General features: G+C 47.5%; 4 protein-coding genes across 4 annotated transcripts; 2 read left to right on the top strand and 2 right to left on the bottom strand.

The window, feature by feature from the left end:
- Nucleotides 1-21,669: 21,669 nt before the first annotated feature.
- On the top strand, nt 21,670-22,837 carry PtA15_15A70 (uncharacterized protein; the record flags this gene model as incomplete). Its single annotated transcript, XM_053163725.1, has 5 exons — nt 21,670-21,805; nt 21,895-22,039; nt 22,151-22,322; nt 22,441-22,579; nt 22,683-22,837. 5 exons carry the CDS (start codon nt 21,670-21,672, stop codon nt 22,835-22,837), a joined length of 747 nt encoding a protein of 248 aa, XP_053027235.1.
- A 20,597-nt stretch (nt 22,838-43,434) lies between these two features.
- On the bottom strand, nt 43,435-43,864 carry PtA15_15A69 (uncharacterized protein; the record flags this gene model as incomplete). Its single annotated transcript, XM_053163723.1, has 3 exons — nt 43,435-43,458; nt 43,652-43,673; nt 43,740-43,864. The coding sequence occupies 3 exons, from the start codon at nt 43,862-43,864 to the stop codon at nt 43,435-43,437; spliced, it is 171 nt and encodes a 56-aa protein (XP_053027234.1).
- A 5,703-nt stretch (nt 43,865-49,567) lies between these two features.
- Nucleotides 49,568-49,813, top strand: PtA15_15A68 (uncharacterized protein; the record flags this gene model as incomplete). The annotated part of the gene is made up of 2 exons (XM_053163722.1): nt 49,568-49,746; nt 49,804-49,813. 2 exons carry the CDS (start codon nt 49,568-49,570, stop codon nt 49,811-49,813), a joined length of 189 nt encoding a protein of 62 aa, XP_053027233.1.
- Nucleotides 49,814-67,569: 17,756 nt separating this feature from the next.
- PtA15_15A67 (uncharacterized protein) lies at nt 67,570-68,399 on the bottom strand (the record flags this gene model as incomplete). Its single annotated transcript, XM_053163721.1, has 5 exons — nt 67,570-67,677; nt 67,739-67,801; nt 67,860-68,027; nt 68,102-68,251; nt 68,340-68,399. The coding sequence occupies 5 exons, from the start codon at nt 68,397-68,399 to the stop codon at nt 67,570-67,572; spliced, it is 549 nt and encodes a 182-aa protein (XP_053027232.1).
- Between the last annotated feature and the right edge of the window lie 3,690 nt (nt 68,400-72,089).

The following is a 72,089-nucleotide window of genomic DNA, read 5'->3' as shown; positions in this document are numbered from 1 at the left end:
GGATTGCAGAGCAAGTAGATCTTCTCCATCCCCAGACAGAGCCAAGCCAGGGCTCTCTGGAGGGTCACAATCATCAAAAGGCCAAAGATACAGATTATCCTGGAAGTTTTCAACTTCTCCTTCCAAGCGCAGAATGTGCACTCCTTGTGGCTTGTGCAAAGGATGCTATCCAACACAATGACCATTCAAATACTGTCAAAAAATTCAAGATTCAACTCAGAGAACAGTCCAATAAAGTCAGAATTCATCAAGTCTTGAATTGGAGAAGGCCCCAGAGAATTTGTTTAAGCGGTTATCCAATTGTGATTGTATACTCAAAGAAGGAAGGTGTGGATGATCAAAATTGTTACAATGTCAATGTCAGACTAGTAGAAGCTCATGGTCTGACTAGCCGTAAAAAGGATGCAGATTTGAAACCAATGGTAAAACTGGAATTCAGAATCATGGAAATTCTTTCAGGTTTGGATTATTTCCACAGACTGGCCAGCTCTAATGGGCTGGATGATGTGATTATAGGAGCTCAACAACAGAGTGCCCATGAAGAATTGATTGAATGGTTTTGGAATATTTTATTTAAAAAATCCAATGATAGTCTTCCACTTCTTGGTTGGTTGAGAACAAAATTGCCAACAGAACATGAAGCTGGCAATTTGTTTGGTAGTGTGCAGAAAGAATTATCAAAGGTTTTGATTTGCTGGGATACTCCAAGCAAGGAAAAACTCTACTCAGTATCACTTTCATTGTTGGGATATTGGTACAAATTGAAGGCTGTCAAATTTGGGAAATCAGGTATCAGATTGTATCACCCAGATAAATATTTGGAATTGCTTTCCCAGATTACAATGTTCAAATGGATTCACACAAGGCTGTGACCATGCAAAGTTTAGTATCTAAAGTTTTCATTCTTCATAAAAGCTGTTTCTCAAACCAAGACCACTTTTTCCATATTTATCCACACATCAAATTCAATTCTCAATCAAGAAACCACAATGAAGCTAAAATCTCTGCAAAAATTAATGCAAAGGTAACATCATCAAAAAAATCAAAATTGAGGGATTATATTCACTTGAAGGCTCATACATGAGTTTGAGAGAGCATCAGTCAAGAAGGAATATGTAGTGAGTTAGGATCAGCTAGAAGATCTGATGGCTTGTGCTTATCATCTCCATTACCATGTTCTCTTAGTTCATCTGGCCAAACTTTTTTTGATTTTCTTTAGGCCCCATTTTGGAGCCAATATAATATGGGCAATATATGGGTTTTTTGCCTGACATCTGATCAGGCCTGCCAAAAATTGATCAGATGTCACAACAATCCACATTATATTGGCTCCAAACGGGGCCTTAAGTTATAGGGTCAATCTAAATGCACGCCAAGTTTTGACTACATGCACACCATAAAATTGGAGTACACAAGTCAGTATGCCAGGATTTGAGGTGTGCTCAAAGATGTACGCCCAGAAGAAGGGAGTGCCAAGGGATGCATGCCATATTATTGGGCGTACAGGAATACATACACCAATCATTATCAATTTTGAGGTGTGAGGACATTGGCACGCCAAATTTATTGGTGTGCAAGAGTAGACATGCCAAGGAGTCCCCATTTCTTCCACTGGAGTGAACGGCTGCTCACACCAAACTTTACAGTTCTTGGCGTCCACTGGCTTGCACGCCAAATTTGCATATTGTTGGCGTGCACTGCATGCGGATTGCACGTCAATCCAACTACGGGCTCCGTCAATCCAACTAGGGGCTTGTAACCTATTTTTTCAAGCTCCGGCAGTAGCAAGGGCTGAGATGACCTTTCTGAGCATGGTGAGAGATTTGTTGATCTGAGCACCCTCCTTGAGTATCACACCGGTAGCACCAGTACTGTTAGCCCGCTCCGAGCCAGCAAGATCAACCAAACTGATTCTTGAGACTTTCTTGCCCTCCATACTGGTTGTTGCATCTTTTCGTCGCTGAGTCAGTAAGAGTGTAAAGACCAAATGAGAACGGGATGATGTTTTGTTCATGTTTGTTGCCGCAACCATTTGGGCTTTGTTGCCCTCATCCATTAACGTCTCAACATTGCTGTAACATTGGACTGCCAGCTTTCATAGATCTTTGACGTAGGGACCTAAGCTGGGATGCTCTCGGAATCTAAGGTTGCCCTTGTTCTTTGGGTTCAGAAGATCACAGACACGCTCGTTGTAGATCTAGAAATTCTGATTGCCAATGAGCGTCAGTGCAAGTTTTGCATGTTTTATGTGAGCTTGAAAATTGAGATGATGATCCATTAACTTACTTCCATAAACAAATTCAACTGTGTAGCATACTGCTGGATCTGTTATCGTCTTTTCTTGAATTTGATCAAATAGGGTTGAACAGGTCAATGGGATGATTCCACAATCTTGACCATAGCCCATCATGGATGTCAGCCGGGCTACCATTCTAGAATAGAGCCCCGCCTGCAGCTCCGGTAGCGCAGCCAAGAGCACCGTAAACCGGGTGCAGAGCAGACCGCAGCGCGGATCTCTGCGCAGCATAGATTTGTTTTAAATTGTTTTAAATATTACAAATAGCTTCCTAGAGAAGCTAGACACCAACGGGACCGCCGCGCGGTCCAGAATCTCTTCTGTACAATATATCCCAACTAGGTACAAGTAACAAAAACAAGGGAGCATGTATAAAAAGACCCACTCAGAAGACCCACGTAATACTCAGCAGACAGCCACTGGTTGCGCGAAAACTACGTGGGCTTGTTAGCGGCTAAATCACTCAGCCACGCGATACAGAGTACTGTAGTACCTGGTCGCATGGAAACAACAGCCGCCAGTAGGCGGCTAAACAATCAAGCCACGCGACTCAGAGAACTACAGTACCTGGTCGCGTGGTAGCAATCTTCTTCCGAGCTCCGTCGCAGCAACAGTAGCGGAAAGACTCGGACACGAATCGCCGAAGAGCTCCGCATAGGAACCGACTCCTAGTGATCCTCCACTCGAGAGCAGAGGATCTCTAGCGTGTCATTTCGAGTAGAACTCTTTAAACGAGTTCCGAGAAGAAAGAATCTTCCTTGTGACCGGTATCCAAGAGATACGGGTCTTACGAGTAGCAAGACCAGTAAAGAGGCTGTGCCTTCCAACAAAATGTATTGGAAGGCCATCCAGGAGAATAGCGAGCCGACGAGCCTCCCAGAAACAGCATAAAAGCCGGTGTTGGGAGGACTCTGGCTCCCCAGAATCGTCAATCACTTTAACCGCCCAGCAGCGCACTACTTCGCCGAACATATTTGTTGATCAGTTCGCTCTCAGCTTGTGTTAGATTGTTTTTAGATTCATTGCTCGTCGCTGGACTCCTGCTCCAACAGTAAGTCCAGCTCATTTTCTCTTTATCATCTCGGGAGTAATCCCCATCAATTATATACTTGGGAACTTGTCGAACAACCCCCGCTTGTCGGACCCCAGACAACACAGGACATACTACCCCTGCTTGTCAGGCCCTGTAAGAACCGCCCCGGAGGGCACCTTAACCATTCCGCTGCTCTCGCGGCCCCTCCGTTACATCCCATCAGGGATATAAATCTTTATAAACCATCATCTTACCGCATCTACAGACGCGCCCACTCGCCGCAGTCACTCGTGTAGCTAGAGGACTTCGTGTCTTGGCATCACCGAGCCTGACAATTGGGGGTCTGGCCGGGAACTTATCCCAAAAAACCAGAAAAAATCCTACTATTTCGTCTATCTGACGATTAACCAAACCAAACCTACCTCTAAAATTCTTTTAGCTTACATCACCGTTAGATTGTGTCTAGAAAACTCTGCAGTTTGAGCACGGCGCGCTATATCGCACCATTAGATTGACCTTTTAGTCTAGTAAAGCTCAAAAACCGCGCTCTTTCGCGCGCAACTTACCCCTGAACAATTCTGAAGCTACTAATCCTTCAGAATTATCTCCTATCATCTCTTTACTCGCTTTTGAACCTCCCTAACTTGCTTTTTGCGTTCTTATTTTTCCACATCAGTGGCTCATTTACAACAGAACGCCGAGCTGATTCAATATTACCTCCGCTATCTTAAACTCAGAAACGAAGAGTTTATTAAAAACTACCAGCCGGACGACTTTGAAAAGTTAACCTGCGAAGAAAGAATCCAACTCGGCACGATCCTAGTTGAAAAGAGCAAGAAAAAAGATTTAGAGGCTTGAATCACTCTGAACTTTCTACTCAACAAACACCGGTTGAATAGAATTCAAAGAAAAAAGGAAAGAAGTAAATCGCTTTTTTTTTTGCGTACTTAAAAATTTACTTTGAAAAATTCTAACAAATTATTGATTCTTCCGCTTAGTGGCCGAACAAAACAAGGAAAAAACAAGCTCCTTTACTGCAAAAGAAGCCGAGAAGTTTGAGAATCCCGTATTAAGCGATTCTGAAGCGGACGAACTCGGTTAGTCCAAGTTTCTCTTGCAAATAATCCGTATAAAAACACTAAAACATAAATAAATAAATAAAAAAACATAAACTAACATGTCCACCCGATCGAGCAGACCCGATCTCGAAGGACCTCTGTCCACCCCCAAGAGGCATCCTAGACAAGCCACCGGCGGCGGAAGCCGAGGAAGTGGCGGAAGAGGAGGAAGCCGCGGAGGAGGAGGAAGCCGCGGAGGAGGAGGAAGCCGCGGAGGTAGCCGTCGAGCCTCCCAAGGAGAAGACTCCGAAGCTGAGCTCCCTGAAGTTCAAGAAGAAGAACCCAGCTCCGGTTCCGAGTACCTCGACGACCACCTCGACCAATCCGGCGAGGACTATCCTCAAGACGAAAGAACAGCTAATCAAGCTGGACAAGACCAAGGACTTAGTCCGCGACCACGTCCTGAACTGGCAGGAGTGTGTAGCTCTCCAAGCGAAAGGAGGAGCGACAGAAGAGCTGCGAACAGCTCTCCGCAGAGCTCAAGAGAGCCAGAAAATGGCGCAGAAGTTGATGGCTCAAAAACAGCTAGAGTCTTACGTCGAGGGTTGGAATCCTTGGACGGTGATGAAGCAACTCTACCCAGCCAGAAACACCGGGAAAAAGCGCAAAGCACCCCCAACTCAAGCAGCCAGAGACAACGTCATCCGATGGAAGCGTCTGATGAAGGTGGCGGACACACTAGACAAAGCTTACGATCACCTACAATAGACAGAGACTTTATTTTTTCTTTGTTTGAGAATGTATACAGTAATCTAGACAAATTACATTACAACTCAAATAATTACCATAAAACTACTGTCTCCAAAATTATTGATTGTTATAAAGCCACGAGTAACATGATTGAGACCGGCGTAAAAAAATCGCTGGAATTGTCCCAAGAACCTTTTGTTAAGATCCCAGAACTGAGAGAAATAGTTCAGAAAACTGAGAGAGAACTCCGTGACATAGTTAAAACTGTTGCTGCAGTAAGAGACTCCAATCTCACAGCGCAGGACAAATTAACTGATCTTGACATCAGCCTGGCGGACTTCAAAAATGAAGTAATCACCATGATTAAATCTGAGATAATGGTAGCTCAGCGTGAGCGTGAGGAGCACCAATCTGCTCAGTTACGAATTCTAATTGACCTTGTCAGTAACCAGGATGACACAATCAAAGAAGTTGCCAAACAAATCACTCAGTCTGTTTCGGAACAAATTAGCACTTTGAAACTTGAGATTAAGTCCCTTAAACAGGCAGCCTCTGGGATTCAAACTCCGCCCCACATGACCAATAAGGCGGAATCCATTGTTCAAGAAGAATTACAATTTAATAACCCTTTCTTGAACACAAAAGAGAGAGTCTTTCAAAATAAAGAAAGATCAATGCCTCCCAAAAAAGAGGAACCTGTTGAACAAACCCCTCCTTACCAAAACCAAGCAAGACAGACCACATCATATTTGAGCAACTTTGATATTTTCGCAATGAACAAACTCTTGCCACCCATCAAAGAATGGCCCAAATTCACCGGCGAAGGAGAATATGATCACATATACTTTATGAATTACATAGATCATCTCCTTGAGTCCTACGAAGCGTCAGATGAAATAGTGACATCCAGATTACCCCGATTGTTTGAAGGCATGGCCTTAGATTGGTTTGTAGGAAAAAAGAAATCAGTTGGCAAAATCAGCTGGAAGGAATGGAAGAAACTGATCCACTTACAATACGGCACTGACGTCTGGGAAGATAAAATGCTTGCCGCATATGAAACCGATTTCTTTGACCCTATGAAACATGTGCCTTACAAATGGTGCTTGACACAAAAGAAGAGAATTGACTGCATATATGATCAACCTTCTCAAAAATTTGTCACCAAGAAAATATTGAAAAAGTGTTGGGGTGACTTAGAGCATGATGTAATGTGTCGCCTGCGGGATCCTGACGTAGACTTAGCAGAGTTAGTCTCAGTTATAGAATTGGTGATTGCTGCAAAAGGTTTAGATAAGAAGCCCAAATCTTATGAAGAAAGAAAGAGTGCTGTGTATAGAGATAATGCGCCCACCGGCACAAAACCTGCTGAAACTGCGCCAAAGAAGGCTAATATTCCTGAGTGTTATAATTGCGGGGAAAAGGGCCATAAGAGACCTGAGTGCCCCAAACCCCGCAGAAGGATTAATAACATTGAGGTGTTTACAGATGACGAAGGCGACTCTGACACTGGATCCCAGTTTGATATAGTACATTTTGAAAATGACCGGGAGAGTGTCACCGGGGATTGTGGCTCCGAACCAATAGCCCGCTGCAACGTGATTCAAGCAGACTTGGGTGACCCCCTTCACATTACAGTAATCCAAGGTGATTCAAACTTGCCACAAAAATGGAACCCTTCCGCTGGAGTCGGACATGTATCTGATGCCAAATTGATGACTAATAAGCCAGAAGAAGGTATGAGTTATACCCTAGGCAAAACAAGTTACACTACTGTTCTCTATGATGGTGAAGAAGTTAAAGCTCTCCTAGACATTGGAGCCTTCTGTTCATGTACCAGTACCAACTTGTTGAGCCGGTACTATCCAAGATGGCGGGAGAAATTACTCCCAACCCCGCGTGCCAAGTTTAGTAGTTGTAATGCTGCACTTAAGCCTATAGGAGTTGTAAAGATGCCACTAATTTTCCCGCACACCAAGGGTTCACTTAGACTACATATAGAATTTGTAGTGTTAGAAGATGCTGTGTGTGATTACCTAATCTTGGGGAATGATGCATTCTGTCTTTACGGGATAGATGTTTTCCAAAGTAAAGACAGGTTCTACACTATAGGTGGAGATTGGAAAAGGAAGTTTGAGATATGTAACATCAATTTTCAGAGCCCTGTAAAAGGAAACCAAGACGAGAAAGAGCTGAACCGTTTCCGTCAAGATTACATGTCTCAAGCTGCTGTCAGTGACACACTGAGCAAAGACCAACATCTAGATGTGTTAAAAATTTGCTTTGAACATGAAGAAGCTTTTTGCACAAAAGAGGAGCCCATAGGCAATATCTCCGGACATGACATTGAGATAGAACTTACTTGCAAACCTCCTTATCCCCCCGCGCTAAGGAGAGCGGCGTATCCCTCGAGCCCTAAGTCCCGCGAAGCACTAGAAATTCACATTAAGGAACTTCTAGAACTTAAAGTATTGAGGAAAGTAGGCCATAATGAGCAAGTGGAAATAACTACACCAGTAATAATAGCATGGCATAATGAGAAGTCCCGCATGGTAGGAGACTTTTGAGCGCTTAACAATTATACGAAAGCGGATAATTACCCTATCCCCCGTATAGACCACTCGTTACATAACTTGGCTAACGCGAAGTTTATCACGACAATGGACGTGCTTAAAGGTTTCCACCAAATTCCTATTAAGGAAGAGAGTAGGCAATTTATGAGAATTATCTGCCACTTAGGTGTTTACGAATATTTGCGCATGCCTTTTGGTATTAAAAATGCGCCGTCCCACTTTCAGCGTATGATGGATACCATATTCGGATCTTTTATCCGACAAAGCTGGATGATGGTGTATATAGATGACATCATCATATATTCTACGGACTGGGAGGAACATCTTGAGAAAATAAGATTAGTACTCAAAACGGCAATAAAATCCGGTTTGAAAATGTCCATTAAGAAATGCAACTTTGGATTCAAAGAACTTAAAGCCTTAGGCCATATTGTCTCAGGTTTATCACTAGCTATAGATCAAAATAGAGTGGCGGCAGTACTACTCAAACCTATGCCACAGACTATTACGGAAATGCAGTCATTTCTTGGATTCTGTAGCTATTACCGTCAACACATCCCTAGGTTTGCAAACATAACCAAAAGTTTGTATGAACTATGTAGCAAGGATGTATTTTTTGAGATGACCTACGGGAGAGTAGAAGACTATGAGCAGCTAAAGAGACTCATAACCACTGCCCCTGTCTTAGCTCAACCAGATTACGCTCTACCATTCATCCTGTACATAGATGCTTGTTTTGAGGGAATAGGCGCCGCGTTACACCAAGAATTCATTATAGATGGAGTACCGGTAGAAAAACCAATCTTGTTCATATCAAGACAAGTCCGTAAAACAGAGATGAGATACGGCGCTAGTCAGATGGAATGTCTCTGCCTTGTTTGGGCATTAGAAAAATTACACTACTATCTGGAAGGTTGTAAAATCATAGTAGTCACCGACTGTACTGCTGTGAAAACTCTCATGAATATGAAAACACCTAACCGTCACATGCTCAGATGGCAAATCGCAATTCAGCAATATAGAGGCCACATGACTATAATTCATAGAGCGGGAGCTAAGCATACTAATGCCGACGGACTAAGTAGATGGGCTCTACCCAATACTCCAGATAACCCAGCGTACGACCCAGAAGATGAGGATGTATTTCCAATCTTAGGCATTCATGTATGTGACATTGATGATGTATTCTTCGAAGAGGTCAGAGTTAGTTACAGTGAAGATATGGAGCTAGTTAAATTAATCAATATATTGGACAATGAAAACAGCGCGCCAGAATTGATTGCTAGTCTACCGGAGAAATGGCTTACTCCTTACAAAGCCGGACAATTCACACTCTTAGACGGCATAATTTATTTTCGCCATAGACATTCTAGCGTAATTGTGCTAAGCAAAGAGAGTCACATAAAAAATATGTTACAAGAATGCCATGACAATGTTGGTTCCGGTCACTTCTCCGAAGAGCGTACCGTTGAAAGAGTCAAACAAACCGCCTGGTGGATTGACTGGAAAACCCAGGTTAAAGAATATGTTAAGTCATGTGAAATTTGCCAGAAGTCTAACAAGCAAACCGGCAAGAGATTTGGATTATTACAAACCATTGCGGAACCAAAAACGCGGTGGGAAATAATCAACATGGATTTTGTAACTGGCCTACCCCCTGGAGGACCTTTCTCCTACAACTCTGTTCTAGTAGTAGTAGACAGGTTCTCAAAAAGAGCCAGGTTTATCCCGCATCATAAAGATGATACAGCTATGGAAGTAGCCATATTATTTTGGAATAGAATAATGGCTGACGTAGGTATCCCAAAAATTATTATAAGTGACAGGGACCCTAAATTTACATCAGAATTTTGGCGAAACTTGCATGATATGCTGGGTACTAAACTAGCTTTTTCCACTGCATACCATCCGCAGACAGATGGCCTAGCAGAACGCATGATACAAACATTAGAAGACCTACTCAGAAGGTTCTGTGCGTTTGGATTAGAGTTTAAAAACAGTGACGGGTACACGCATGATTGGGTCAACCTGTTGCCAGCATTAGAGATGGCATATAATAGCAGCAAACATTCTACTACAAAAGAAACGCCCTACATCTTAGAAAGAGGATGGATACCGCGGTTACCTAAGGATACTATTAATGATAAATTACCTGTAGCCCACCCAACCGCCGCGGACTTCAAAAAGATGTTAGACGCAACAAATGCTCACGCAGCCAGATGTGTCCAAGAAGCAGCAGAGTATAGTAAAACTCGCTGGGACAAAAGTCACAAAGAACCTGAATTCCAAATAGGAGATCCAGTGCTTCTGTCCACAGTGAACTTTAATAATCTGGGAGGTAGCAGAAAACTGAAACCCGCGTTTGTGGGACCTTTTGTCATTAAGAACCTACACGGTAAAAATGCAGTAGAAGTAATTTTGACAGAAGAATTCAGTAGGAAACACCCTGTGTTTCCCGTAAGCCTTATCAAGAAATATGTTGCAAGAGCAAATGAAGTGGTCCCCAAACCGTTACCTGTACCCATAGAAGAACCTTCAAAGAAAGAACAACTTAAGGTACATAAGATCCTCAAAGATAAAAAGGAGAGGATTTCAGGAAAAGATACAAGGTTATACCTTGTAAGATACAGAAACCAATCTGCAGATAAAGATGAATGGCTGCCAGAAGACAACATCCCGGACGGTGCAATTCACCTACGTAGCTACAGAGCTTCTAAACGTAAATAATTTTAGAAAGTCAGCTAAGTTAAGAGTAACTTATCTTGGTGGTGGGGAATGTCAGCCGGGCTACCATTCTAGAATAGAGCCCCGCCTGCAGCTCCGGTAGCGCAGCCAAGAGCGCCGTAAACCGGGTGCAGAGCAGACCGCAGCGCGGATCTCTGCGCAGCATAGATTTGTTTTAAATTGTTTTAAATATTACAAATAGCTTCCTAGAGAAGCTAGACACCAACGGGACCGCCGCGCGGTCCAGAATCTCTTCTGTACAATATATCCCAACTAGGTACAAGTAACAAAAACAAGGGAGCATGTATAAAAAGACCCACTCAGAAGACCCACGTAATACTCAGCAGACAGCCACTGGTTGCGCGAAAACTACGTGGGCTTGTTAGCGGCTAAATCACTCAGCCACGCGATACAGAGTACTGTAGTACCTGGTCGCATGGAAACAACAGCCGCCAGTAGGCGGCTAAACAATCAAGCCACGCGACTCAGAGAACTACAGTACCTGGTCGCGTGGTAGCAATCTTCTTCCGAGCTCCGTCGCAGCAACAGTAGCGGAAAGACTCGGACACGAATCGCCGAAGAGCTCCGCATAGGAACCGACTCCTAGTGATCCTCCACTCGAGAGCAGAGGATCTCTAGCGTGTCATTTCGAGTAGAACTCTTTAAACGAGTTCCGAGAAGAAAGAATCTTCCTTGTGACCGGTATCCAAGAGATACGGGTCTTACGAGTAGCAAGACCAGTAAAGAGGCTGTGCCTTCCAACAAAATGTATTGGAAGGCCATCCAGGAGAATAGCGAGCCGACGAGCCTCCCAGAAACAGCATAAAAGCCGGTGTTGGGAGGACTCTGGCTCCCCAGAATCGTCAATCACTTTAACCGCCCAGCAGCGCACTACTTCGCCGAACATATTCGTTGATCAGTTTGCTCTCAGCTTGTGTTAGATTGTTTTTAGATTCATTGCTCGTCGCTGGACTCCTGCTCCAACAGTAAGTCCAGCTCATTTTCTCTTTATCATCTCGGGAGTAATCCCCATCAATTATATACTTGGGAACTTGTCGAACAACCCCCGCTTGTCGGACCCCAGACAACACAGGACATACTACCCCTGCTTGTCAGGCCCTGTAAGAACCGCCCCGGAGGGCACCTTAACCATTCCGCTGCTCTCGCGGCCCCTCCGTTACATCCCATCAGGGATATAAATCTTTATAAACCATCATCTTACTGCATCTACAGACGCGCCCACTCGCCGCAGTCACTCGTGTAGCTAGAGGACTTCGTGTCTTGGCATCACCGAGCCTGACAATGGAGTACAACTTTCCGGAACCAGTTTGACCATCTATGGAAGATTTCCAACGGATAATCGAGTGCATCAGTGTTGGTTGGTGGATTGGTGCCGGTGATGTTGGCCGGTGGGGTGGTTTCATGTGCCATGGGGTAGTTGGTGGAATTGCAAGGAGAGGAGAGATCAGGGACTTGGCCGCTGGACTGATGGACACCCAACTTGGGTGTACTTGGGTGTGGATGCTCCAGTGGCAGAGCTACATATATGGTGTGTCAAGGGGTGTACTCCTGTTATTGAGTTCTCTTTTCTCTCGGAAAGATCAAGTTCTCTTTTCTCTCGGAAAGATCGAGTTCTCTTTTCTCTCGGAAAGATCAAGTTCTCTTTTCTCTTGGAACAATCGAGTTCTCTTTTCTCTTGGAACAATAGTTCTATTGTTTGGAGAGAGGGGAGACAATTCCTCTCGGACCAATACTACAGAGTGATCCAAGTGGGAAGAAGGAGAAGAGCGGTCCAAGGTAAAGGAGGAGAGATGAAGGACAAACCAGAAGGACTCTTTTTTCCAAACTCTCTTTGTTTTCCTTGGACCAATCCAGTTGTAGTGGTTGGATTGGTCAGCTATGATAGATTGTTCCGAGCAGAGGGAGGACTTCCAGGAGAAAGATGATTGATTGCTGGCTTGCTCCGGGCTTGGAGTAATGAGGTGATGGAGGGTGATGGGGGAGGAAAAACAGCTGTGAAAAACAGGGTCAGACCTGTTTTTGAAAATTGCATTTTTTTGAGGAAAACTGTTTTCTGGATGACCCAAAAAACAGGTGCTGTGGTACACATTTTTAGCAAAAACTGTTTTTTGCACAAAAAATCGATTTCTGCAGGAAAAATTGTTTTTCAACCTGCTATGGTACAGGCCCTTAATTCATGCCAAGGTGCTATCAGGGTGGGCGTGCGGTGCGTGCACGCCAGTCCCAGTGGAGTACAGTGGATACACTGCGGGTGCACTTTGACGTCTAGCCGACGTCGGCGCTTGCGTCGGTGAACACCCTGCCGACCCCGCACTAAGCCGACGTGGGATCGACGTTGGGGTGAAATTCGTCGGACGCGTCGGCATGATCCCGGCGTCTGAAGGGGTAGTCGGATGGCTCCCGGTGTCGAACTGAGCAGTCGGTTCGATGCCGACGACAAGTGTGATGTGTACCCGACCTTTCGGGCGGGTGGGTTGTACTGGCCCCGACGGCAGCGATGGCAGCCAATCCCATCCTCATCAAGCAAAAAGGACCACCACCCGCAGGAGTCGAGCTCACTACCTGAAGCATGGGATGGTCACATCACATATGCCGCACAGATACCACATGTCACCACCTGCAAGCAGGTGTGGTTTTCTCCGCAGCCACGCCGTTTTCCAGTGGAACTCGCGCGGCCCCCGGAAAACTCGTGAGGCCCCCGGAAACCATCATTCAGGGTGATGATACAACACATAACTCGCCCGCGGTCATCTGGCTGGTCAAATGACAACCAGCCAAGTTGTGCAGCTTGATGACCGGCGAGCCGCGGGTCATCAGGACACACCAATGACCGGACAACTGGCCGGTCATCAAGGTATACATGCCTCAATGACTGGTCAGAAGCCTGGTCGTCAAGTCAGACAGCTCGATGACCGGAGCCGGCCGGTCATCAAGAAGGTAGACACTTGATGACCAGCCATCTAACCGGTCATCATGAGGATACACCTCGATCACCGCCGACCGGCCAGCTGGCTGGTCATTGAAGTGTCCTTGATGACCGGCTGGCTCCGGTCATCGAGGTACATGTATATACCTTGATGACCAGCCATCTGACCAGTCATCGAGGTATACACCTCAATGACCGGCCAACTGGCTGGCCATCAAAATGTGTACCTTGATGACCGGTCAGCTGGTTGGTCGTTGAGGTATACAGGCACCTTGATGACCGGAGCCGGCCGGTTGTCCAGGCATACACCTTGATCAGCCGGTCATCAGAGCCAGCAGCCCATCAAGCCCTTGATCATCGATGACCAGAGCCGACCTGCCATTAAGGCATACACCTCGATGACCGGCCGGCTCGGGTCGGGTCATCAAGGTACATTCATACCTCAAAGACCAGCCGGCTGGCCGGTCATCGAGGTACACATTTTGATTGCCAGCCAGTTGGCCGGTCATTGAATTGAGTTGTATACCTCGATGACTGGTCGGACGGCTGGTCATCGAGGTATATACATGTACCTCGATGACCGGAGCCAGCCGATCATCAAGGACACTTCAATGACCAGCCAGCTGGCCGGTCGGCGCTGAACGAGGTGTATCCTTGATGACCGGTTAGATGGCCGGTCATCAAGTGTCTAGCTTCTTGATGACCGGCCGGCTCTGGTCATCGAGCTGTCTGCCTTGACGACCAGCCGTCTGACCAGTCATCGAGGCATGTGTATACCTTGATGACCGGCCAGCTGTCTGGTCATCGGTGTGTCCTGCACAACTTGGCTGGTCGTCATTTGACCAGCCAGATGACCGGCCCGGGCGAGTTATGTGACGTATCATCACCCCAAATGATGGTTTCCGGGGGCCGCGCGAGTTCAGTTGGAAAACCACTGGGTGTGGCTGCGGAGAAAACCACACCCGCTTGCGGGTGGTGTGTACCAATTACACTTTTCCGAGCCCCCAAAAATACCGGTTTGTTGGGATTATTTTCCCTGCACGGTTTCCCGGAGTTCAAAATCCGAGCTGTCCACAATGCGTACCATGGGACCGCAGATTAATCAACTCCTTGGTACCGGTAGTACCGGTAATCTGTACCGGCGGTACTGACCGGTCAGCCAGAGCAATACACACCGGGCATCGGGAGCAATGTATTCCCCTCGATGATAGGTCCGTTTGATCATCGAGAGCTCCCCTCAATGTCCTTTGGTTACTCCTCCAGATGGCCGAAATGAACCGGTCATCCAGGGAAGTGATTACTCCTCTCGATGACCGCAGGAGTAATCACTTCCCTCGATGACCGGGTCGTTACGGTCATTTGGAGGAGTGCATATTCCCTCAATGACCGGAACGAACTGGTCATCAAGAGGAGTATCTACTCCTCAAGATGACCGGAGGATCCACTCCTCTCGATGACTGGCTTGTTGCGGTCATCTTGAGGAGTACATCTTCCACTCGATGACCAGTTTGTTCCGGTCATCAAGGGAGTATGCACTCCTCCCGATGACCGGAACGAACCAGTCATCGAGAGGAGGGTGTACTCCTCAAGATGACCGGAACGAACCGGTGGTCGAGAGGAGGGTGTACTCATCAAGATGACCGGAACAAACCGGTCATCATATCTACCTCTAGATGACCGGTTCGTTCCGGCCATCGGGAGGAGTGCATACTCCCTTGATGACCGGAACAAACTGGTCATCGAGTGGAAGATGTACTCCTCAAGATGACCGCAACGAACCGGTCATCTTGAGGAGTAGATACTCCTCTTGATGACCAGTTCGTTCCGGTCATCAAGGGAATATGCACTCCTCCAAATGACCGTAACGACCCGGTCATCAAGGGAAGGGTTCATTCCGGTCATCGGGAGGAGTGCATACTTCCTTGATGACCGGAACGAACCGGTCATCTTGATCAGTACATCTTCCTCTTGATGACCGGCTCGTTCCGGTCATCTTGGGAAGTACATACTCCTCTCAAGGACCGGAACAAGCCGGTCATCGAGAATTGGGCGAGTGACTTTTCATGGCAGGTACGGACCGGGCATCAAGGAGGGAGTGTACTCCTATTAATGACCGGTCCCCGCCGGCCATTGCAAGTGAAGAGCCTACACCAGCCATTGGTGGAGTGTGTATGCACTCCAATTGATGATTGGCTTCTGCCAGCCATCGAGGGTGTAGTGAGCTACTCTCGATGGTCGGTACTCACTGTCATTTATGTAGGGGAAGCGATACAAGGATGTGATGAGTGTATCTTTTGACGGTGCGGGGGAGGGGTCGAAGGCGTAATCCGAGGTGAAAAAAATAGGTCCGACCTATTTTTCCAATCTGAGGAAAACAGGCAACTTTCCTCGGATTATGAGAATGTCAATTAGGCGCTATGGTACTCCGGATTCTGGGCCGCTCGGATTTCACAGAAAGTTGTGAATCCCGGGCGAGATCCTTGGAATCCGCGGGCTATGGTACAGGCCCTTAGAGTGTAAGCCTGTACAATGGTATACAATCGCACTCTAACCCCTTACCGAGCAAAACCTTCCTGAAATTTGTGGTAAAGTTAAACCAGCTGGTTTATTTTTTATTTTTATTTTTTCTTTCTGTGTATAATCTGCCGATACTCTTGCAGATCATTTTGGTATAGGTCAAGGGTCCCTTTTTTCAGGTGATTTCTTGACCTTGCCAACGGACAGGTCGGTCCGACTGAGCAGGAACCAGTCAGATTGAGCTGTCTGAGGGCCTTGTCAGACAGGTCGGCTTGTTTACTCAGACCGCCGACTGGCTGACAACCTTTCGGGCGTGTTAGTGTAGGGCGTCAGACTCAAGATTACAAACCCATAGTCATGTACTTAGACATCTAACCTAGTTAGTGAGACCGGGGATTTTCCCCCGGTTAGGGCTTGTTGCATGTACTTAGCCTGGTCGATCCCGCGCCCCGGCTCCAATCTCTTTCCTCACCGAGATTGGAACCGGGATTCGTCAGAGCCGACAGCTGACCCGCGACGGGACTGTATCGACCAGGTATGTGTTTTTTTTTCATTGTTTGTTTGGCAATCTCACCGAGATTGGAACCGGGATTCGTCAGAGCCGACAGCTGACCCGCGACGGGACTGTATCGACCAGATCCCATTTGCCTTATCAAATTTGGCATCTTATAGGTTAAAAGCCTGCTTACTGAGCTCTGCACCGTCTCCCCGCGTTTTCATTCCGGTCGTTTGATGAACTGGATCGAAAAGAAGAAAGAACAATTGAAGAAAATTGAAGAAGAACAACAATTGAAGAATCGAGAAAACCAAATCAATCAGAGAAGAACTGAACTCCTGAATCAACCACAACCCCAACCCCAACCATCTTCCTCGTCCTCTTTTACTATCCCTCCATCACCGTCGACAAGCGAAAACATGGACGATGATCTTACCCCGGCTCAGGCCCGTCAAATCTTTGCGGACCTTCGTGAGGAAATTGCGGCGCTTCGGAACACCCAGTTCCAGAATCAAAATGTCCAGCAGCCGGTGTTCCAACAACATCGCCCCCGTACCCGACAAGAGCTCATCATGGAGAATTTTGTGAAGAATCCTTTGCAAGTTCACTACCAGCTGAACCCTCGTAAACCAGTTCTCCTTTACGAGGGCACTAACTTCCCCGTCTGGGAAGCCGCGCTGGATCGGACCCTCCGTCATATCTTGGTCCGACAAGAACCTTTCACCGACAAACCGGTGAACTTCGACACCCTTACGATGGACGAAGCATCGACCGTTGCGAGTCTCATCTGCAACACAGTTGCAGACGGCCTTGGTGATATCCTGGACAGCTCTCATCTCACTTTGCCTAAGGAGATCTTTGTCCTCCTCCAAACGAAGTGCTCCAGATCTGATCGTCGCCGGAAGATCGAACTCCTCAATGAAGTTGTGACCCTCCTCAACAACAGAGCCCCGGCGACCGAGACAACCTTGTCAGTCTGGGCGAAACTTAAGTCTGAATTATCCCAGCTCAAGATCACCTGGGATGAAGCGTTCGGGATCTTCCTTCAGACTCGGTTTGTCCCTCCTGCCGATGTCGAGCCGATGACTTTCGAGTTCACCATCAGCCAACAGCTCAACAACAAGGAAGCGCCGCCGTTTGATGATGTCTCGACCATCATCCAGTTTGCGGCGAATCAACTTCGCAATAAGTCTGGTGTGCTAGCTCCCTCGCTCCCTGCCCCAACTGCCGATCCCATGGCGATGGAATTGGACCGGATCCAAGCGGTTCAGTCTCAGTCTCGCTATGTCACCCCCCATCGCCGTCTAGTCCAACCTCCTCGACCTCAACCAGCCCTTTCTGTCGATTGAGCTGCCCATTTCAAGGGTAAAGGCCAGTCTGAAGCTATGGTCGCCAAACATGGCAGCCACTGTATCTACTGTGGTGACGATGGCCATTGGTACTGCGACTGCGTCCATTTCTGGCGTGATGTTGCAAATGGGAAGATCAGTCCTCCAGACCCGGACTACAAGACTAAAGGTTCAAAATATCGTCCACCCCCTCGCCCTGAAGGCTCGGCCGATCGCATCCGCCAAGTCAACATTCCCAACGTGACCGACGGTGTCCTACTCGACTCTGGGGCATCGGCGCATGTAAGCGGCGACTCTCCTCTCTTCCAAGTCGACAAGAAGCTGACAACTCCTCGTACCTTCTACTTGGCTGTCTTGGATTGCAACATCACCGTTTCTGAAATCGGAAGTGTGACGATCCCGACTCCGAAGGGTCCGCTCACGATTAACGATGTGTACCACTGCCCTGGTGTGGACGGGATTATTTTGTCGACTGGCCGCCTGCTATCGGAGGGATGGAGACTGGTTTATAATGGCACTCAAGCTACACTTTACGACCCTTGTAATAGTAGCTACGAGACAGTATTTCACAACTACTGCTGGTCACTTAAAACTAGTGCCATCTTGCAATCAAAAAAAGTTTCCGAGTCTCCCTCTTTTGAGTCCTACATCTGGCATGTTCGCCTTGGACACGTCTCGGATCAAGTTGTCAAGAATTTTCTCCGGACGAATTATCCTGAAAAGCAGTTTACTTGGAAATCCTTCTTTTGTGAGCAATGCGCGAAGTCTAAAAGTATGGATAAGAAGTCCTTGGGTATGGAGACACAAATCCCTCGCGACAACCCCCTAGATTTCTGTGTCTCCGATGTGATTGGACCCCTCAACCTCGACATTAACGGATGCCGGTATCTTGTTACTCTGCGCGATCATGCAAGCACCTACACATTCTGTGCTCCGATGGCTAACAGGAGTGAAGTCCCCACTAAGATTATGGCATGGATCCGACATCTGAAGACTGTTTTGGGTAAAGCTCCATCGTACCTACGCTGCGACAACGCACTCGAATACACGAAGAGCCTGAAACCGCAACTTGAAGCAATTGGAACAACTCTGGCTCCTGTCACGCCTTATTCACCTTCTCAGAATGGCGAAGCGGAACGTGTTAACCGAACCCTCGGCGACATGGCTCGCACCATGCTTCACTCCAGTGAACTTCCCAGTATCTGGTGGAGTTTTGCGTACTCTACGGCGGCGCATCTCCATAATCGGCTTCCTAACTCGAGGACTGGTGATAAAACCCCCTTAGAAATACTCTACAAAGTCCGACCGATACCAGAGACGCTGTATCCTTTTGGGGCGCGCGCGATAATCCACATTCCGAAAGAGAAACGCAAGAAGCTTGACGAGCGTGCTCGAGAAGGTCAACTCCTCGGTTACCCGGCTTCTGGTGCAGGTTGGATTTTTTGGGTGCCTAGTGAGAAGCGTATGGTTCATTCGACAGCAGTTAAGTTTCCGGATTTCCAAAAGCTCCCGGTTGAAAAATCATCTGCACAGACGGCGCCTGATCTTATTGCGGTTCCGGATGAGCAAGAATCTCGTGTCGATTTAATACTGAAGCAAATCATGCTCCGGCTCGGTGAAGAAAAGACTTCAGAGATAGCGGAGGAAGAAAGACGACAAATGGGCCTTCTATCTACCGCTGAAGAACATAATCTGCCGAAGACGATCAAGCAAGCTCTGTCGGGGCCTGATGCTCATCTTTGGCGCGCAGCGGCCGAGTATGAAATGCTGAAGTTTGGTCAACTCGAGGTATGGATCCCTGCAACGGCACCGAAAGGCTGCAAAGCTTTGGGTGCGCGCTGGGTCTTCTCAATCAAGAGAAAACCGGATGGATCGGTCGATAAATATCGGGCGCGCTATGTGGCGAAAGGCTTTAATCAACAACTCGGCCTTGACTACAATGAGACTTACGCGCCGACGGCTTCCTTGAACACGCTTCGCCTCCTCATATCGCTCGCTATATCCCATAACTTGCCAACCGCGACCTTTGATGTAAGCTCCGCTTATCTATACAGCCCCATAGAGGAAGAGGTGTATATCCAACCCCCGGTTGAGATCACTCCCTCACTCAAAGGGAAGGTAATGCTCCTGAAGAAGGCGCTTTATGGTACGAAGCAGGCGGCGCGATGCTGGTGGAAATTTTTCCAGAAGACTGTCCAATCCCTTGGTTTCGAGGCGAGCGAGATGGAACCTTCGCTGTGCCTGTTCAGGCGCCAGGGTAACTTCATCATCATCTGGCTTCACGTGGATGATGGGTTCGCGCTATCCTCAAATAGATCTCTGTTGAATGAACTGCGACGCGGGATGGAAGGCCAACTGGAAATCAAATGGTCGGATAACGTGCAACGACTGGTGGGCATCGACTTTGTCTGGGATGGAGTGCATCTCAGGCTCAACCAATCAATTATGGCGAAGCAAATTGTGGAGTCATACCAGCGGAAAATTCATGGCCATCATTGCCCTCTGCCGGAACTCGATCTAGAGACGTCAATGAGCGACCCCATTGATCAGACCAGCTTCAGGTCAACTATTGGGTCACTCATGTACCTGGCATGTGGTACCAGGCCAGACCTGGCGTACGCGGTTAATCTCCTGGCGCGTTTCTGCTCGGCTCCTTCGGCAACTCACTGGATGGCACTCGATTGGTTGATTGGATACTTGGATCGGACGACGGCGAAGGCGCTGGTGTACACGGCGGGGACAGGCGGTTTGAAACTGTGGACGGATGCGAATTGGGGTGGCGAGCATGAAAGGTCGACGACGGGTTATCTGCTCACCCATGACGGAAACAGCATCGCATGGGGTTCGAAGAGGCAGACGGTGGTGGCGATGTCGACGTGTGCGGCGGAATACCTGGTGTTGTCGGAAGGAGCCCAACAATTGGCTCACCTGCTGAATATCTTTGAGGAGATCGGGTATCAACCGAAATTGTCGATGCACTGCGACAATGAAGCCGCAATTCTCATCGCGACGGACAACACATCCAAAAAGAAGACCAAATATCTCCGTCGGGCTTTTTATTTCGTCAATGACTTAATTCGGGAAAACAAAATCAATGTCACGTGGACAAGTACACATGATCAACTAGCGGATGTGCTGACAAAAAGACTTGGGCCGACAAAGATGATAGGCGCGCTCAATCAATTAGGCGTAGGCGGGTAGTGTTTGCAATCTTGGGGGGGGGTGTTAGTGTAGGGCGTCAGACTCAAGATTACAAACCCATAGTCATGTACTTAGACATCTAACCTAGTTAGTGAGACCGGGGATTTTCCCCCGGTTAGGGCTTGTTGCATGTACTTAGCCTGGTCGATCCCGCGCCCCGGCTCCAATCTCTTTCCTCACCGAGATTGGAACCGGGATTCGTCAGAGCCGACAGCTGACCCGCGACGGGACTGTATCGACCAGGTATGTGTTTTTTTTTCATTGTTTGTTTGGCAATCTCACCGAGATTGGAACCGGGATTCATCAGAGCCAACAGCTGACCCGCGACGGGACTGTATCGACCAGATCCCATTTGCCTTATCAAATTTGGCATCTTATAGGGCGAGCCGACGCTCGTGCCCCACCCGTCGGGACTGTCGGCTCGATCCATGCGCCGGGCCGACCCTGATGACCAGCGCATCGGCATGGTCGGACTGACCTTCCCGTCGGCAAAGGTACTTTGGCGTCAATTTACCCCGGTCGGACTGGTCAGGCTGACCCTTTGGCGTGTCCGACGTCGCGCCCGGTCGGCCTGACCATAATCCGACGCCGGGGCAAAAACGACGTCGGCACCGCTCAACAACTGGAGCCGTAGTGTATGTACGCCGCTTCGCAGGGGACGATCGGGCGTCCCAAGTTGCCACGGGGGAATCGGGCCTTGAGGTTCACACGTCATTCATCAGCAGATGGCACAGAGATACAACGAAAAAAGGAGGTATTCTGACCCCAAAGAAACTACAATCGCCTCCAACCAAGTAATCTCAACGACTACAAGAACAGAAACGATGGTGTTATCAACTCTGTTGGCTCGAATTTCAGACGGTGAGAGCTTCTTCAGGACCAGGAGTCAACTCGATATCTGACCACTGAACTTCGAAACTGAAGCGCATTCTAACATGTAATTCTTTCAGGCTTGCCTCTGGCTGCATCGGTAGATGACGAACAAACCGAAAATGATCTTTCTGAGTACAGGCAACAGGCAAAGTTAATCTTCAGGCGGTTAAATGAAACCAGTGAAACTAGGTGTAGCATTGAAAGTGGGAAGTATACGCTTCAGTTAGTTCTCCCTTCTTACTTTTCATTTTCTCCTTTGGGAGACGGAGATGGTCGACTGATTCTACCACCGTTTTTTTGTTTCCTATGTTTTGTTGTTTGCCTATGCTTCAGTTACGTCATATCAAATTCAGTGGTTTACCTGTGTATCGCAGCCAAATCGTATCCAAGGAAGTTGGCGTTTTCCTATCTGGACGAGCTGTCTAAAGAATTTGAAAGATCATATTCTTCTGAATTGTCAAAACCCAATCTCCGACCATACGCCTTCGTGAAATTTGATACATTCGTAAGAGGACCTCCTTTTTTTAAACGTTTCGCTCACACCACATTAGCAGTGTAGGATGAACTGATTGGATGTCGTACTGTTCTCGGTGGCTATATGTGTTTTGGTTTGCAATGCTTAGATCCAACGGACCAAAAAGTTGTATCAAGACACAAGGACACAATCCAACCTAGATAGGCTTAATGAAGATTTGGGAGAAGTGACGAGAGTCATGACGAAGAATATGGAAGATTTATTGTGGAGAGGCGATTCACTTGATCGTAAGCTGTTCGGTGTTGTGCTCGAATTCGGGCTAGAGTACTTGCCAACATTATTCTGATCGTCTGGGTTTTTTGATATCTCGCATCCTGCCAAAACACACAGGAATGTCCACAATGTCTTCTTCACTAAGGGACGAGTCATTGAAATATCGGAAAGCCGCTCGACAAATTAACATCGACGCATTCTATCGAAAATGGGCTCCTGTCGGTGTCATTGGAATCATGTTTTTTGTTGTTGTTTGGTGGCGCTTTTGGTAGGATGCTAAGAGCATCTCCAGCAGAGCGGGGATGGGGACCACTACCTATAGCCGGCCGGAACCACCTTTCACACACCTGTCTCAGCTGTCCATAGCAGCTCCACCGTAGACTGGTGAGTACGCCGGGGGTGGATAGCTGGATTGCCCTGCAGAACGACACGACTGCGATACAACTTGATATCTCCAGCATGAATTTGGTTGATTGACTCAACTTCATGGACGACGACGATGATTACATTGCCTACCAAACGTTTGACGGGATCATTTCGAGCAATCGCAATGAACCTCAAAGGGGAGAAGGATCGAGACAGCTATGATGAGACCCAGACCGATGAAAATACCTGAACTCGGCCTCTTAACTTTGTTGATTTCTCTTTGTTATTTATTTAGATTTCCTTTTTTTCTCACAATCTCTTTGTTATGCTTTCATTCAATCTCTCACTTGCAATGGGTATGACTGATATAACGGGTCTGTTTGATATTCATATAACAAACATATTGTGACCATACAGAAAGGTGAAATGAGAACAAAATCAAGTGAGAGACAAGACTAAAGCAAGATATGGGATTAGAAGAGTTGGAGGGAATCAAGCCATTACATTTGTCAATCTCTTTTTTGGTGGTGTAGAAAGCACAAGAAATAGGATCCCTATTGGACGGATCTTTTGACATAATTAAATCAGTAGCAGTTGTAGCAGTAGCAGTTGTAGCAGCAGCAGTTGTAGCAGTTGTAGTGGTAGCAGTTGTAGTGGTAGCAGTAGCAGCGGCTGATTTTTTTGGCCTCAATGTTCTCTTTTTTGCAGGTCTGTTTCTTCCTTTGGTGGGTTGAAGTTGTTGAATTTCTGGAGAGGGTGTTCTGGGTGGAGGACTAGGAGCAAGATCTTGAAGACTTGGATCAATCATGTTGTTGGGGCAGTGGTAAGGAGTGGCAAGTAGGCAATGTGTGGCGTGTGGCAGCCTGTGTCCTGGGTGGCAATGGGATGGGGAAAGTAGCTGGCCGCGGTCTGGGATGGGACTGAATTGGATCAATCAAAAGTTGTTTAGGGGCTCTGCTGGACCCCGGAAATGTTGAGTAACCTGCCAAAAGTGCCCAAAACTTGCACAGTCCAAGCTCTGCTGGAGATGCTCTCACAATAGTTTTCCTCTTAATTGAAAATAGTCTCTTGGAGGGTGTATTATGTTGTACCCAATGCCATTATTCTATTTAATTAAATCTTGAGGTTAGGATTGACCAGGAGCGTGCTTGCCCTTGTTCTGGTCAACTGTGTCCATCCCTTTTCATTAGTTTTAGATGTTCTAATTGAAAACAAGTCCCCCTGGTGGGAGGCTTGCTGTGGCTGGCCGCGAAGAGGCCCCTCCCGCAGGGAGGGACTTGCATATTATCCCCAATTTCATAGGGGAGCAGAAAGTACCAAATCCAAATGGCTGTAAGGTTTTTTAACTTTTTAATAGCTCCACCCCCAGCACCTCCAAAGGTCTGAGCCACAGCTTTCTGACCCTTTGACATCTCCTCTAAAATTTTGTCTCCTCAGAATTTTTGTATCACCATCAAGGTATTTTTTAATAAATTTTTGAAAAGTGACTTCTCAAGAAATGGATATGCCCAAGGATTCAAAAGGCTGTATTGCTTGTAGATCCTGTGGACCAAAAAATTTGCATGCTTTCTAGGTTGTATGTAAATTGACACATTGTATGCACATCAGCTAAGATCACCACTGTGCTTCCCTCTGGCCAAATGCAGATCCACACATGGATCTTCCAAACTTAAGACATGGTTTGGAATTTTGTTTTTCAGCCTTGACCAGATTCCTGGACATTTTTTCCACTAGGGATGCAGTCTTTGGATTGAGAGGCTGGAACAGGTGTCAAAATTTGGGCATTTATCAAGGCTACAAGACTGTCTATTCAGTTTTCTTTTATTGGTTTTATTAAAATTTATAGGGCTGTATTTTTATTTTTTGCACTGAATATCCCTTCTGCTCCTGCCAAAGTTGAGGGATAGCAAGCAAGCCTGTCCTACGGAGAGCGCTCTGCGCGGGTCCCCCGGACCTTTGTTTGAGTGGCTTTGTTAAGCTAGTAGATGTTAGTGACAAGGATTTTGTGCTGGAAACACTCTAAATCTTGTTGCAATTGCAGGCTCAAGTCCATTTTTGGCAGATTTAAAGGGAGAGTGGAGGACTTCCCATAACCTAAATGGCTTGATTTAGAGGGATCTGCAAAACATGATTCCCCCCTGGTGTTACTGGCTGCTGAAAATTGATTGAGATTGAGTTTTCACCAGCAAACAAGGTTTTCCCCGGGAATCTGTGGCACTCTCTAGAGAGTGCCAGGCCATATGTTCTTTCTGGAACCCTGTCAGATACCAGCCGTTCAAGCATGTTTCATTTTGGCTTCAAATAATTTGATTTTATGTTCAACTGAGGCTGAACTTTGATTCAATCAATGGTGGCCAAACTTTTACTTGAGTGGAGGGTAAATCCACTCCATGGTTGGTGCACATTGGGATACTACACTGAAAGGTTTGTACTTGCAATCAAGTAGAGACACCCTACACTTAAGGACTTTTCTGTGCAGTAATCAAGTGGAGACACCCTCCACTTGATGAATTTTGGATGTCCATTGAGTGGAGGGTGTCACTACCTAATGAACATATATACATTACCAGCCATTGAGTGGAGAGACATCCTCAACTAAATGACCAGCTTTAAGGGCCATGGAGTTGAGGAATTCTCCCTTTTCTGACGGGTGTGTACCGGCCATGAAGTGGAGGGATTCTCTAATCAATGACTACTGTGTACCCGCCATCTGGTAGAGAAATCCTCCACTCAATTACAGATCACTTGGCTGGTAAAATTCCAGTTCAATGACCATTGCTACATGTTGGTCAGTGAGCCGGGCCTTTCCCAGCTTGACTGACCAGTATGTACTGTCCATTGCTTTGGGAAAGTACCAACGCACTGGACAGTACATACTGACCATCCAGCTGCTCTTTTCCAAGCTGGTTGGCCAGTATATGCGGGCTAACAAGCTCCAAAATGACTTCTCAATGACCAGAATGGGCTGGTAATTGAGCTTGGGCCTCCCTGATTTGATGAAAAGTATTTACTGGTCATTAAATTTGAGTTCACCACTGGGATAAAAACAATCAACACAATTTTGTTTCACAATAAACATGGACACAATGGTAGCTGTGACACCACGGATGTTTGCTCAGCACCTGTTTACGAGTGCCTTTGCACAATTCATGCCGAGGTTTGGTCCAATCCTTGTTAGTTACTGGTTCAAAGTCGGTTTGAAGTTGGTCTGATCTTGGTTTGAAGACCAGGTCATGTAATGCACAATCTATACTGATGTTACCTGGAATCATGCCAGATGTTTTGTGTAATGTAAACGTATAATGTACACCATAACTATGTTGAAACCCAGCCCAACTTTATGATCAGTTGTACTCAATCTATAATTTTGACCAAAGATAAGAATTTTTTGACCATGATGATTTTTAACCTCTGTGTAAACCCATATCCTACAGGTTGCTCTGGAACATTCTTTTTATAATTTTCAGTGCACACAGAATTTAAAAGGAGGTGTGTGAGGTGACAGAGTAATTATCAATGCTGCTTAAACTTGGTCCCCTTGGGCCAAGGTATAATATGGAGAAGGTATCTTATCCTTGCCAAAAATATACCAGTTTTTCTTAAATCATGATTTTAATCTGGTTTGAATTCGGTGTGCATTTTCTGAGGGGCTAGCTGGAAGGATTTGTCACAAAACTGTACGCCCATACGTTTGTGTGACACCTATATTACCACACAGCCAAGCAATGCTGAGCTGAGTGCCCACACAACACCGGAATATTAGATGAAATATTTAAAATAGTTATATATATTTTCACCTATATGTACACACATTCTTTTGTTGGAATTTTCTGAAGTGATTAAGAAATCCTGGATAATCTGGGGCTCCCCTGAAATTGGCCCAGACTTCCAACTCTCTTGTGAAAAAAATCATAAAATTTGCTAAAATAAATTATGTGAGAATGCTTGCAGCCCAGATGCCTGTCTGCCGCCTGTAAGATCACAAGGTGGTTATTAATATGGTGATTGATCAGTTAGCAATTTTTCATCAGTTGATGCAAAAATACAACATCAAGGGGATAGCCAGTGAGTGAAGCTAGCTCAGTTCAGAAGGAAATCAACTTTTCTCTCAAAGTATGTGATGCTTATAGCATCAATCAATACAAAAGATATAAGTATCCACTATTTTGATTTTTTTCCACAAGTCTATAAATATCTCAAGTGATAAAAACAGAAAGAAGATTCATTGAATTTGTGCACTTTCATCACAAAGGTATATCTACCATGCCAAAAGTTTTGTTTTTCATATGTGAAAACACATTTTGAGCGGTGTGGACAGCATAATAAGCACATGATCAATGAAAATATATTATTACATCAAGAAAAATCTGGTTTCTGCCAAGAAATGGAGATTGCTTTGCAATGAAGTTGAACACAGGTTCTGGAAAAGATACAATTACTCAAATAGTCCAGTTGGGGTGGATATCAGGTTGATATGAAACCATGTCCAACATCAATTCATACAAGATTCAGCATCAATTCAGACACACTTGAGCATAAATTCAATCCAAAATTACGCATAAATTGGTGTCAAGTTCTGCAAGAGATCTTAAAAGGTTCCTAAAGAGAGGGGTGAAGACACTTGCACACATGTGCTGAGCAAACATCCGTGGTGTGATGTAGGAATGTGAATTTAAATAAAAAAAAACTGGAAAAAAAAGTCAGGGAAAAGGTGTGAATATGAAAATCCTACAAGAAAAAATGTGTGACTTATAATTATATTGCTGGGATCCTTATGGTCATTTCAGAATTGACTGGTAAGTTTGGAGTTCTCAGGCCAGATTTGGAATTCTTTCTTCCACTGCTTCCAGGATCACTGAAATATTGATGCACCTGTTGATATCTACCAATCTACCCCCCTTTTGCATGAGAAGCCCAATTATTTTTGCCCCTGGCTGCTGCGTTTTTAAGTGAGGTGGAGGTAAAGTTATTAAAATTGTGCAAAATTTCACCATGAGAGTTTCCTTGGCACTTGTGTGCAAGTGCCATCTCTGAACTCAGTCATAGATTTGGTTGGATCTCAGTTAGATGCTGGTTGGAAGGCAATTTCATGTCTGCCACAAAGGAAGTTTATAAGAACTGGAATCATACCAAATGTGTTGTGCAATGTCTGTGGAAAATGTATGCCATAAACATGCAGAAAACCAGGCCAATTTAATGATAAGGTTTACTTGATCCTCAAGCTTGACCAAAGTTCCTCATATTTCAATTATCATGATTTTTGACCTCTTTGGAAACCCATACCCAGTAGGTTTCTCTGAAACAGTTTTTTTTTCAGGGCACACACAAAAAAGCTGACAGTTATTATTAAGTTGTTTCTATTACACATGTTTAAAACTTTGGATGGAGTGTAGTGATACTGTGGGAGGTAGAGCAGGTCCCTAGTACCCGTTGGTGGGTACACGGGCGGGTACCCATGGAAGTGTGCAGGTATCTGCCGGGTGCAGGTGCAGGTGTTCAGTCTGGGTCCAAATGCAGGCAGGTATTCACGCAAAAATTGCCATTCTACACAGCTCTGCTTGCCCGTAGTGCCCATTGGCGGGTACTAGGTACTTGTGGGTGGGTACCCATGGAAGTACGCAGGTAACTGACAGCGGGTGCTGGGTACGGGTGCAGGTTTCCATTCTAGGTCAAAATTCAGGCAGGTACCCACACCCGCCGCGGGTACCCGTGTGCAAAGTGTCAGCTCTAGTGGGAGGTCTGATTTTGCTACTACGGCTTGACTTTGGCCCTGTGGGGCCAACTGTCACACAACCATGTAACCTGTGCGGATTTCTGTGACACATGGTGTCACACAAATGTATGCGCGCGTGTTTTTGTGACACATAGACCATCTCCCTACCATATCATGCCAAGATGAGTGCCCCACAATCTCAGGGGCAAATTAGCTGAATTCTTCAATAATTGTATCAGATTTTCATTCATCAGTACAGAAATCCTGTTGAGGAGATTTTCTGAATTCATTCACAAATCCTGGGTAATCTGAGGTTCCCCTGGACCCGTCCCAGAATTCTAACTCCCTTGGGACAAAATTTAGCAGCTGAAGAATGTGTCACACAAATTTACACATGTGTGCTGGTGTGTCACATTTTTCATCACTGAGCCAAGTGATGCCAACCTGAGTGCTCATGCAGAGACAGGGGCTTAGGTGGACCCTTCAAAAATTGTTTATAACGTTCAGCCATATGTACACAAATGATTTTGGGGACATTTTCTGAAGTCATACACAACTCCTGATTAACATGAGGTTTTTTCTGTTGGAATTTTCCCAGAACCTCAAGTATTTTGTGAAAAACTTGAGCAACAAATGAATGTGTCACACAAACTTGCATGTGTATCTTTTTGTGTACGACTAACATATCTCAAGCTTTTTGGGATTTATGATGAACACATGATAGAATGAGATATATAGAGCTGGCACTTTGCACCTGGGTACCCGCAGCGGGTGCAGGTACCTTCCTGAAGTTTGAACCAGAATGGACACCCGCACCCATACCCCGCCCGGCACCCACTGGCTTTTACCTGCATACTTCCACGGGTACCCACCCACAGGTACCTAGTACCCGCCAATTGGCACTAGGGGCAAGCAGAGATGTGCAGAATGACGATTGGCGCAAGGGTGAAAGCGCTGCGCTTCAAAAAGCGCAGCGCAGCGTGAAGCGCAGCGGTTTTGGTGGCCGCTGCGCTGCGCTGAAAGTAGCGGCCCCGCCCGCTGCGCTACCGCTTTTTGGGTCTGGCAAGAAGCGGGGACCCACTACTTTCAGCGGTAGCGCAGCGGAACCATCGCTGCGCTACCGCTTTTTGACATGGCCGCGTAGCGCTCCCCCGCTGCCAGCCAAAAAAGCGCAGCGCAGCGCAAAGCGCAGCTGTTTTGGTGGCCGCTGCGCGGCGCTGAAAGGAGCGGCCTTGTCCGCTGCGCTACCACTTTTTGGGTCGGGGAAAAATCGGGCCCCCGCTATTTTCAGCGGTAGCGCAGCGGGACTGGCGCTGCGCTACCGCTTTTTTGGGCTGACCGCGCAGCGGTTCCCCGCTGCGCTGCGCTAAAAGACCGCTTTTTTGTAGCGCAGCGCAGCGTTTCAGCCTTGATTGGCGGCACCAGGGGTGCATCCTCAGCCAACGCCGCCCATGTAGACGGCGAGTGTGGAAGTGCATCAGAGGCTGAAGATTCCGGCAAAGTGGAGATTGCGACTTTGGCTAAGAAAGTCGTTGAGATGTTGGGCTTGGAAATCAACTGAGATCTGCCCTATTCTCACCCAAATCGTTCATTCCCTTTGACTATCTAGCAGCCTTGCAATCAGAAAAACACTGCTCCTGCCCTCTCTCTTTTCCTAAATCAAAAATTGGACAGAAGAAAATACATTCAATCAAGCGGCCAGTCAGTTGGTTTGGCTTGGATGTCTTATTGGGAATAGAGATGGCAAATGGCACCCGGGTACCTGTTGCGGGTACGGGTACCCCCTTGATTTTCACCGATTTTGAGACACTTGTACTTGCACCCGGCACCCGCAAGGGGGGGGTACCCGGGTGCGGAGGGGGAGGTACCCAGGTGTGGAAGGCAGGTACCCGGGGTACCACCCAATGTAAGGGGCATTGATAAATGCACGCCCGTCCCCCGGGGGCACGCCCACACTCACGCCCTTTGAAAAGGGCGTGTGGGGCCACACACCTGCCAATGGTCGCACGCCCTGTATTTGCCAAGGGCATGCAAGTCGAAGTGTTAGGAGTTGAGGGTGCCACGATTACAAACTTGGCAAACCTAATCTAAATCTACATTATCAAAACCATAATCATCTTGTAGTTTAGAGTTTGCCACGTGTCTACTAGTCACTGCGTATGCGCAGCAGTTGTATGTAGTCAGTCAGGCCGCGCAGTACCGGTTCAACTCTTTTTCCTCACCGAGTTGGACCAATACCGAGTGGACCTGAGCTAATCAGTGATGTGGATCTTTTTGTCAGGTTAGTAATCAAATCACTGAGTTGGACCAATACCGAGCGGACCTGAGCTAATCAGTGACGTGGATCTTTTTGTCAGACCACATTGTGCCCCAGCTTCTAATAGGTTAAAAGCCGGCTACAGGTTCCGTCATTGGGATTCGCGCTCAACATTCAGGAGACCATAGATTGAATGGTTGGTCGAGGAAATAAATTGAAAGAAATTAAAGAGAAAGCGATAAACAATACGCTAGAGAAACAGAAGAGAGAAAGAGAAATAGAAGAACAGAAAAGACTAGAGACAATCAGAAGGATCAAAGAATAAAATTGAAAATCTTACAAAAAGAACAACCAACCAATCCCATCATCCTTGACTTACTCAGAAATGGCGACCGGCCCCACTGCCGAAGATTTCTACCAACTCAAAGCCGAGTTTCAGCGACTTGAAGAATTGCTTAATAATTTGGTAACTAGGCAAACGGCTCAGCCAACCCCTCTTGAAGAAATCAACAGTGTCCTTGTTAGTTTCCATAAAAAGCCCCTTGATTTGCATTACATGCACAATCCAAAGAAGACCCAACTCGCGAAAGGCAAGGCCAATTTCAAAGTTTGGGAACGTGAAATTAACCGAACCTTGAAATACGTTTTTGAAAATAGAGGCACGTTTACGGAACTTGAAGCCAACTTCAAATTGTGCTCGGCGAAAGATCAGGCGGCTATTTCGTGTCTTTTGCGCTCAACAATCAAGACGACTCTGCTAGATATTGTTGATGGATCAAGCTTGGATGATCCATGGGTTATCTTCACTCACTTGAAAAGCCAATGTGACCGATCGGACAGGCAACACAAGCTGTCAGTCATCAATCAATTCGCCGACCTCATAGATTATTGATCAGCGGGCACAGACCTCAGTCTAGCCAATTGGAGCAAGGTCTGGGACGAGATGACCCAGCTGAAAATCACGTGGGAAGAAGCTGGCGGACTACTCCTCTAGAATAGCTTTGCGGAGCCGATTGGGATTGATACAAAAAAATTTGAATTCGTAGTGAGTCAGAAGTTAGAAGCGGCCACCGACGTGAAGTTCAGTGACAAGGTGAATGTAATCCAAGCGGCCTCTGGCAAATCTCCAAACAAGTCAACCTCGACTGTTGATGACTCTTATGCACCAATGGATCTCAACACTATCAATGCAATGAGAGATGCTCCAAGTTGATATGCGCCTCCCCACAAGCGCAATAATCAACAGTACCATCAACAACCAAAAGCACCAATGACACAACAGAACGCACTGCTAACGGTGTGGGGACTACTCCGTGGGATAGAGATAGCTGTGGAGGGGATGAGTGCGTGAAAAGGCTGCCCTCCGGGTGAAATGCTAAAGAGTAGAGGACACCAATAGAGTAATGAAACTCAAGAAAAGGTGTGGCGCAGAAGATCAAGAAGATATCAGGGTAAGGTGATGAAATGGCGAAGTAAGTAATGCTCTCCCACAGAATGGTTACTGGATGTTGAGCAGGCAAGATGATATAATTGTCAAGGCAGAATGGCTACTGTAATTGACTATAAGGTAACTATGAGACTATATAACTATTGACCAACTACTGTCTGATGAGCTGATGGGGGACAAAAGTGTGGACAAAGGGGCAGTTTATATAGACAATCTGGGGGGCGGTTGACTTGTGGTTGTGGGAAAAATGAAACAGTGAAAAACTTCAATCAAGGAGAAGTGTAAGAGAAATGAACAAAAGGGATGAGGCGCATGAAGATGAGACAAGTACTAATCCCAAAGTAGGTGCATTAGTGTGAAACCAAGAGACAAGGAAAGGGCTGTTGAGTTGATGACCAATGTGGATTGATGTTTGATGCATGTCTGGATTTGGCGATGATGGAGTGTTTGATGTTGAGGCGCCTGGGTCCTGTGTCTGGTGTTCCGTGTTGTTGTCCTGAGTGGTTGGTCGCCCTGATAGTTGATTCCTGGAGCCTGCGGAGAGTGAAGGTGCTTTTGATGAGGCTCACCACAACGGTTCCACAGAAGTCTCAACTATTGGTCGAAAAAGCAACAGCGTACCGTGGTGTTCCTCTCAGTCCTTACCTGACCAGAAAACACGGGATTCAGTGTAAATATTGCAAACAAGACGGACACTGGTACAACAATTGCCGTGCATTTTGGGAAGACGTTGGGTCAGGCGTGATTGAACCTCCCCCTGATGGGCATGATGCGCCAGGATCAAACTACTTGCCTCCCAATTGTCAATTCAGCAAGCACACCAGACTACAACAACTTGACGTACCCAAAGTCAGCAATGGTAAAATTTTACTGGATTCAGGAGCCTCTACTCACGTGAGTGGCACTCTTGACTTGTATATCTCCCAATAAGAACTAGCGCAACCCAGGAAAATCATGCTCGCAGTGACTGACTGTACGGTCAACGTTAGATTCAAGGGAACAATCTCCATACCAACCACAAAGGGCAGAGTGACAATGGATGACGTGTACTACTGTCCAGGAGTCGATGGCGTCATACTCTCAGTTAGTCGTTTGACAAGCGTAGGCTGGAAGATGACCTTTGAAGGAAGAGTGGCGACTGTGACTAGCCCAAATCTTGTAATCTTCAACACATTGTATCGGAACTATTGCTGGTTTCTTTCCAATCTCAATCAGTCATTGAAATTAAACAAAGTGACTCAGCGCCCCTCTCTCGATCCATTCTTATGGCATCAAAGCCTTGGTCATGTGTCCAAGGAAGCTGTAAGAAAATACCTTAAGTCTCATTTCCCGGATGAAGTTGAAGGAAAAACCTGGGAGTCATTTTTCTGTGTTCAATGCGCGAGATCAAAAAGCATTGACAAGAAAGCTCCTGGCAGCAACTCCTTAATACCGCGAGACAACCCCTTGGACCTTCTAGTTTCAGATGTTGCTGGCCCTTTCCCACATGAGATATGTTCTGACTATGCGAGATCACGCATCGACGTACATCTGGTGCGATGTAATGGTTGAACGAAGTGAAGTCCTCGGTAAAATCATGGCCTGGCTCAATCACCTGAAGAACACCTTTGGAAAATACCCAAAGAATATCCAATGCGATAATGCCCCGGAATACACCGCTTCCCTCAAGAAATTGCTTGAACCAATTGGCGTCGGACTCGCTCCAGTACCGCCATACAGTCCCGAGCAAAATGGTGAAGCCAAGAGGGTAAACAGAACCCTCAGCGACATGGCTTGTACAATGCTACATGAGTCACAAATGCCTAGGCCTTACTGGAGTTATGCTTACAAACTCGCCGCACACATCCACAACCAAATACCAAATAAGAAAGTGAATTCGTGTCCAGTGACAGCACTCTACGGCATAGAGATTGATCCAAATGTGCTCTACCGTTCGGAGCACAGGCAATTGTTCATGTACCTAAGGACAAACGCGATAAACTGTCTCCAAGAGCAATTGAGGGACAACTCATTGGATATCCAGTTTCAGCAGCTGGATGGCTCTTACACTCTAACCGCGACGGACAAATAATAAACTTGAATTCAGTGATCTTTCCCGAATTTCAAAATTTGCTGATAAAGAAGAAAGTGCCAAAAAAAAGCAACCTCAAATTCATCCTGAACCAGATCGTGCTGAAATTGGGAGAAGAACAAACTGAAGTGAATGCCAAAGCGGAACAAGAAGCTATGTCAAACCTACCAGTGACGCAAGACAGGAGATTACCAGCGACAATCAAATCAGCCTTGTGTTTGCAAGAGGCGACGCAATGGAAAACCGCTGCATTATACAAAGTTGATAGGTTTTTCGAACTAGATGCTTGGGAAGCAGTTGAACCGTTCAAAGGGGCGAAGGTATTAGGCTGTTGTTGGGTGTTTGTGATAAAGCCTGGCAAGAAAGAGGGCGATCCAGAAATTTTTCGCGCGCGGTATGTGGCAAAATGTTTTAACCAGGTCATGGGACGCGACTGCAACAAAACTTACGCCCCAACAGCATCCCTGGTGACACTGAGGCTACTCATATCCCTAGCAATCAAGCAAAACTATCCCATGGCAACTTTCGACGTAAGCTCAGCGTACTTGTACAGCCCAATCGATGAAGAAGTCTACGTTCAACCACCGGTAGAGATTCGGCCCAACCTCAAAGGCAAAATCATGAAACTAAAGAAGGCAATGTATGGAACTGGACAAGCTGCTAGATGCTGGTGGTTATTCTTCAAAGATAAAATGGAGCGACTTGGTTTCATGGTATCTGAGCTAGAACAATCATTATATGTTTACAGAAGAGGAGATGAATTCATAATCATCTGGCTACATGTTGATGATGGTCTAGTAGTTGCTTCGAGTACAACACTTATGGACGAGTTGAAGACGGCGATTGCGAGGGAAATGAAGATTAAGTGGTCGGACAAGATATGCGGAATAGTGGGTATTAAAATCAAGGTGAATGGGCGAATTGTGGAGCTAGATCAAGAAAAATTGGCACAACAGATTGTAGATGACTATCCCAGGCCAACATTCACGCAATGAAGCACATTGCCAGACGCAGCAATTGAAATCCATGCTGGAGAGCCGGTAGACCAGACTGAATACCGGTCGACCCTTGGGTCGTTGATGTATCTCGCGGCAGGGACGCGTCCAGATCTTTCTTATGGAGTAAACTTGCTTGCACGGTACAGTCAAAATCCATCTCATGAACATTGGAAGGCACTGGATTTTCTGGTAGGATATTTGAAACGGTCAACAACGTTGAAGCTTACGCTAGAAGGGAAAGGGCAGTCGATGGATCTGTGGTCAGACGCAAACTGGGGAGGAGAACATGAAAGATCGACTTCCGGTTTTTTTATCAAGCATCTAGGCAACTCAATTGCGTGGGGTGCAAAGAGGCAAACGGTTGTGGCGCTCTTGACATGTGCGGCAGAGTATGTGGCTTTGTTGGATGGCGCTCAACAACTGGCAGGTCTGTCAATCTTACTCAAATAAATCAACCATGTCATCAAAATGAATATCTTCTGCGACAAGAAGGCGGCAGTTCTGATTGCAGGGGACAATGCATCAAAGAAGAAGACTCGGTATCTCATGCGGGCATTTTATTTCATTAATGATTTTGTAAGAGAAAATAAGATCAAGATACAATGGACAAGCACTTCAACTCAGCAAGCGGATGTGTTCACAAAGAATCTCGGACCTAACAAGATGGAAGTGGCCCTGGCAAATCTCGGGATGAAGGCGTGAAGTTTGCAATTGTGGGGGGGGGGGGGGGGGTGTTCGGAGTTGGGGGTGCCACAATTACAAACTTGGAAAATCTCATCTAAATCTACATTATCAAAACCATAATCATCTTGTAGTTTAGAGTTCGCCACGTGTCTACTAGTCACTGTGTATGCGCAGCAGTTGTATGTAGTCAGTCAGGCCGCGCGGTACCGGTTCAACTCTTTTTCCTCACCAAGTTGGACCGAACTCTGACCCCAGGACCTTCCTGGGGACCTACATAAGTTGCAATTCCAGGTGTGCACTCCAACCAATTGTGCATGGTGCTTGCTGATTGCACCATGCCCTGTGCCCTCGTGATCACAGATTGCCCTGCGGGGACCAGTGAACCACCATGCCTCGGTCCCAAGCTGTGGCGCCCCCTTTTGCACGCTCAGACGCCCCGCCCAACCAATTGCAAACTGTTGGATTTCTGTCTTTCCACTCATCCCTAAAACCCCTTTACTTTCCCTTCTCCCTCCATTCCAACTACTTTATCCTCCTCTATGGACTTGTTTTCAGATCAAAGCTATCCAACACTTATGTTGCCCCCTTTCTATGTGGTCTGTCTTTTATTCATGGTCATGCTTCTTTCTTACTGATCTTGTAGACTTTGATCCCTGCTCAGATTAGACTGTCAGCTTTCCTTGTTTACTGCTTATCCTCTAGATTGCGCGCATCTCTGATGGGGATATCAATGTACCTTTTGACATGTTACACTGAGTTGAGAAGTTTCAAATTCATTATTATTCTCAAACCACAAGTTGATGCCATGTACATAGTCTATTTAACCATAGCCTAGTTCAAAGCAATCAACCCATTGGTTCTCTCCCTCTTTTTCCGCCATTGAGCTGATCCAGTGAGAAAACCTCCTCTCACTGTCCAGCATATCCTTACCGCATCTCCGCCTCCCTTTTTTTTGGGTTCTCCGGTCGAAAACTTATCACAAACCGTGGTCCCACCGATAAACCAACGGTCTGGTGGGCCCAACGTTCATCAAAATGACATGACACCAGGGAGGAATGTGTTGCACTCTCTAGAGAGTGCCAGGCCGTAATTTTGTCAGTTGCCAGGTCTGATTGCAGTCCAATGTCAGCACTGAGCTCAGTTGCCACACATGTTCATCTCAGGTTGAATCCATTCCACATCAAAACAATCCAATTTTGAATTTATTTGCCACCCATCCTGAACTCATGACTGGGTCCTTCTGATCTGACGATGAACTGAATTAAAACCTAATTGCATAGCTATTTTATCCGTCTGGTAAGGAAACACTGTGTGCCAATGTCGCGATATTTTCTGCCCAATATGAGTGCTATTTTATTCTTTGGTTTGAGTAAAGTAAATTTTCTTTAATGGTTCTGGTGCAGCATGGCATAATCCAGGGGGACTCCACAGCTTGGTCATCACCATTCAGCACAGGGATGTTGATGTTCCAGCCTTCATGGCAGCCAAGGTTCATTGCATGATGTATCATGACCATTTGAATGCGGAAGCAGATTGCAAAGATTCATTTGATTCATAGAAGTGAATCCTGGTGCAGAAAATGGGAGTGATTTTGTTGCTTCCCATCATAGTCCACCAAGCGGAAAGTCCGCATGCATAAGTCAGGGTTGAATTGACTGCTTTGAACATTCAACACCGTTACGGTTTCATGCCTCTGATCTGGGCAATTTATCAATATCTTCCTCCACCTCACAGGATAAAGTGAGGGAAATCTGACATGTGTTATGGTTTGCAGGCCACATCCTAATGAATCCCCAGTGAGTGAAGTTTGGCTCACTCAGCCTCGACACACTAACCAGGACCCTGATTTGTAGAATGTGGCAGTTTTCCTATTGTGATGCAACTTTCAAATGATCCACAAAAAGTTGTGTGGAGAAAGTTGTGCCTTTCCTGTGTCATTGCAGGTGGTATTGGGATAAGCTGCTCCACGTTAACCCCTTGACATGGTCTAGGAGATTACACAAAACCTGTGTGATGTTGCTACAACTAACCATAGGCAGATGAGGACTGGAGTCTAGAGAAGCCTTGAGACTGAAATTCAACCCGCTCCTATATTCCTCTGCCGGCCCGGATCCCTGGATGTGGGAGCTATCCACTAGAAGCTTGCATTTCTAGCACTTGTGTGTACATATGTCTCTTAGTCCCAAAATGTCAACTTCAAGGTATGTGCACACATATACATGGAAGGATGTTGATAGGCTGATAAACAAAATAACAGGGCCAAAGTCACGACAACATGCTCTGTATGTGGTCCGCTGCAGGTGTGGGGTACAGGTTTGCCGGGGATCCAACAAAGAAAGACCACCAATTTTGCAACTCCGTATCACCCATTCCAACCCAAACTAAGGCAAGCCGCCACCACAGTTGTCATGACGAGCACGTACTGTCTTGGACAATTCATTACTCCAATTTTATCATCGCCCCATCCAATAATTCATGATTTCCCACAGGTTGGCTTCCTGCAACGAGGTCGCCTGCGGGTCCACGTTTATCGCGCACCCCGGGAGCGAATTGGAGATCTCAGCGAGACAGCAAGTCAGCATCTTGGCCCGTTGCTAGGGCCCATGTCAACCTGTTCGACTCCAGTTACCAGCCACAAGATTGAACCTACCAATCAGCAACTCATCAAGGTGCGCGCCTTTGTAGTAACCCAGCACGCAAGGCAGCCTGAGCTATGGGGTTGCGTGTTCAGCCGAGCCGACAATGTTGCCCTTGTCCAAGCATCTTTTGCAGCTGCAAGGGTGGAGCTGACACCCATCTGGAACTAAAATTCAAGCCTTTTCTTTGAAATTCCTCATGTTGATTTTCACCAGCCCGAAGCCGGTTCGACCGCCGAAAAAAGTTGGCTCTTGGATGCTCTTTGACAAATGTGTACCAATCTGAAACCCCATCAGCTGACTGCGCTCCAGTTTCTCCGCAAGAACAAGTCAGCCAGTGATGATCGAATGGCTCTGTGGCTTCATCCGACAAATGCTTGAATTCACAGCTATATGAGGGAGGCCGGGATCAACCCCATGGACCAATCAACGTCAACGCTGTGGTGAGCAAGATGGTACAGACGGTCCATGGTTCAAGATCCAGATGAAGACTCAAGATTCAAGTGACCAGTTATCAAGATCAAGCCCTCAAGATTATCCATCTCAAATTTCAAGCTCAAGATTCAAGATATTATGATTGATATTGATGATTATTGTTGATTTTTCTCTCTGTTCTTTTTGATCCATTGCACCCATCCTCTTATGTTACTCTCCTCATTTTTCTATGTATGTGGTTGATCTTTTCTTTGTGTGTGTTTTGTTTTGTTTGTGTTGTGCAGAGCTTGTTTGTAGTTAGGGATGTGATGAACATGTCTGTGACATGTTCACTTCCTGGAGTCTGAGTTTGAAGTTTGGACTCAGATGAGGGGGAGGCATGGCAGTCTTCTGATCCACGAAATACACCATCAAGATTCTCAGATCCTTATCCTTATCACCTCATTAGATCCTTATCAACCTTCAAGATCCTCATCAGCATCCCTTTCCAGATCCTCAACCCCCAAACCCGCCAACAAGTCTCACTGACAGTGTTGTTCAACCCCCTTTCTCTGGTTTTCTCAGATCTCATTCATCCTAGGACCTCACAGGAAGGCAGGCTCATCACCACTTTCCCTTCCCAGCGCTGTCGCCGGCCTAGCACCGGACGAAGCTCCACAACGCCATCCCAAGGATCTATTTTAGCGGATGACATGGGTCTGGGAAAGACTCTAACAACCCTGACCTACGTCCTGGCTACTCGCGATTTGGCGGTGGAACATCATTGGGCCAACTGGGTAAATTGATCCGCCGCAACGTTGGTTGTTTGCCCATTGTCAACCTTGTCTAATTGGGAGCACGACATTAGCATCCACTTCAAAGATCAAGCAATCAGTTACTGTATTTTCCACGGACCTGATTGGAAAAATCTCACTCGTCAAGACCTCCAATCATCTCTGGTTGTTCTGACAACCTACAAGATGATTGGGGAGAGTGGGAATAGATTAGTTGGGAACCAGCTCACCGTGGAATCCCTGAATCTGTGCTGGTTCAGAATTGTCTTTGATGAAGCACAGTGAGTGGGACAGTCCGCCAAAACCTTTTTGCTCACAAGGAACTACCGGCTGATGCAGATTACAGCTTGATGAGGAATCCTAGCTCGAACCGCACCCGGAACATACGGCAACTTCAGTCTCAATTTTTGCTTTGTTTGACGGGCACTCCGGTACAAAATCGACTAACAGACCTTCAAAGTTTGATCACTACGTTGAGGATTGCGCCGTGGGATAATGAAATCATCTGGCAAAGGTGCCTGATTCCAAGGATGAAGGTTGGGGCACCAGAGGCCATCAAAAGTCTAACCCAATTGATGACCTCAATCTGCCTGAGGAGAACAAAGGATGTTCTTTTGAATCTCCCCGAGAAAGTTGAACACGCTGTAGTGGTCCGATCTAGCCCTTCGTGGGAGTCATTGTTACGGGAGTTGCATGCCAGATTCATCAGCACTTTTGGGAGACTGCGTGCAGCCGGAGAGCAGTGGGACCCTTCAGAGTTTTTCCGACAGTTAACAATGCTTCGCCAATTCTGCAACCACCCAATTTTTGCGCGCGCGGAGCTGCCAATCCAACCAACATGGCGATGGCAAGATTCCGGCAAGGTTGTACACTTGATTTCAAGTCTGCAAGAATTCTTGCAGGGGGTTCAAGGGATTGGACGGCCAAAGGCAGTGGTTTTCTCCAGCTTTGTTGGATTTTTGCAGATGTAAGCAGACAAAATATGGCACATACACTCATGATGGCGTGTTCTAATTTTCTTGCACTCAAGCATTGGGCGAGCTCTGGAGGAGAATCAGATCGGATTCACTTGGCTCACGGGCAATTTAAACGTGCGAAAGCGTGATGATAACCTCAACACCTTTCAAAGCCTCGACAGCTGCAATGTGCTTCTGGCGTCTATACACGCAGCGGGAGTGGGAATCAACTTGCGCTGTGCTCAGAATGTATACATGATGGCAAGTCAGCCCCTTTCCTGCCAGAGGTCCCACTGGCTGAGAGCCCTGATGACATTATAGGAACCGGGTTGGAATCCCACATGTGAATTGCAAGCCATTGATAGGTTGTACCGTTTGGGCCAGCAAAATACAATTTGTGTCTATAGATATTATACACATGGTAGCCTGGAGATGAATATTTATCAAGTACAGAGGTGAAAAGGAGAATTGGCAATGTGAGCGTCCTATCTTCACCATGCAGCATTGTGGCCATTACTGATCATGAGGAGTATAACTAAAGGCTCAGTGTGCCGAGAGGAGGAAACAAGGAATACAAATGTGCTCAGCTACTGATGACAAACCTTATTGTATGAAAATGGAATACTCACCACAAGTTGCCGCTATCAGCATAGAGTGGCCAGATTTGGCCAAGTGACATCATCCTGGGTGTTTAGTAGTACTCTTTGAGAGTGTGATAGACCGGAAAGGTATTGCAGCGAGTAGCAGTTGGCTGGTAGGTTTTGTGGGACATTTTTGAAGTTGTCTGATGGAGCTGGAGCCGAATTGGAGGGTTTTCTCCGCGACTCAAGGATGTAGTTATGTACATAGATGCGGCAGTTGGTGGTGATCTTCTTTTGTGAATAGATTGCGTCCAACCGCACTGCGAGCTCACTGAATTCGGCAGATCTCCACGACAAGGGCACCTTGACAAGGGTTCGTGGGGCCGAGGTTTTGGTCTCAGATGTAGCTTTGATGTTTTCAAATATTGATCGGACGGCAGAAGGAACGGGGAGGGTAGAGAGAGTCTCCTGTCGATGTTGCTGAAGCTGGGTTTTGGAATCGATAGGTACAGAGGGATCAGTATGCAGAGTAAAATGAGCCAAAGATAAAATGCCAACCTGCATCCGAATTTTAGCTTTGGATTCAGATTGTTTCTTCTTCAATTTCCGCTCAGGTGAAAATTGCCCAAGCCTGAGACCGTCCTGCCGCCCGATGAACCAACAATGGAGAAGTCCATGCTGAATAGATCTGCTGCGAGCTTCGACCGGATCCATGAAGAAAAATTTGAATGCACCTGCATTGTACGCATTCCACAAATGCTTCAAGATAAACTTCGCAAATAGCTGGTTCCAGTGCAAGTCCCAGGGATGATCCCATGAGAATGTGGATCCCGGGAAGTGAGAGATTGACAAGTCGCGAAGAAAAATACCTCGGAATATAGAATCAACAGTCTGAGATTTGCTGAGGAGTGCTTCCAAAGGAATGGGGTTGATGGGGTGGATCAGGATTGAATCAGGCAGGTGGGAACCAACATGAAAGTCGTGGGGCGAGGGGCGCAGCTGCCAATCGTTTGAGATTGGTTTCTTGGGAGAGGTGGTCAAGTTGAGGAGAGTTCGCGTGAAGGCCGCCATGCTCTGAGCTGTAGGTGACTTGGAGTTGGAGAGAATTGAGGAGTATATCTGATTGATTTTGCTGACACCGGTTGGTGGTTTACCATTGAAGAAATTGGGCTTCGACGATGACATTGCGACAGGTGATTCAAACCCGGGGGCGGATTGAGGTGGTCAAGAGCCACAGAAGTTGTCTTTAAGTATTTTAGGTTGTGGGATCCCCAGTCAAGCCAACAAAGGTGGTTCAAGCTGAAAGGGGGAAGTTGTAACCAAAGTTTGGATGAGTCAACAATAGTGGTGTCACCTTGCTTGTTTGGATCGCGCTAGACTGCATGGGGTGGGGATTTAACGCAGCTGCGGGCCTCAAGGATGTCCACCCTCATGTTCGGCCGAACATGAGGGTGGACATCGAGGTTTAGCGTGCACCTCGCCAATTTTTGCCGTTTAATGAGGGTCCCAGGGCTCCACGGCTGTCTTTAGTGAAAGAGCCTGTGGACACTAATCTTCTGCAGGCATGTCCACCCTGATGTTTGGCCGAACATCAGGGTGGACATCTGCCCGAGGCAAGGCGGGCCTAGATACAACACCAATGGTTATCCCTCAATGAAGACCGGTGTGGCCTCCTCAGCTGAGCACAAACATTTGGCGTGAGTAACCCCATACACCACTCATCACAATCCACACACATTCTCTGTGATGGATCATATTTGCTTCCGACCATCTCCTTGTTTCTGGAGGTCCCAAGCCAAATCATTATACTTGAAAGCACAGACAGCTCCGGTGGGTGGTGATGCCTGCTAACCACTGTGGAGGCAAGAGTCTACCATCCAATCGGTATTCTGATGTCAAAACCATTTGTAAGATTGGATGTGTGTGCACTCAATGTCCCAAGCTCCACCAAATCAGGCCAGTCGCACTGGATCAACCTGGGTCATGCAGGATCCGTAACAAGGGTCAAAAGTGAGTCAGTAGAAGCTAGTGATTTTCCTGAGAGTGCTGAGAAATGTAGGCTAGGATAACATAGTGTGATGTGCGAGATGAGTGGTTGCATGTTTCAGCATCACATTTGATGAGGGGCATCAGAATGGTGAAAGATGCACGGCTATATTGACAATGAACCAAGTCCTCTGTGGTGTCGCTCCTATGAAGATTTCCATGGACTCAGTGACCAATTTCCTCCCCATAGCACAAAGTAAGCCACACTGACCCTAGCCATTCATTTTTGCAAAGTTGCACCAAGGATGCCTTTTCCAGTGGTAGATCCTTGTGCGGATCCGGAGACATCAGGTTGAGTGGCCCTGGAAGCACGGCGAGATGGAGGAGAATGAGCATTTCTTTAAGGATCCTTGCCCAAGAGACACTCACCCTTTCCCTTGCGGTTTCTTATAGCGTTCCATGCAGCATTCACATCTGGAACCGCCCATTTGGGGATCTTCAGGTCATAAGCGTCGGCCTCCAACTTGGCCTGAAATCTGTAGGCCAATTGTCGTTGGACATCCAGGTTGGAATTTTCATCTGGCTGCTTCACGACGTGTGACATCTTGGTTTCCACAAGGTTTTGTTTTTCCTTTATCCACTGCAGTTGTAATTTGGTGAATGAAGCATGGTTCTGCATGATGTTGAGGTGGATAGCCAAATTAACAAGGATGAATTGACAAAATAAACAGTGTGAGTACGTGGGGGAAACCTATGACCAAGAGCGACTGAGGAATCTAGCATTGTGACTGGCGTCAAGGAATGGAGAACTGATATGTGTTAGTCTTGAAGAGCGGTGTGTCATGGGCTCCGCAGGGCTTGATTGTTGCAGGGAGTGCGTGCAGTGGGAGTTAAGATGGGTGTGTATGGGAATTGACCACAGAGGCGGAGGAACCGCGCAAGCAGCAGGTGACACAAGTGCATCAACTCTTTTCAGAGGTCGCGTGAGTTTTGGCCAATCGGGTACTTGGTCAATCACCTGTGTGCCAAAAAATGGTGTGTACAGGGCCAGTGAAAAAATTCAACAGTTGCGTGACACTTCTGCCACAGTGCACATGGGGATGTAGTGTCCAAAACATGTTACTGCCAATGATTGGAGCTAGAGCGGGCGCCAGAAATTCTGAGGACTCCTCCAGCTTCAAACGTTGGACAGAATATCACCAATCCAGCTGATCACACACATATCACCTTCTGATTCTCCAGGACGCTTGACAATCATTACTGTATCAAGATAATTGAGCTTCTGATGGCCAACCAGAAGGCATATGTTTGTCTCTGTGAACATCATGGCTGCAACAAAGCCCAACATGAAGAGGGAAGTCAAGGAATTGTTCCGGGAAGGGTTTTGTCAAAGCGCGCATTCCAGAATCATCAGATGAAACTCAACGTTAGTCAGTCCAACCACAGCGTGGCTAATCAAAAATCTTCTGACGAATCAGGAAATCAGAGCACTGTGAGTAAAGACATTTGTCCACATGATGCGCAGCCTGTTCTGTATAGACTGATGGACAATTAGCAGACTGTTCCAATAGCCTCCAGATCCGAAGCTGTTGAACTAATTCGTGCTGAACCAAAAAAACTTGTGCTGGAAGAAGCTTTTTCCAAGCAGGTGATGATTCAAGCGGCATCTGCCGTCTTCTCCAACCGGCTGAGTAGAGATGGTGCTGTCAAATTCTTGAAGGCCGCAAGGGAAAATGTCGTTCTTCTGGCGCAAATTTGGAGCTTAAAGTATTTGACGACAATTGATCCAACCACCATCCTTGCGCAGATCCCAAAGACTCAAGAAGCTGTATTCCACCACCTTGGCCTCAATCCGCAACTGACAACACGTGTATGCTGCAAGAAGTGCTTTGCGCTGTACCCAACCCAATCCGAGCCTGGTAACCATCCACAACAATGCACAGAGCCTTTTCTGTCGCCTAGGCAAGGCTATTGCAAGTGGGCTAAGTCCAAGAAGCTGAATTTGACATGCGACAAAGCTCTCTACAAGGTGAATAACAGTCAACAAGAGGTCCCAGCTCGCACATTCACGTATGTCTCGCTCAAATCATGGTTGAAGAGCCGGCTCGCCCAACCTCCATTTGAAGTCTTGCTAGATTCAAGTCTTGCTGCAGTCAACTGGTCCACTGAAGAACCAATGGGAGACGTATGGCATGGGCGGGTTTGGCAAGAATTCTGCAATTCAGATGACGGGACAGGAAGATACACAGAACACTCTGGGAACCTGGTCTTCAGCCTGTATCTTGACTGGTTTATCCCAGGAGGAAGTTCGAATCTCGGCAAGCACACAACTGTTGGGGCCATAATTTTGGTTTGCCTAAATCTCCCTGCAACCCTAAGATACAAGGTGGAGAACATATTTCTTTTTGGCGTAATTCCTGGACCCCAGGAACCAAAGCTTGAACAGATCAACCACCTATTACGCCCTTTGGTTGAGGAGCTGCAAGAGTTTTGGAAAGGTGTTTACTTTGAATCCACAAGCCTTCATCCCACCGGTAGAACAGTCTGCGCAGCTGTATTCCCACTTATTGCAGATCTCCCGGCCCTGCACAAGACCAACGGATTTGGAAGTCACACCGCACTGCTATTTTGTTCCTTTTGTCTGCTCAGCAAGCACAACCTGCACGAAATGGATACAGCAAAATTTCCCCCAAGAACAGACAAGGAGCACCTGAAGCAAGCGACTGCGTGGCGTAAAATTCAAAACTGGACCGAGCGGAAGAAATTTGCGAAGAAGCATGGCGCAAGGTGGAGTGTCCTGAACAAGCTACCGTATTGGAAACCTGTTTGATACTCTTCGATTGAGGTGATGCACGCGTTGGCCCTGGGTGACCTGAAAGATCACAGCATGCGGTTCTTGAACTTGCCGGCAGCAGGGGCCCAACTCAAGTCAATTCAAGAGCTAGACGAAGCGTGGCAGAACAACAAGTCTCATGAAGAGCATCCTTTTTCTGGCAAGCCCAAAGGGTCTAGTGGGGCTAAGGGAAAACAAAAGCGGGAGGATTCTATCACAGAGGCTACTTCTGCCGAAAAGCCTGTCAAACGAACCCATCAAACTAATACATCCAGCGGTGGGGGGAGCTCCGCAGGCAGGGGGACAAAAGCGCCGCGATCGGGTTCCTCAACAGAGGCGGAATCACAAGCGGTGCCTCTATCTGGCTTGGGATCTTCATCCACTCATTCCTATGCGCTGCAAGTGCGGAAGAAATCACTGTACCATGCATTTGAGGAGGAGGAGACGACTGAATTGGATGAGGATGCTGGGAGTGGTGATACTGTCATCGCGCGACGGATCCAGGCGATTTTGCCAGTTGATGCACCCGATTGCCCCCGACTGTCGCCAGAGGAGTTGGATGTTGTCCGTCGCACAATTCTACACACCATCTTGCCGTCTTGGATAGATAGGGTGCCCCCAAATTTGGGTGCAGCAATCCACGGTTCACTGAAGGCCGCCGAATGGCTAATCTTGTACAAGGTGTACTACACCATTGCCCTTATTCCGCTCTGGGTCCAATCTCACAAAGTGGCCGCCTCCACAACGACCAGAAGAAGAATTTCTTTTCTGTTAGAATCTACTACCACACTATCTCAAGTGGCACACTTCCTAACTCTGCCGGAAATCAGTGTGCAAAACCTCGGAGAACTGGACGGTGTGAGAACTCCTTTGGGATGGGTTGGCAGTTCTTTGAGGGGGAAATAACAATATGATATTCCAGCTAAGTAATACTACTGTTACGGGTGGTTTGAAAGACCTGCCCCTCTATTATACTACAGAATTCTGACAACAAATTTATTTATTGTTGTGGCGTGACTTTTATGACGGAGAAAACTTGTATGTAGTAGTCTCTATCAGACCTAGATCAGTTTTAACAAATACAAGATGCGTATACAACCTCTATATGGCGAGATGGGCAAAGAATATAATCAAGTGAGCATATTTTTTGTTGGGTTTTTAATGGTTTCAGCAGAGGGAAATGGTGATGGAGTGTGGTATGAGATTTCTATGTTAATTTATGATGACTGTGTCTTCCGTGATGATGGCAAAAATGATGACTGGTGACCACTGAGCTGGGGTGCCTGGGTGATGATGGAAAAATGGTGGGAGGAGGGCCTCCTTATATATTCTTTTCTGAGTTATTTTTGCTGGTGAGGGCTGCACTCAAGGCATTTCTGCTGGTGGTGACCCTGTGGATTGCACTGCCTTCTGCAAGGGGTGCATAACTTAAACTGATGTTCCGCATGACAATGTGTGATTTGTACTTTTTAAGGCAAAGGCCGCCTAGGTTGGTTGCACTGCCAAAGTGGAGGCTTTTTGACCGCATGCATCAATGTAAGGTCCGCGCAAATCTGTTGAGTTGTTGAGTGGAGGCCTAGTCACTGCAGTTTCCAACGCGCAGGTTGTGTGAGGTGATCTGTAGCTAATAGTGGAGGCCTGCCTAACTAGTAAATCTAACTATACTCTTCCATATATGCATGCCGTTTATGATTTATATGACTTTCCACCTGGGTATGGCCTGTACTAAACCTATAATTGTAACTAACTTCTAAACTAAAAGAGCTAGCTGGGTAGTTGAAGTGAGTGACTAGGGTTAAGTTTGTATGTAAAATCTATTTCTCTAATAATATTCTATCATATGCTAGTATTGTAGGCTGTAAGTTGAGGTTTTGACAGTTTTGTTGCACGCAACAGATCTGGATCACCACAACGGTTTGATATTGAAGTACCAAAGGTGTCTGCAGGATGGATGGCCCTCAAAATCAAGCAAGCCTAACTTGCATCTGACGCAGCACTTCTCAGAAGTGATCAGGAGGTTTGGCCCTCCTCGCTTGACTGCAGCGTGGGCCCAAGAGAGAGTTAACGGGATGTTACAGAGGCTCCCCACAAACCACCAGATCGGTGGGTGTTCTCTGTTGCTACCGGGTGTGGGGTCTGAACAAATTTGCTGACAATTTGTCACTTTGGATGTGCAGACGAACTACCAAAGACATTGATAAACAAGTGGCATATCAATTCTACCCTCTGCTCGATGCAGAATGACACAACATATCAAACTGGGGCAGCGGAGGAGTTGGAGTTAAGGGGGAGTCCTTCAACATTCGTACTGGAGCCGCCTTTATTTCAGAAGTGGAAACGCGCTGTGGCACGGAGGGATGGGACAAGACCCACAGCGACGACGGGTCATGCTGACCGCATTTTGGACTTCACAGTAGAAATAGTCCCAAGCTTTCAAGCCGACCGGAAGACATTCACCAGGAACCAGCATCATCAAGGAAACAGCTTTGTCAAGTTTTACCTAGGCAAGGATCAAAGGTTTGGTGAGGTAGAAAATATCTTCCAATCAAACAAAACACCGGGACAAACATGGCTTGTGGTGAAGTCATTTGAAGAGGCACAGCGGTCTGAGGATCCACATGGAGATTATCCGGATCTCAACTGCCGCTTGGTGAAGGCAAAATTTGACGGGACAACGGTGATTGCAAGTGACTGTATCATTGGCCATGTTGCTGGCACCTTTGGATTTGCCGTTGAAACCATCAGTGCGGTGGGCTTACGTACTGCAGTAAGTGCTTTTTCTGAGTAATGTTGCTGAGGGTTGGTGTGTTGCTGAGTGAGCTGGTTTGGCGTGTTTGGGCATTACGTAGGGGTGGGAAGGCCTGGCGGATGATTAAACTTTGGGATGGATCAAAGGGGAGGTGGTAAACTGCACAGCAGGCTTCAGAGGAGGTGGGCAGATTATTACGAGGGCACCATTGCAGATGGCATAAACATTGGCCTTTGTGTGGTACCAAAGGCATCCGGAAGAAATCCTGAGAAAGGGGGAATATTGAAGAGCGGCCTGTCTGAATTGTGTCTGAATTGTGAAGTTATGTCTCATGTCTGACCGACTTCCCACTAGCATACTTGACTCTTGTTCCCCGTTCTTGGCTCTGACTTTGTGTTGAGAAATACCAAATCCTATCCCAGCGCTCCTTGTTACAACCACAAAAACCTTCATCATTGCTCAATATTAGGGCTTTGTGTGGGATTTCGCATCAGAGACCCATCTAACCATTTTCATCATGACCTCGAATCCTCCAAATCCCCCCGAGGACCCAGGACCAGAGGGTAGTGTTCCCGCTCCTTCTGGAGGCGACCAGTCATGGATCTCCGATCTGGTGGATAAGCTAGTGCCAAAATTCATAGCACAAGGAGGATCTTCAGCTGCCGATGCGGCGATGCAAACGGATACTGCAGGCAAGTGTGGGTCCTGCTGGAGGACTTCATTTGCCGACCGCTGACACTTGTCCTGTTGCAGGTCAGACTAGGGGCGCAGAGGGTCAGGGCCCACCTACTGGCGATGATGATGAGCGGCTGGGCCCCGAATTTGTGGTTGCCAATGCGAGGAAAGCACGAATTCTGGCTGAAGAGGCCAAAGACAGGAAACGATCGGGGCGCCAAGTCAGAGGGATCGTGGGAAAGGGAGCTCTTGCAGCGCACCACGATGTTCTGTCTCGCAGTATCCAGGGTTTTGTGAAATTCTTTCTTGGCAATCCAGATAAGCCTCAAGACTATCTGGTTACGCCAACCAAAAAAGAACTCCGGGACCTATATTGGATTGAGGAGAGGAGCGGTGTGATAGTCGCACAGCTTGAAAGAGTACGCGAGGCTCTCCATGGAAGACCCGCCGCCGAGGTCGACTACTACGTTGCCAGTGCCGAAAAAGAAATCCGCCGGAACATCGTCTTGCCACGGTTCACTGCAGCCGTCCGCAAGGGTCCTGGCAACTTATTGAAGCCAATAAGTTTTCAAACCCAAGCCGATGTCGAGCGAGCCTTTGCTTTGGCAGGAATATCTAGAGTCACATTTGAATGGGATGCGGTGCATACGGGCCGCACCTCTGCGTGGAACTCAGCTGTTATTGAGGTTCTCGCAACAAGAGCAGTTGACTAGATTCGCCGCACCCAGCCCCTCAATGAGTCCAAGTCTGGTCAAGCGCCCGTGCTCATACAACGATGGCTCAAGACCAAGGCGCGTGAACTGAACAATTTTGGCAACATGGAAGTTGCCGAGTATGAAAAACTCAAAAACACGAAGGCTACGAAGGACCAATGTAAGCAATGGAAGAACAGGGTAAGCCTTGCCACACCAAATTCTGCCCAGCAGAATGAAAGATAAAAAGCTTTCCTAATTGATGTCCAAATGTTGTCTTCTAGATCCACAAAAACCGCTGCACAATTGCGGACAAAATGTACAAGACTGATATTCAACTCGCCCGGATTGTGGAGGATAAAGCTTGCGGCTCCAATATCGAAGATGCCGGCGGTGACCGGGCCCCTGTTTCACTCATCCCGGACTGGCGCAGCGCCGAGCTCACGACAATCCTGCACAGTCTCGACAAGATGGTCATTGCGGAGGCGGAACATCACAAAACTATTGCTGCCAATCTCAAACTCTATCGTCGGTCCGCCCGTAACTTCAAGACGACTAAAGGAATGGTCGGTGTCCCGCGCAATCTCCCATTGGATTCTTACGCCAAAGCCTACTTTTCTCGGCTCACTTCTTTCGAGCGGGACACCTTATCAAAAGTGCCTGCCATGGGTCTCGATTTGATTGCGCAGAAGATGCAACTGAGTTGTAACCTGCAACCTGGACCCTCGGCGTCTGGCTTGACCGCGGCAGCTCCAGGCGGCGGAACTGGATCGGATGCCCATGCGACAGGCGGGGGAGGCACTGGCGGCCAGCCAACACCCGCCGGTGGAGACGCTTCAATGCACGTGGATGGTTGATTGTTGCTCCTGAACCCATTACTAGATTTTCCCTATGTCTCTGTTAGTCCTAGCGTTATCCATGTCAAATGGCCGAAGATTGACATGACGTCAACCAACCCTCACAGTGACTCCTTAGTACATATGTGGACGGAACCGGGGCGGTACAATGTGCGATGGCTCCCATGGGGCTTCGAGTGTGACCATAAGTCATGCTCTAGAGAGAGGTGTTTGACTCTTTTGCCTGAATGCTGGTGTGAAATCCCTGTGAGCCAGCTGACAGTACGGTCATGTCAATGTCCATTGCAATATCATAGACCCAGCGTCAACTGAGCTGAAATGTCCACCGTCATGTTCGGCCGAACATGAGGGTGGACAGCCCAAGGGTGAGTGGTCGCGAAATGTCCACCCTCATGTTCGGCCGAACATGACGGTGGACATTTCGCCTCGTTCCCAGCTGTGTGTACACTTGTCAATTCTACTAGAGGAGACTTCTTTCCTCTCGCCTCCACACGCAACCTTGAACCAATGTGTCCTCGTTGCTCGCCCTGGTAGTTGACGATGTCCAAATTCACATCAGGTCGGTATGGGTGTCACAATTGTGACATATTCACAGATCACTGGGCACGCAGGTGAATGTCCACCCTGACGTTCGGCCGAACGTCAGGGTGGACAAATACCTCCTCACTCCTCTGGCCAGGCCCGCGACACTTGCACCTCTCCTATCCTGATATTCCTATTACATGTTTATATACACAAATACATCCTGTGTTGTAGTCACCAAGGCTACCTGCTGATTGTTAACACCCACCTACACTCATATCTGCCGCGCGTGCATGGTGGTGATGGTCTTCCCCGTGTGACACACGCACTGAGATTATAACCCCCGCTTGTTTGTCTGCTCCTAACTGCACGCTGACCAACCACCCAGTTACACTTCATTCCTTCTCTCACGTTTGGCACCACACCTGGGCGGGGGAATATAGATGCAGACAATCTGATCCAGTCTTATCCCCCACTTATGCATGCCACCTTCACCTCAAATTCACCATTGACTCACCCCCAAAACGCCCGCCTAGACATCACCGACTCAACCTTGCAACCAATAATATGCACACTATGGCGCAAGCTGCACTTAACATCATCTCCACAAACATCTGCCCTTGCCCTTCGTCATCCCCACCTCAGTCCAAGCATGCTCACAGATACAGAGGCGGATGTGTATCCTTAAGCTCTATTCGGTTTTCAGTAGTGTGACATCATCCCAATGGAAGACTCACATGCCTCAATGTCAACAGATGAAGTCATCAGCAGTTCGAGATGTGAAAGTCGATGATGCATCTGGCTCTGTGCAGGCTGCAGACTCAGTCAAAGGCCATCCGCGCCAAAGGCTAGAAGGTCAAACCAGGCTCACAAAGGCTCTGAAGTCTGGTCGAGCACAAAGGCCACCAGCCACTTGATACACATAAAGAGTTGGTCGCTGCAATCATTCCCCCCATCTATTCTCCAAAATTTTACCGTTGCTCCCATCTCCACTCGCTCTTCTCCAGGGATTCAATGATGGATATCCCTCCCTTCCCGAACGATCCTGCTCCCAACAACTCACCATCTCGTATGGACTCTGATCCGTCCGCCTCCACTCCCCCTCCAAGTCAGTCTTCTCCCACCTTGCATCTTGCGCCAGACAACCGATCGCCATGCTAATTCATCATATTTCTCCCAGCCGAACAGGACCTTCAGCACAACTTCATACCAAAGCCACACCAGCCACCATCTTTCAACAAATTCGTCCTTCAGAATGCATCTTCCCCTGCCCTAGCCTCACTTAATCCTCAAGAATTGGTTCTCCGGACAGAAATCCAGGAGATCACAGCAGAAGAATTTGGCAGATCAATTGATGCAGCCACGCAATCAGCTGGCCAAATCCTTGCCCTCAAGCTTCCTTGCAACTGCAAACGCAAAGCCAAAGAACTAGCCGCTTCACTTACCACCAGCAAAAAAAGTGAGCCTCGCGTATTCGCTGCTCATGCCATGTTCCATATACTTACTCTCCTGTGTGCTACCAAGAATGGGAGGAAACAGGTGTTATCCCTGAAGAAGAGGACATCAAGATCCAAAATCCGTCCAATCAGTCACCTTCCACCCCTCACACAGCCCCTCAGCTACGCAAACAAAGTACCCGCAAACGTTCCACAAAACCCAGTACTGTGAAGCCGGTTGATCTGCTCACGAAGGGCCCCAACACCAACCCCACCTCCGAAGGACCTGGCCAACCTCCAGCCGTGACCAACGGCCAACTCAGCCGACTTCCAGCTGGTCATCCGTCCTCAAGCACGTCTGCCCATGGAGGGCCATTAGCGGCCAATTCTAGCGCCACTGAGCCCGTTGACAACCCATGGGAGCCGGCTGGCAATAGACCATCACCTCTTCTCAATCACGCTGAAGGTTCTGCTCAGAAAAATGCAGCTCCTGCTCCGTCTCCTGGTCCTACTCAAGTTGAATCCAATTGTCCGGATGACCCGGTAGCACCGTCAAATGCGGCTGACAGCCCTCAGCTCCCAAAATCTTCTGGACCATTGTCAGGTCTGGCCGATGGTCCGCCACTGTTCCATCCCCCTACTCCGGACCTCAGCGCTCAATCCTTGGCTACACCTAACCACGACTCCACCACGTCAAACTCCAACCCCAGCAAAAACCAGTCAGCCTCGTCGTCTACGCCCCGTCAATCTGGGAAGCTTACAATCCTTAAGTCCAACGCTGTACGTGCGCAGGTGGTTGCAATTCACCATGAGTTTAGCGGCTCCAAACCATCCTGGACGAAGTATCAGAAAACTTGGACCTCACTTTCCCCCTTGCTCCAGAATTGTGCAAGGGCTATGCACCCAACAACTCCAGCACGCCCGACATTTCATCTACGCCGTACACCCTGCTCATATGAAATATGGATTCAAACAATTACGTCGCTTGGTGAGTGTATCTCCTTCCCTGTTCCCAGTCCTCACAACTGACAAGGTGCCTATCCCAGCCAAGAAGTTCTTGTCGCCTTCTACAGGGGAGCAATGGTATTGCCCGGACCTTATCGACTTCCCCAAGCTCACCGGTTTTGGTGACAAGTCCAATGACCTCCGACCGGGTTCTTTTATCCCAACTGTCACAAAAACCCCACATCCTGAATCCACCATTGTGCGCGGCCCTTACCGACTTCTCCACCCTCCTCAACGATTACACGCCGACTGGGCCAGGATCATTGCGGCTTTGGTTGAACTGATGGCTGACGATCTCTTCCGACCACCTCCACCGTGCTCCAATCAAGCAGAGGATGAAATCACTCATGGCGTCGAAGCTCTTGCCTATCTTGATGGTTTGAAGAACGCCTCTTCCAGCTTTGACCCGCCTCAGGAGAGTCAGGATCCTTCCCCACCCCCGGCACAGCGTTTTCACTCTGTTGATGTCCTTCACAAATTCCGGAATGTCATCATTGATGTATTGATGGCGTACATGATTTTCCAGACCCACTTCCTCAGCAAAGCACCGTTGACGTCAGCTCAGAAGAAGGCACACCTCCGAGCACAGCGCGCCGAAACAGCCGTGAACATCACACCAGAAACGTTGACTCCAGTCCCGGCGGCTCCATCAGACCTGGCCCAAAAATCAGAAGACGCTGTCCATCACCTCCAAAAGTATCAAAAAAAAACAGAATTTTCAACCCCTGGTGTATTTTGTGCTTGCTGGAGTCCGCGGGCTCTTCATCACTTCGAAGGACCACCACATTTCTGGGAACTCTACATGCATGTCATTCCTCCAAGCAATGTCCATCATCCAACAGCACTCGACTGCACCACACACAGCTGAAGAGCCAATATGGAAAAATCTTTCTGCATATCTTGTCCAGATTTTCCGTCCCGTCTTTCAATCTAAGGAGAAGATCTGCCCCCTTGCCGAGGTGAAAGTCCCAACTCGGTTCGATCTTGCCGAGGCCATTGCGCATGATTTCCTCAATCAATGGCAGGCCTGGAACCCCACTTCTCCGTTTCTTCTTCCACACGCTGACGCGCAAATAACTGGCATATAACTCTTCAGTATGTCTTATGAACAATAGTACTCGAAATATTACTTCTCCCCTGCTGTAAGATGTTTTCAAATTCCTGGTTCACCACTCTCTCACTTATTGCTCCAATATATACTAGGGGACTTCCCTCTTTTTCCTCTCCATCTCAATTGCTCATTGTGCGTGTAGATCCTCTTCATACGTAAATGGATTTCTTCATCACGGAATGAAGCAACGCTTTCATTTTTGGCGCTCTCTGTGCCCCAGGTATGGGAGAGTTCTAAGAGCGCAGTGACAAAAGCCAAGCGCTGCTCCTAGACACCTAATGTGAAGTTTGGAATCAACTCAAGAGCAAGCAGTCATATTTTAAAGCCCGACAAGGGGGAGATGAGAGATGGTACATGTCCAGGGAGTTGAGTGGGGAGATAATCAATAAGGTTGAAGAGGCTAATGCTGGACCTTGAAGGAGAGGAGAAGCATTCAAGAGGCCACAAACTGCATCTTGGGATACCACTAGAGCTTTCTCTGGTGAGCTTTCTTCCTATGGTGTTGTCTGGCTCTTGCAGACGGCTTCCAATTGTTTACCCGTAGTTGAAAACGCGTCTTGGGACTCTGCCTCAAGCCGTAGGGTGTCGTCTCGCATTGGGGAAGCCTTGAAGCATGTTCAACCTAGAATCAAATCATGCTCTTAGCGTCCAGAATCAGTGATTGATTGACCACACTACTTACAGCTACTGAAATCAAGTCCGTGCCGGAGTCTGCCTCTTGCGCCGCCACACCTCCAAACCTGATGGAATCCCCGCGTTGCAGGGTTTGAAACACCTCCCGGGCTTGGTGTTTTGTTGCCGTGAGCTTTATACCGGCAGGCTTAGACTGCAGAATTTGCAGTGAGAATTCGTGCAAATCAAAAGAAAAAGCGCAAAGGCCAATTTCCTTGTGGTTAGAGCAAGGAAACACTGACGAGATTCATGTCTTTGTCCACTACTTCTACATATTCCACAGCCCCCCGAATTGGGTTCATCTTGACCTTCACAACATACCCCGTACCAAACACATGCGGCCGTTTGAATTCAGACGCCAATGGAAACTCTCTGCGATGAACCTGCCATTTACTCCGCTCCACACAAATTATTGGGCGGACTGAATTTAACGGTACAACAAGTTGGCCAAAAATAAAAATCTGGGTGCAGAAGTCATATAATATTGGGGGAACAGTGGGTGATGAGGACTCAAGAAACAGGAGATACTCTTTGCAAGAGTTGATGGGAATTTCGGGAGGTAGCTGATTGGAATCAAGGCAAGTATTGATGTGTGTGACATTTCCAACACTTTGTATTTTTTTTGGGTCAGTTTTAGAGAGGTGGATGGTACCGGCAACCTCAATCATCTTCAATACTATCACCAACAAGAGCGGGAGCAGATGCAGTTGGCCTATGAACAAGCTAGACCAAGACATATATACTTCTGTTTCTAACATGGCCTCATCTGCCACCAGACTCATGAGCTGCCCCCGGCAGGCCCAATCATGCCTTTCACCTCCACAGAAAGGGAAAGCTTTGCATTCTGTGTGGCCGCACTGTACGTCATTGCACCGGGGGTTGACTTACTCGCCATTGAATGACACTTTTCTATTCTCAATGTCTTCTTTGTTGATCTGCCTCACAAATTGCAGCGAGATGACTAACGCTGTCATCTTCTGTGTGTGCACTTTGTCCAACCTTTGGATATATTGCAAAGAACTCTCTCTACAACAATTTCCAATCAATCTGCTGCCTCATTCACAAGGTATAGCACATGTTATTTGGCCCCGCACCTGGCATGTAGATCCCTGTCAACTGCCCTATGTCCACTGTAATGTACGGCCGTTTGTTGCGGTGGACATCAACTCTTGCTTGCACCTGCAGAGGCCTATCCCCCGTTATCAATGATGAGTGTTATTTCCCACTCCCAGAATCTTACTCCACTATTGCCACTCCTGGATTGCAACTTTCCATGACATTGAGCCCCGCCACCTCCACCCTTCACCCCAGCCCCACTCTGCCCCAACAGTTGCATGGTTGAATGTGAATGTACTGTTGGTAAAATTATATTTCACTCACAGCCTGCTGATCCCACTTCATTGTTGTTGAAGCCAAGCCAGCAAAATTCACCAATCGTGAATCAAATCAGGCTGAAGCTACTAAAATTCCGCTGTGTCCTTCACAAGGCCAAAGTGAGGAAGGTTGAAGCATGTACCTTAACTGGTTGCGCTTATTGCGGAGCATCACAGGTGTATAAGGTTCTTGGTACCATCTGCACCAGCAGTGTAAGCCAGACCTTACCTGCCAAGCCAGTTGTGACAGTCCTGGACCACATGCATACAGCATCCAATGGTCTGACACATCCAATGGTTGTTTGGGCTGTGTAGGCGTACACAAAATCTTCACCTTGCGCTACCTCCCCACATACATTGGGCGCTGATTGAGCAGGCGGAGATGGAAAGAAGCAAGTCTCACTCTGGCCAGGCTGCCATCAGCGTCCAGAACAGTAATATATGCTTCCCGCGCGTTTGACGCTCATCCCTCTGAGCTAGCCCTTCTATGCACATCTATAGAATGTAACATACACGCTGTTCTCATCTACCTCCCACATGGATTGATGCCTGCAGATGGTTCACATTCCCAGGCTGTTATTTCAACATTCAATGAATCCTGGCGCGAGGATGCCCACTTTTCAACAAAAAAATTCCAAGGGTTCCTTCTAAACACCTGAAAGGTTAGCCGACCTCCAAAAATGGAAGTTTAAGAAAATTGACTTCGGGGAGACAACAGCCAGTTCATCAAGAAGCTCAAAATGTATGATGACGGTGGCAGAAAAAATAATGTGCACATGGCTTAGCCAGCTTGCAAATCACCAGGACACAGGAGTCATCCTGACATCCGTGAACAGGCCAGATTGCACCCAAGACCTACTTACTTCTGCTTCATCCAACATGTTTCAACATTTTATCTCTGTTGTGTTGCAGCACTGCCCTCAGCAAGTGATCCAACCGTTCTGTTTTGCAGAGTGGGGGATCATTTAATCTTATCCTGACACTTTTGCTCCTTGAAATAATTGTTGGATACATCATACTTTGTATTGAGGTGATATGTTGTAGGTGGTATAGTCAACAATGTACATTAGCAAATGAGGATTGCCTTGCACACAGAGGGAGCTGGCTCTTCAAAAGATTCATTGGATGAGTTTCAGGAGCATTCTTGCTGGTTGCACTCCGGCAAGCAACATGAGTGATTGGTCCTCTACTTCCAATCTTTATTACAGCTTCTGTTCTGGTGAGGAGATCAATCAACATACAAGACGTTAAGAAGGAACGGAAGATCAAGAAGGGGAGGGTCACTTGGCTTGTGAGCAGCGGAAAATCCAAGGGGATGGTGACCCGCACTGCTTCACATAGCTACCATGCATCTTGATTTTTCACCTTGAAAGGTAAATCCAGATCAGGACACTTCCTTTGAATGGCAGTGAGTGTTAACAGGTGATTCACTGGTCCGCCAGTTGCATAAGTTGACACTTGGTACCATCATCATGGGACTTGGACTTTGACTGACATCAGCATGTCTCCAGCACTGCCATTTATGTTGCTGCTGGAATTTCCCGTTCTCAGAGGAAGTAAAAATTGGGATTTTGTCCTATACACATGAAGGCTTTCATCCTTCTGGGGGTGAGGAGATGGTGATAGCTGATACTTTGCATGAGCTGTCGAAAAAAGTAAAACCACTGTTGCCGCTTCAGTGAAACATGTTGAAGCCCAGCTAGACTCTCTTCTGCGGCATATGAATCATATACAAAGACCAGTGAAACCAAGCACATCAAGGCAGTTTTGAGAAAATCTGCCTCATGGAATGCTTTTGGGGTTGGACAGAGAACACAAAAATTACCACACAAGTCACTTGCGGAATAGGGGGAATCAGGTCATCTCTAAGATCACCCAATTTTGGGTATGACTCTTTCTTCAGGGCCATTTTGCATTGAAAATTGCTAAGGCTGACCACTCTGGTCACACATTACTTTAAATTGCATGAGAAAGACTATGTAGAAGCGCTGAACTTTTGAAAGCCTGAAGGTGTAGGTCAAGCTAAATTATCCTCACTTGACCGGCCTGGGCGGACACAAGCACTTCAAGCAAGCACTGGCTCCCACATTTTTGGCCCATGTCACATTTTTGAAATATTTACCATTTTCCCTGTCAGAACTACACAGAATTGAACCGTGTGAACCAAGTTTTATTCCGCCTAAAATGCGGGGCATTATAAACATCTCAGCAATGAAAATTATGAATGTGCACCCAATGTGACCAGAAGGTATGACTACAAGGAGGACACCCAATTGGGTTCATTAACAGTTCAACTTACCCCCCACTTGACAACCGCATCAGATTGTGTGAACATGATTCACCATTCATGTTAAGCCACATATGAGACAAGATTGAGCTGAGAATAACATCAAATTGCTTTGAATATTGCCGCTTGCCTCCTGGAAGATGACATCTGTGACGGTTCAAGAAAGAAATTATGGTATGGCACTCTCTAGAGAGTGCAACACATTCCTCCCTGGTGTGAGTGCCATGTTTTAACGGAAGCTGCTGCAGGCGGCCCCTCCAAAGGCAAAATGGTGGGAGAACATTGTCCCATTGGTGAATTGCGCTCGTGGTGTACAGCAATACCAAAAAAGCTTGCGGGTGGGCAAGGCTGAAAATCCGACAGACAAAATTTTTTGCTTCAGCCCCGCCCCCTGTATTCTTCCAAATCTTCTCAACTTCCAGCCCCTTTGCACTCAACCATATCCCATATCGCCTCCCACCTCCGCCATAGGAAATGGCCCCCAATCAAATCCCCCCCGCCGGACCCAACCACTGCCCAGCCGCCAGCCAGGAACCAATCCAGCAGCCGCCAAATTTTTTTTTTCACCGGTCAGTTGCCCCCCCCCCCATTTTTCCGTCCATTGCCCGTGGATAATCTACTCACGCCTGCCCTGCATCTGCACAGCCGCCGCCCAAACCAATCCAGCAGCCGCCCCCCCCAAAAAAATTGCACCGGTAAGCCGCCCCCCCCCCCCTTTTTCCCTTTTTTGCACCCATCACCCGCCGGTTCAACCTCTGATGTCCGCTCTGCAATTGCCCAGCCGGGGCCAGACATCCCAGCCACCGCCCAGGAGCCCATCAAGCACCCAGCCCCCCCAAAAAAAACCAACGGTGAGCCCCCCCCCTTTTTTCCTTTTTTTTGCATCAATGGCCCGCCGGATCAACCACTCACGAGTTGTTGTCGCCTCCCACCTTGTCCCCTGCTCACATTATCCGCGGCCTGCAATCCCAGCGCCCAGCCCCAACCCGGCACGGTTAGAGGTACGATGGCATTTGTCAAATACCCGCGGGAGGTCAAAGCCATCGTGGTGAAGCTGAGCCAACGAGGGAAGTTGCTCGCAGAGATCAACAACCTGATTGACTACAACATATTGGCCGACTCGCTCACCCGCTGGAACAACCTATACCGCCAAAGCAGAGATGTTGTGAGGGATCCGGCCCTATACAACAAGCGTGGCCGCCCATTGGCCTTCACCCGTGAAGAGGCGGAGTTTGTCTTGGCCGCGCTCGAGGCCAAACCAACCCTCTACCTGGACAAAATCCAGAATCATATCCACGCGATGACCGGAACTCAACATCCGATCTCCACCATCCGAGACGAGTTGACGGCCCGCCAGCTCTTGACCAAGAAGAAGGCCCGAACAGTGGATCCCAACCAAGACAAGGCGTCTCGGATGGCATATACCAACAGGATCGGTGGGTTTCCCGTTGAGTATCTGGTGTTCATGGGTAAGTCCCTTTCATTGCGCTGATCTTTCCTTGATTGTATGGGTGGCTGATACTACCCTTGGTAAAGATGAGGCTGGCGTCTCCCTGGGGTCCCACTCCCGAGACACTGCTTGGGCGCTTTGGGGCCGGCGCACAAAAAGGATCCCAAAGCCCGTTCGCGCGAATCAGGTCACGGTCATGCCCGCAATATCGTTGGACGGCTTGATGGGCTGCATAGCCCAAGTGGGTTTGATGAGCCGCTTGGACACGGAGTATTTCATACAAGACGTGTTGGTAAGCTTCTCACCCTACCCACTGCCCTTTCCTGCAAAAATTTGCTCACTGGGCGTGATGTATCACCATCATTTCCCCTAGCTCCCCGAGATGAATCCGTTCCCCGGGCAGAACTCAATCCTTGTGCTGGACAACGCGCGCATTCATCACGGCGGGCGGGTTCCTCAGATTTGCGCGGCGGCCGGCGTTTTGCTCCAGTACCTCCCGATATGGAGCTCTGTCCGGTGCTAGGCCGGCGGCAGCGCTGGGAGGGGAAAAGGTGCTCTGGGAGCTGCCCTCACGGATGGTCTGGATGAGTCGTAGGGATTTGGGTTGATAGCGTTGGGGGAAGTGGTTTTGAGATGTTTCGCCGGGGTTTGGATCCTCGGCGGCGGTTGTGTTGTTGAGAAGGGATTCAAGGAAAGGATTCTTGTTGATATGATGGACTCTGGGATGGGACTTGGAAAAAGATCAATATTATTGATAACCCCTGACTTGGATCAGAACAGGATGCTATGGCCTCCCATCCTCCAAGTTCGCTGGGAACTTGGATTCCTGGAGGCCTGTCACAGACATGTCATCATCTCCTTGCGCGCCATGCGCGCACACACACACAACAGAAAACAGAGAAAAGGGAAGAAAAAGACAACACCAAGAAGGAAACAGGAAGAGAAATAGAACCAAGAGCTGAAAACATGAAACCAATAAGAGCCATAAGAAATAAGAAAGGGACCAGGGGAAATGGAACTAAACATGACCAAGTACATGGAATAAACAAAACCAGAAAAAGACAACAACTGGCCGGAATAAACCCACAGACAGATCTGTGTTAGGACCAAGAAAGAGAAGAAGGGGAAGGAAGGGGAAGTGAGAATGAGGAGAGTGGGGAAAAGGGAGAAGGAGGATCTGAGAGAATTTTGAGCTTTGAATCTTGAGCCTTGAGGTTCTTGAGAGGTGAGTGTTGAGCTTGAGTCTTGCTGAGAATACTGCTGATCTTGAGGGCGGCGGAGATGATGAAACTGACTACCATCTAGACCACCACACCAACCTACTTGCCGGATTTCAACCCAATAGAGAAGGTGTTCTCGGCGCTCAAGTCTCAGCTCAAACGCGCACAGATTCTGACCGGGACTTGGGCGGACGCAGAGCTGGTCAAGGCTTTCCTGCCGACTGTCGTAACGCCGGCCTTGATGAGGGGCCTCCACTGGGGCAGCGGATATTCTGAGGGCCAACATTGATGGCCCTCATGTGGTATTACTATCTTTCTTGTATCTGATGGGTTCTTATCCCTTCAGATGTGGCGCCATTTGATTGTTTTTTTCATGGGTTCTTATCCCGTCAGATGTGGACCCTTTTGATTGTTTTCTTTTTTTCCTCTCTGTCCGGCTTATGTTTGCAACACAATGTAATGAGAAGGTTAGATCAAATTAACAAGAAGGTCACACTACTTAAGAGAGAGTGGGAAAATTGACCCAAGACCAAGAGGGTCACTACACAAGAGAGAGGGGAAAAATTGACCCAAGAGTCTGAGATTTGCTGCCCTCCAAGGGGACGGTGACCTCCTGCAAAGTCCGTGGCCGGGGCCACGGGCTAGATACGTATGGTTTTGGCAAAGTTCCTGGTTCGCGGCCCTTGCCCTGGATGCAGCTAGCGGGTTTTGGCTAAGTTCACCCCAGCACGGCCAGGAACCAGCAAACGGGTTTTTGCTAAGTTCCCGCTATTGCCCGGGGCTCAGAGCAGGCGGCATTAACGGTTGTGGCCAAGCGCAGGCGGCCACCCACACAATGGCTCAAGTCGGGTGGCATTCCACCTGGAATTCTCACGTTCATCCAGTCTGCCCTGCGGTTTGCGTGGTACAGAATGTGGGGGGGGGACGGCATCTCTCTCATTTTTGTTCAATTGTGGGTTACTCATTGCTGTCGCGGCTCTGAAAGGCCGTGAGGGGAAGCAAAAACCAGAAAAAAACATTGATAACTAAGGGCCTGTACCATAGCAGGCGGAAAAACAGTTTTTCCCGGAAAATTGTTTTTTTCTACAAAAAACAGTTTTCCCCAAAAAACACGTACCACAGCACTTGTTTTTTGTGAAATCCAGAAAACAGATTCCCTTGAAAATCACCCATTTTCAAAAACAGGTCCGGACCTGTTTTTTGGATGCTATTTTTCTCTCTGCCGCCGCCGCCATCCCAGTAGCATCAAATGCCCAAGTCCATCGATCTCATTGATCCAATTGTCCTAATGGACACCATCCCACCACTCTCATCAACACCCAACCCAACAACAACACCCACTCCAATGGCTCAGTCCAAGAAAACCAAGCCCAAGAAGCCAACAGCCAAACCAAAGAAACTCGATGAAAGCAATGTCAAAACTCCCAACCACACTTGGACCACCAATCAAAAAATGACTCTTCTTGAGGCTATTGCAACTCAGTACGCTGCTGGCTTGGAAACTGATAACTGCTGATACCGCACTTCAAGTTTGTGCTGACCAATACTTGAACAAAGTCTTGGATGAAACTTATGTCAATTTTGCATCCGTCCTCGAGAACAACGGCTCAGCCCGCACTTTCCTTACCCTCCTTTGGACCGCAAATGATCATGTTTGCCAGGTGTGGCTTGAGAAAAAAGCTAAAGAGGCAAAGGAAAACAAAAAGAAAGAATAAATTGTAAGCATGACTTGTATTGGGAATCTGACCTTCCTCCACTTGCTGATCTATTTATGTGCTTCACCTTTTCAACATCAATCATGTTTAACAGTCACTTGGTTGCATTCTATTGCTCTTATTGCTCTTATTGATATGGTTCTCTTTTCCAATTGATCAATATATGATCCTCTTTCTCGATCAATTGAAATACAGTTCTCTTTCTTTCTCGATTGATGGATCGATCAATACAGTTGTATTTCCCAATTCTGATTTATTGCTCTGATCTTGTCTTTATCGGCCGTTATCCATTGCTTTTATCACTTGGTCTTAAAATCATATAGTCATATTTCTCAGTCGCACTCTGCAAGGGTGGGCCGTTACGTTACCCGTAATTGGGAACCTAACTGTAACATAACTTTTAAAGTTATGTTACCCAGTAGTTACAGATACCTTGATTTTAGTTACCATGTCTGCCGCAGAAAAAGGGCTGTTTATTTTCTAGTTACGTTACCCAGAAGCTTTCAACAAAATGGGTTACGTTACAGTTTTGCCCAAATTTGGGTAACTTTGCCGTAACTTTCCAAGAGAAATGACTATTTGTGGGTTTTTTTGTTCAATATGAGTACGTATTGGGCTCAAGTTGATGTAAAACAGCCACTGATGCCAGTTTCTGCCCAGGGTGTCAGGTCAAAATAGGTGCACAGTAAGGATTGAACCCGCAACCTGCATGTTGCAAAACATACAAGTGGCAAGCACTAACCATTATGCTAAATTCATTATTCAAATGAACCATTTTTTGAGAATATTGAACAAAAAACTAGAGGACAAGGCGGCTCCGCCGCTGCAGAGCTCATGTGCAAAGCTCAACTCTTTTTTTCTGTGGCAGTACTTCATGTTTTTGAATTCTGAATGTATAGCAGGTTTTGAGATATCTATCATCAAGGTTGATTTTATGTGTTTTGAAAAACCAATACATAAAAATGAATACATTTAAGGCCATGTTTGGCAGTGTGATACATATTGCGTACTATTAAAAAGAACCTACAATTACATATTGTAAAAGATATTTCTTATGGTTAATATTTTGTAAGGAAACCATGATAAACCTTGAAAGTTTCATTCCAAAATATCAGGCCAAAAAATGATGTTTAAATTCATATATTGTAAAGTCACATGCCACATTTATTTATTGTGTAATAAATTAATAATGATGCTGCAAAATTTGGCCTGAGTATCTACCTTGAAGGGGGTTCACAACGGGCTTGACTAATTGACTCCCAAAAATGGAATCTCTGACTTCCAAGAGTAACATACATTGTGTTATGGTCAAGTATTTAGGAGAGGAAGATGTGATCTGAGGAGCGGGGTTCTGGGGTTTCTGGATCCAAGATGTTAGATTGCAGGATGAGGAAGCAGCCTGGATCTCCAGGTCTCAAACCTTGAGAGTGCTGTATGTAACATGTATTGTAAGGTATTTACATGGAAGCCCGCGCTACAGTCATAACACATTGGGAGGACCACATCTTGATGTCTGTACCCAGTCCCCAGGGGTTTTGTGGGAGTTGGAATTTGAATTCATCAATTTTGTTTGGGAGTCAGACTACTAATTCCCTGATGTTGAGGTGTTGTTTTCTTTTCCTCTCTCAGTGTGTGTGTGTCTGCTCTCCAACCTGTCTCTCAGATATCACCACTTGTCACAGCTTGTAGTGTAGTCATCTGGAGCAGCAGATGTGGGAGGTGTTTTCCTAATCCTTATCATGATGGTGATCTGCTGTTCCAGGTCAGTATTTTCACATCTTTTTTCTCTCCTCTCTTGTTTCTTTTTACTATCTGTTTATGCAGTGAATCAATAATCATTCCACAAACTTATCATCACGGTGTTCTGCTGTTGCACACCTGATTCATCGCAACATGTGAAAAATAACCAAAAGGAGACTGTTCTCTATGAATTGAAATGTGATCAAAAGGTGCTCAATTGGAATCATTAAGCCATTGATTTGGATAGCTGGTTAGGGAGTTTCATTTCACAACTTGATCACTGAAAGCATTATAACCAACAAAACAGGTGACCTGGTCAGCTATTGAAAGAAACAAAGCACAAAACAACTTTTCAAATTTTATACGAGCAAGTTAACAGTAAAACAAGATGTAGTTTGTTGTGACTAAGCATTGCATATATATGCCTTGATTGGGTGATGGTGATCAGAGAACACAATTCAGTTCAGGAATTCCTTTCATCATGTCCCTTTAGTAGGTGTTGAGTCCACCCTGACTAATGGCAGTTGGCTCATTGAATACAGCAAGATCTAGACAAAAAACCCTGTTCTTGTAATCTATCCATGGGAATATACACCAGATTAAATATGTAAGGAAATCTGATCTGGTGGAGGAAGATAAGCTGGTGGAGAAAGATAATGAGGTGTGGAGAGATGTTGATGATAGTGGGGATGCTGGGTGATGTTGTGGATGTAATTTGTTGAAGGATCTTACTCTGGATAAGGTTAGAGATGAATAGATGAGGTCAATGCAACCCACAATGCTTGAGGTAACTCACAGCAACAGCACACCAATCAAAAAAATAATTAACATGTCCAGCTTAAATAGCTTCCAGCTCATCCTTTATCAATTCTCGCGCCCATCCAAGCTCAATCTGCGCACTTGTTCCTTGACAGCAGGCGCAATACCTTAGCCTCAATTTCCATGGTCCGGGGGCTTACCAAGAAGCCTCAACCAGCTGGATTACTTCCCCTCTCATCTCCCCAAAGCCTTCCCACTTCTCTGGAGACCGCAGGTTCTGGGAGCTAAACTTTCAGGTCAAGAGACACTCATCACTCATGCCAATGGCCGCCGTGCCCGAAGATAGCCCGCCAGACGATGATTTCTGTCCAAATGAAATCATCAGTGAGGATCATCAATCCAAGATCCAGCGCGAAGCAATCAAGCTTGTCTTTGCTTACAAGGTTGAAGTCATGATTTCCTCAACCATGCAGCACTTTGAAGTTGGCAAGTCTTGAGAGTGAGAGGGACGGTTTTGCGAGAAGGAAGTAGCCGGCGAGGACGGCGAGCTGGCTGCCTGATTCAGGCAGGAAAGAGGCGTGGACCCCGCGGCTCTCGGCCAGGGACATGAGAACTTCATGGGGCAGGGAGGAGACGTGGGAGCTCAGGGATCTCGGCGAGCCGGCTTTGGTTGAGCAGGATTGGGCCGACTCCAGACAGGGATGACGAGGGTGACGGACCACAATTGTGGCTGAGTGGAGTTGATGTGACTTGATAGCATGCATGTGACTGTGATATTTGGTGCGGATGGTGTTAGTCTTGCAGATGAGTGTGTCAGTAACCTCCGGGGACGAGGAGGGCTCAAATTTGTGAAAAAGCTCACTGAGTGGCTGCTGCTGCTGCTGTTGGTGTGGGGTGGCTCTGACAGGGTCTGCAGGCGAAAACGTTGGGGATCGAGATGGGCAGCGGGTTGGAGGTGCGGCCAATATGGACCGTCCGGTAGCCGGGTTGGATGGCAATTTTCCATTAAGATGGGTTGGTCTGATAGGAGTGGAAGTAGCCCTTGGCCATGGCGTCGCCTTTCGGGACGGTTGCTTGGTCGTCAAACTGTTCGGCGGCGGAGACAATCTTGGGCTTGATGGTCGGAGGTCCTGCCATCTAACTCCGCAGATGATGACCTTCATGGGTTGGCGACCAGCTCGCCCGCCTTGCGCGAGTCGTAGTTGCTGAAGAACACGAAGCGGTCCCAGATGAACTTCTTGATCAGCATCAAGCGCCCCGACGGCGTCCCCGTCAGCCCAGCTGTTGACACGCACATCGCCTCCGGCTGCGCCACAAGGCCCGAGTGGTGCGCCTTTTCGAACCAGCACTTGAAGACCAACCAATGGCTCTGGATCGACCCAACAGTACCCCAGTCCCGCCAAATGGTACTGTTGGTGGCTTGTGATCGCCGTCGTCGTATTCGATGTCATCCTTACAAACTTCTGTTGATAGAAACTGTGTTGTTGCTTCAGTCTTCCTCTCTCCGCCCGCTTCAGTGGAACATGTATATGCTCACCTTCTTGTGGTTCTCACTGTTCTTGATGTGCAGCGATGACTTGTACCAGGGACATCCTTGAGGGTGGAGTGTTATTGGCTGTGGTGTTGTTCGGAAGAAACGCTCTGAGGGGGCGGTGGCGGTGGTGGCGGGTTTGGGGGTCCTGCAGACCTTGTGCCGTGTGTATGTATCTACATACGCGGATTCCAGCTGCGCAAGCTGCGGGCAAAAGTTGAAGGGGGTAGCATGAGTTGCGCACCAGATCCGGGATGTGGGAGGCTGAAGAGACAACTGGCTGCAATGGCTGATGCAGTACCATCGGACCAAGGGTCTTGTAGAGATGATGACGAGTGAGTAAGCTGCACATTCAAATTTCACAATCTGCTGTCAGGGTTTGATGTACATATATACATGTAGTCAGTGCCACGATTATGGTGTTCAAAGTTGGTTTGCATAATTTTATGCATGCATAAATCATAAAATCATAAAAATATTTTGGTGAGGAAATTTTGTATTACATAATCAGACAGTCATATCCCCTGCAAAAAAAATTTCATGATTTTATGATTTATGATACAGAGCGGTGGGGCGGTTGCAGATGGTCGTCAAGCATAAGTGGAGTTGAGGGGAAGGCAGAGGCTAACCAGGCATTGAGTTGAATATAAAAGCCAGTCCTTAATGTGGGTTCGATTAATCCCCAGGGCATCCTCTGCCGCTGTAATTCCAGCGTGCGGTTTGTCCTCACCCCCTCCGCTGTTGCACTTGCACAGTTTGAGGGGTTAAACTTGTTGGCCCCCCTTTGCATAATGCCTTCAATGCGGCGCGCTGGGGGTCATCCTCTCACCATTTTTTAACCCTGCTAGACAGGGATGGATGGTGGGCCATGGTGCATCAGCTTGCTGATGTTAGGTGGCTGGGTGCAGATTATTGTTCTATTTTGGGGGTTTTTTAACTTTATTTTGGCAGTTGTAGAGGGGAAAACCTTCCTGTTTTTTTTTCTGGAAGTTGTAGAGGGGAAACCCTTGATTTTTTTTTTGTGATTTTTGGAGATTTGCAGGGGAAACCCTTGAATTTTTGTTTTGTGATTCAGAGGCTTTAATAAACTTGGATGTCCACCCCAAAAAAGTTACGTTATCCAAAACCTCCAAAACTCAAAAATAAAAAAAGTTACTTTACGTTACGTTACTCAAAAAAAATGTTACGTTACCCAAATGGCTAATTTGGATAACTAAAAAAAAGTTACGGTATCCAATTAGCCCTCCGTAACGTACCGTAACGTAACTGCCCACCCTTGCACTCTGGGTGTCTTTCTTGATCACACTCCATTGCTCTTATCATCTGATCTTATTGATATGGTTGTCTCACTTTGCAATTATGTATCGCTCTGAATAAACTTCTTCGAGCTCAACAATGAACCAGAGATCTTTTCAACCCTTATGACCTAGCATCATACCTCTTCCACCTTCTTCTCCTGCAATATTCTTTGCCTTCTAAATCCATCCTGAGGATATCTGAAATTCTGAAGCTCCCTCCGTCTTTTGCTCCGTCCATCAGCAACAATATTGATGCTTCTCAACCTTTACCCACGGAGAAATTGCTCTCAGCAATTGCAGATCGCATCAAAGCTGTCCAAGTCGGCGGGGCTCCAAATATGGAGGCAGCGGCTCAGTGGATGCTCAAATGTTTTTGGGACGGGCAATTTGGAGGCTGGACATGGTTGATTGTAGAAATTCTGGAGTCTTGGGGATGTTTGTGGTACATGTTTATCACATCCTGTTTTTTCAGATGTGTTTTTCAAAATAACGGAAAAGCGCAAAAAAAAAAAACTATTTTACCTGCACCAAAAAAACAGATTTTGTATAGTACAGGCCCTAAATATAGAAAAATCTTACCACGGGTCTGGTACCCAATTTATTGAAGCCCAAATGGCCAAGTCAGATCTCCTGAGATGGTTTGACTTGGGCCCGCATAACACAACTAAGGGATGGCTCAGAGCCTGAGTTTGGTGAGCCCGGAGGAGGTGCTTCTGTCGCGGAGGGGGGGGGGGCAATTGTGGTGTTGGTCGGGCATTGCGGGGCGCCTATATTGGTGTGAGGCGAGGCAACAGTGGGCCGCTACGCTAAACTACGCTATTTTAGCCCTAACGTTTAGCGTAGCAGCAAAAAGTGCTGGCCTTTTTTGAATAGCGTTAGCGCGCTGTTAGCGCTAATTTTCAGTGGCGCTAACAGCACGCCAATTGTTGTTTAGCGTTAGCGCTACACTACAGCTGCTACGCTGCGCTACGTTGCGCTAAGGCTCTTTTAGCGGAAAAAGGGCCTTTTTTTCGCCTCAAAAAGCGCTGTAGCGCAGCGTAGCGTACGCACTTTTGCGCCCTGCGTGCTTAGCGTTAGCGCCATTGAGCAAATCAGCGCTAACGCTACGCTAAAAGCTAAAATAGCTTTGCACCCTGTGCGTGTAGCGTTAGCGCAGATGCGCGCGATTGCGCTAACACTACGCTAAAAAATAGTGCATTTGCGCTGCGCTACGCTACGCTAACAGCTATGGTAGCGTAGCTGAACCACTGTTGGGCGAGGCAATAGCGGGTTCTTTTGCGGCAGGGAGGGGGGCGACCAAGGGCTCGGCGGATCCTTGCGAGGCACCTATCTTGGGCAAGTCCAGCGGGTCCTGCGTTTCCTTGGGTGCCACAGGAGGGTTATGCTTGGCCGGGGTTGGGGATATTGCGTGCGTGGGAATCAGCCAGCGCACTCTTTTCATGAGCTGGGACGCCACGGCGGGTGGGAAGTTGAGTTGCCTGAGCTGGGTGTCGTTGGTGTCCAAGAAGAAATCCCACCTCCCAATGTGGGCCAGTTTGATCAAACCGCGTGGGAGGGGATCATCGGCCTTGAAGTTGCAGAGGTCAAGGAACTGGTTCATCGTCAATCGCCTGCCCGCCTCGTTCAGTTGGAGTTGCGTGGTTGGGGCCGAATTGCTAATCCAAGAACTGAGACTGAGGGTGTCGGATTTAGGTGTGGGCACCTTTCGGGTTCAAAAAAACAGGGGAGGCGACCTGGGTTGGGCCAACTCAAGCCGGCTGATTGTGTGCGCAATGCCATCTGCTCGGCCTTGAGGGACCTTTCGGGCTGGGGACCAATGAACAACTGCATCTCGGGCGTCCGGCGGTGACATGAGCTCAATTCTGGGGGCCCTGGTAGCCGGGCTGACCATTTTGACTTTGTCGTCCAAGGGATCAGACTCTAGCTCGTCTGCTTGAGGGACGAGTGCAGCAAGTGCAGCCTCCCGCGCAGGAGCCGCTGTGCGCATGGCCGGGGTAGGGGTAGTCTGGTGGGTCGCAATGGCAGATGCAGCCCCACCCACAGGGATGACGGATGGCTTGGATAGCGTTGCGCATCGTGGACCGGGTTTAGGACCTGAAGGAGCCTGGGCAGCTGGAGTCGCCACGGGGCGTGGCGGGGCGATTTGGCCTGACGGTAATTGGCGGGGAGGAGTGAAAATTTTTGCCGCTGTCCCAGGTTCCGATATTTTAGAGAGAAGAGCGGGATGGGCAGCCAAGTGGGCCTGCTTGAGTGGCGACCCAGCGACCATTGGCGCAGATGAAGACGGACTGCCTGCGGAAACCCCCTTAGGCATTGAAGGGGTGGAGGCCGACCTATGGACATCGAGGCGTGCCGTCTGTTTTTCCGCCAACTCCGCCAACGTGGGCGCCGGCCGCGGGTCCTTGATGAAGAGATCAGGTACCTCAGGGGGATTGTCAAAATCTACCCCCTCGAGCTCGTGGAGTAAGCATCTACTCCAACACCTCAACCCGTCCCAAGTCACGCGGATAGAGGTGGCGGGATCAGCCGGATTTTTGATTTGGAGTGACTCGTCATTCCCGCCGTATTTCCCCTTCAGGTAGAGCTGCAGCTCTGCGCAAATCTGGATGCGCTCAGCCAACCGTTTGCCCTCAGTCACGTCGGCATGCGGCTGGACCAAACACAAACCAAGTTAGTCAAGGCTCACAGACCCTCAC

The sequence above is a fragment of the Puccinia triticina genome, chromosome 15A (genome assembly GCF_026914185.1).
Source record: "Puccinia triticina chromosome 15A, complete sequence".
Taxonomy (NCBI): Eukaryota; Fungi; Basidiomycota; class Pucciniomycetes; order Pucciniales; family Pucciniaceae; genus Puccinia; species Puccinia triticina.
This window is presented reverse-complemented; position numbering and strand designations above follow the sequence as displayed.